Raw genomic sequence first — 60,948 nt, 5'->3', positions numbered from 1 at the left:
GTATTTCCACCCTTGAGGGATAGATGTCTTCGAGGAGACTGCAACATCATTGGATTCGCCCTTCTGATTCTACCTTGTTTCTACATATTAGCTTTTCATCTAGAGCTTGGTTTCTCCGTGACCAATGCTTTTACTTCCCGATTCCGATATCGCGTAACGACGGAAGGGTGAGCACTAGGGCCCGGAGATCCCTTGATGCTAATTGTTGAGGTTAGGATAGGGCAGTTGGCCTGGTGCGCTGTGAGTGATCCTCCCTAGAGATGGTGGGGAGAAGGGGCGGAGCTATCCCAAAGGATGAGCCTTTCTTGGGCCGTCCGATCTGGTGGGGCTGCCGCTATGAGAAGGGCCCCGGGAATCAGAAGAAAGCAAAGCTAGCCTGGGGCGAAGAGGGAGCCCAACTGACCCCAGGCGGTAAAACCAAGGGGACGAAGGAAAGGTGGCAGGGCCTTAAACCAAAACTGCAGAAAGAAAGCCAAGACTTGGATATTTTGCCAGAGGAAAGGGTTAAACAGTTTCCAAGGTAACGGACCAGGAAGCGCGCAAGACGTCTGCAGCAGGTTCGAAGGTCAGCCTCGAGTTTAAAGCTCCCCTGGCCCAGCGGATTCTGGCCAATGGAGGGGCAGCTGGGCGTGGTCACATGATGCGCGGGGCGGTCCTGCTAGCTGCCCTGGAGCACGTGGGAAGGTTTTTCCTGTTCCTTTTTTCCTTTTTAAAAAAGCCCACCCACTTTTGCGCGGGCTTTGGCGCGGGGTTCTTCTCGCGAGAGGCGTGCCACCCTCTCGCGTGAGTGAGTGGGAGGCGTGAGGACTAGGAGGTGTTGCGGGCTGGAGTTGCTGCGGCGGAAGCCGGGGGTGGGCAGGCCGGGGGCGGGCCGCGGGGCGGGGAGGGGGGGAGGGCTGGGGGGCCGCTGCGGGAGGGGGCGCCCGCCTGCTCTGCAGCTCGTGCGGCTGGTCGTTGCGGGCCGGTGACATGCCTGTGAGCTGCGGAGGCTGCGGCCCCCAGGTGAGCCGGGCGCGGATCCGCCCGCGGCGTGAGCAGCGCCGTTGGCTGGGGTGGAGGCGGGGTGTAGGGCCGCGGTGGATATAGCGGCCTGGCTCGGGCGCCGCAGCCTCTTCGTCTACCCGCAGTCCCTGCCCGACTTCGGAGCTGCCCCGAGCTGCGCCTTCGTACGGCGGTGGGAGGAGGGCGGGAGGAGCGGGGCGGAGGTAGGAAGCTCGAGGCACCGGGCCGTGGGGGAGGGGTGTCCTCGGGCTGGAGATGGGTCTTCCAGGGGTCCGAGTGTGGCGGCGGAGCAGCGTCCCCCTTGGATGACAAGCTTAGTTTCCATCCCCAGGGTGGTCTTCAGAGCCGGGTCCCCTCCGTGCGTGCTGCTGCGTATGCTTAGTTTGTGTTCGTGGTGCGCGCACAGGAGCATATGGAGGAGGAGGACATTGCACTTTGTCCTCGAACAGCATCCTTCACTGTCAGAACCCTTGAGCCCTGGAACCAGGCACAAACCAAATCTTGTGACAGAAACGGAAAGCGTCCAGCAGTTCCTCGGAGTGTTTTGATTTGGATTTGCTGTCAGATTTTCTTCAACGCTGTTACATGGCTCAAATGCTGGCCATCAATGTTCCGAATGGATTGGGTGTACTTACTCTTTTATTCCAGGCACTTAAACTGCTTTATTAAAAAAAGTGTATGTGACCAAAGTATTAAAAACGTTGGTAAAATGACAATGGCAGTAGAACCTAAACCACAGTGGTATGACGTGGTAGCAGTTCTGCTTTCCCTCCTCGGAGACCTTATTAAACTGGAAGTGGTTTAGCTTAAGATGCTAAGGAAATTTCAGGGTGAGAAATACTGCTGAGGTACATACCTAATGGCTTTAGTGCAGATTGTAGTTAAAAATTCTGGTTCTCTTTTCAGCTTTGTAATTATTCAGCCCCTTGCAAAACTCATAAGCTTTCCCTACCTTATTTCCACCTCGTTAAGGATGTTATATTGATTGATACTGATTTTGATATGTCTGGAAATAGAAAATATAGAGTACTCAGAAAATTTAGGGTACTCAGCAATGCAAAGAAGATTTTAATGTGTTGTTATTATTTATGATTTTAGGATAAATGGCAGCACAGTTCCTAGCACAATCAGTGTTAGTTAAAATTGTGCCATTTAATGAATCATTTTATATACACAGTCACGTTTTTCAGTTAGTACGCTGGTTATGCATACTTTTTTATGGTCCTTCTGGCAGAACTGACCCAAAGGTTGACAGTGAATTTCACTGTTAGTTGTAGCTGTGACTAACAGTTTATAAGTGATCAGAGAATGTAAGGCAGTCAGAACAAATGGATTCCCAGGCTGAGCTGGTAGTGACGAGTGTCTGTACCCACATAGCTGCACTACCAATAAGGGCCTAGTGGTTTACCTCCAGGCTAATGATATTTCCCAGCTGTTGAGGATATGGGACTTGCTGAAGTCCCTGAACCACAGTGAGAAATTCTCTGGCTCCTGAACTCCTGGGATAAGTCTAGAAGCTGAAGAAGTCTTCCTTTGCCTTTTGAGGCTGGTAAAAGGATAGTACGTTTAAATTGTCTTTCTTTTTTTAATTAAAAAAAATTCCAGGAACTTAATGTCTGGGAAAGTAAATCAAACCAAATCAGATGATACATTTTAGGTTATTCTTAGGAAAATTTCTAGTTATAAATAGGCAGTGGAGCTGTCTATACTTGGAGAAAATGTGAAAAACTTTAGCAGTGTCTTTTTGAGAATGGGCGAAAGAGACCTGTTACAGAGTTAAGAAGTTCTCTGCCATTTCATCTTGGCAAACTGATTCTCAGGGACAGAAAACCGGAATTTTTTGCTGGTCTTTATCACCGTTTGGCGAGGGTTTCAAGCTTAGGATGTAGATACTTGTTTCTTAGTGCCTTTGAAAAGTAATTGAAGTCACTTTGGGAAGGATAAATATTTAGGTAAGCTGAATTATCCTTTTTCTGTTAAGTGGCCTGAATTTTAGTAGTAAAATCAGCCATTCGGAGGAAATGAGGGGTGGGACAGGTCAGGAAAAGATCTAAGCTGGCCTGGGCTTGAGTTAAGGGTGTATAAACTGGTAAAGCAAGGAGACAAAAACACTTTATCAATTTAAGAACAAACCAAACAGATCTGCCACTCATCTTTATATATACACAAGTTTATTTTATTATAAAATACTAGCATGAAGGCATTTGAAATGTATAGGTTAGAGACTGGACAGAAGAAAAGTTAACATTTTTGGATTAATCTGAGAATGTTTCATGGGGAAAAAAATAAGATAAATGGCATAGAGGCTTGGAATGGATTGGATGTTATGTGAATGAAAATGAGGTACCGTGTAAAAGAGTTTGTGCTTGGGAGTCCAGCAGATCTGTTCATTGATGTTAGTGGAGCTCTTTTCCTTCATCCCTGATAGGAGAGCTAAAAACCTCAAAGTTACTGTGAAGCACATAGTGACTGCTTACCCAGTGTTTTTTCTTTGACCTCTTCTGATGTCTTGAGATTATTTGGCTGCAAGGAACAGAAACCATTTGAATTAACTTACTTAAAAAGGGCGTTTGTCCTACAGTTGCAGGACTGCCTCTGAAGCCCAGCTCAGCGTCCTGGAAACCAGAACATCTTGAGGCAGTTACTCTGCCAGTTTTTCTCTGGAAACACATGACATAGTCTTGTGTCTCTATGACTCTGTAATGTCTGTTAAGTTTCTTTCAGATTGACTCTCTTTAAAGCTCTTGGTTTCTGCTTCCCCATACCTTTGGTTTGCATGAAACTTTGGTTTGCTGTGGTGACAGCACAAGATATTTTGATTTTGTAGCGTGGTTCTCAACAAATATCTCCATATCTTAATTCTGAAATTTCTGGAGAGATGCTTCAGTTGGTCAGGTACCTACCTGTAGTCCAGTTGGCTGAGGGTGGGGGAAGATGGAAATGGGAAAACGGGTGGGGGAGGAGATGTAGGGGTGTCTCACAGTTTGTACTTTTTCAGACTGGGTACTGCAAGTTCTCTAGTGCAGGGAGTGTGAACAAGGGGAGAAAAGGTGGGTACTTCTGGTGTACTTCTAACATCCTGCAGTTTTGAGTTTTTCCCTAGTACTGCGCTAAATTTGCTCTCAGCAATGATCTCCTTCAGGACAGATTCTCCTAAGTGTGTGAGGGCAAATTATGTAAATGTTTTGTGCCTCAGTTTTCTTATGTGTAAAATGGGTGCAATAACAGCACCTTCTGTTGTGAAAAACATGGCGTGACTGTGACTGAGGGCAAGCTGTGTGGCGGGCACTGTGGCGTGGACTCCTGCAGCGTTTGGAGAAGGAAGGATATCATTCCTGCCCTCAGGAGTTTACAAGTCTACTGCTGACCACTCCATACTTAAAACTGTTTCTTGACTTCAGTGACACCTAAATTCTGAATCTCTGCCTCACCTGCTTTGACTGCCACTTACTTGTGGTTCTTTGTTTATCTGCCGGGAACCCTTTATCATGGTTGTCCTCTTAGATTCCCTCTTGATCCTCTGTTTTTTCCCTGTCTCTAGGATCAGCTTTCAAGCTCTGGATATGTGGATGATTCCTAGAGTAACATCTCTAGCTCTCACCGCGCCAACTGAATGTATTTTTTAGGTGCCCTTTGGATAGTACCTTGACATAAAATAATGCTGTCAGCCAGTTATTTCTTCTAGCTCCCCAAGCGTGAAACCTAGAAATTATCTTCCACACTCTTCCTGTTTTTATGCCTCATGTATTCTGTCGGTTAATAAGTTCTGCACAGGCTTTTAGAATGTCTCCTCTGTGCCGAGCACTGGACCATCTACAAAGCAGATCCGTTCACTCATTCCTGCTGCTGGCAGCCTAGGATAGAGCCTTATTACTATTTGCAAGAGCTGCTTAAATGCTTTTTCAGCCATATACTCTTAAGAGTCGTGGCATCACAGATGTTACTGATAAGGAAAACTGTGTTCCTGAGTTAAAATTCTGAACATATTTTTTGTTAAAAATAATCTTGTAGGTGGGAGTTATGCATAAGGTTAAGAACATTATTACTCTACCTTCTAGGAAGCATACTCACATTGAAAGCACAGCCTCAATATTTTAGGGTTTTTTTTTTAAAGTTGTGTTTATTGTTGGTATACAGGAAACTACAGAGAAGCAAATATCTTAATAGATAATCAATTAGGTTACAGTCACATCTTTTTTACAAGATTGACTATTGTTTTGAAAGACAAAGTAGTAACTGATAGCTGTGGTATTTTTAGATTTTATAAGTTAAACAGCAGGTCTGTACCCAAGGAAGAAGCTAACATTTCAGTTCCTTCTATATGAGGTACTGTTTTTAAATGTATTATTTAATTGCATTCTCATAGCCATCCTATGACGATAAGCCTCAGCTTCCTTATCTGCAGAAAAGGGATAGCATCCCCTTCACACCACTGTTTGCTTCTTAGGTCTTATTCTGGTTTGTTTGTGATGGTTGCTCTGGGGTTTACAAGGTAACTTAGCAATATCACTTCTTGTGTAGTGTAGGGACAGTATTTTTTCAATTCCAGCACACCATATGCTATGTGTTATTTTATCATACACTTTACTTCTAAACCCCATATTACATTGTAATTGTCAGTTTAAAGTTGTTCTTTAAGGAATTAAAAAAGGAGAAAATATTTTTTTATATTACCCTCATATTAACCCTTTGAGGTATTACCCTTAGTTTAGACCCAAATTTCCATCAGGTATTGTTTTTCTTTTGCCTGTGGAATTTTTTCTTTCTTGTTTTAAACAGTGATTCTAGTGATGGTTGGCTGGTGATGAATTCTCACAGCTTCTTTTAGTTCAAATTATTTTGCCTTAATTTTTGAAAGATATTTGGGTATGGCTATCTGGGTTGACACTCTTTTTAGATGTTGCTCCATTGTCTTATGGTTTGGCATAGTTTCTGATAAGAATTTTGTTGTCTGTCTTTGTTCTTCTGTATGTAATGTGTACTTTTCTGTCTGGTTGCTTTTAAGATTTTTCTCTCTATCACTGGTTTTCAGAAACTCGGTTATGATGTATATTGGTGTGGTCTTCCTCGTGTTTATTTTTCTTAGGGTTTGTTAATCTTCCTTGCATCTATCAGTTTTTGGTTTCATCAACTTTGGGAAGTTCTGAGCCATTTTGTCTTCATATATTGCCCCCTTGCCCCCCCACACACAATTTTTAGGATTCCAGTTATTCACCTTTTACAGTGGGCCATCGATGCTGCTTTGCTTGTTTGTTTTTAAGTTTCTCTGTGCAGCATTTTGGATAGTTTCTATTGCTAGGTCTTTAAATTCACTGAACTTTTCTCTTGCAGTATCTAATCTGTTATAATTGCATCTGGTATGTATTTTATTTTCATCTCTAGAAGTTCAGTTTGAGTGTCTTCCCTCTTCTGTTTCTTTCCTTATCATGATCATGTTTTCCTCTCCCTTCTTAAGTGTATGGAACACATTTGTTCCAATAATATAGTTTTAACATCTTTTCTGTTCATTCCATCATCTCTTTCATTTCTGGAGCTGCACTTAGTGACTTATTTCCTCCTGCTTATGGGTCATATTTTTCTCCTCTGTTGTGTACCTGATAATTTTTGACTGTGTGCCAGTCACTGAATTTTATGCTGTTGCTCGCTCAGTTTTGTTGTAATCCTTAGGAGTGTTGGATTCAGTTGGGGTTAATAGGTTGGTCATTTGGAATCTGTTGGGTTGTTTTGAGGCTCGCCTTTAAGCTTTGTTAGGGTGAGTCCAGAACAGCCTTCCCTGTAGTGCTGACTTAGTTCCTCAACTCAAGCAATTCCCTTCTGAGGAGTCCATCCATTACCTGATACATTACAAAGTTTTCCCACTCTGGTTGGTGGGAATGCGGACTGTTCCCAAGCCCTGTCTGGCTCCAGGTATTGTTTGGCCCACTGCTCTCTAGTCGTTATTTCCCCAACCTCAGCTACTCGGCACAGATCAGCATTCGGTCAGGGACCCTAGGGAAGCCCACCTGCAGATCTCTAAAGCTCTCACTCTTTCTGAGCTCTCCCTCCAGTGTATCTGCCCTGCAAGTTCTAACCACCTTGGCCTTCCCAAACTACGACCTCTGTTTCTGCAGCTCGGTGAGACTGCAGACTGCTTAGCTTTCCTCTCCTTGTGTTGTGACCTGGAAGTGTTTCTCTTCTCTCAGGGATCATAGTCTTGCGTTGTCTCTCGTCTGATGTTTGAAAAGCAATGTTTCATATATTTTGCCCTGTTTAGTTATATTCAACAGAATATTTTTAACACTTGGACATTTGGGATTTGGCCAAAATATGTACTTGGAGCATTTGTTATAAATATTATAAAAGTAGAAATTATTGGAAACTTTTAATTATATTTTCACAAATAATTCATTAAATGTAGACGTGTCCATTCCAACATTTAAAGGTCAGCTTTGCTCTTTAAAAATAATTGCTTTTTATTTATTCAGCGGACGTTTGAATGCTTACTGTGCTAGAATACAAATACAATAACAAACACTTGTCTTCAAAACTCACAAAAGGAGGGAAGCATGCAAACAATGGCGTCAAAGGAATAAAGGACAAACCGCTGTGGGGACATAAAGGAGGTGGCTGCTTGTTCCGGCAAGGAGGGATACAGGAGAGGAGCCAAGCGTTCTCAAGAAGGGAGGTCCCTGAACTGATGTGTGAAGAGTAAGTAGCAGTTCAGCTGATGGAGGAGAGGGTACATCTGAGGGAAGTTTAGGAGGATGATGGGTTAGGGTTTGGTTATTGACTAGATGTGATAGTCAGTAGTGACTGAGGGAAAGACCTACTGGCTTGACTGGTTTACTGGGTGTTACTGATACAGAGAAAACAGGAGGAGATTGTTTAGAGAGGAAAGTTTTATTCAGTTTTTGAACATGCTGATTTTGGAGTAACTGGGATATTTACTTGGAAGTATCTAATAAAAATTGGGTATAAGGAACTGAAACTCAGGTGCAAGAACTGAACTGGAGATATATGTTGGGGAGTTATTTGCATAGTTAAACCAGAGGTAGAAATAAAATATCCTTGGAAGACTAAATAAAATGAGTACCAAAGGGGAGGTTAGAATTATTAGTCATTGAGTAACGAGTTATGAAATAATTTTGGAAGGAGACTAATGTAATGGCTAAAGAGATAGACAGCTATTTCTCAGTCAGAAACCACATAGGGTACTTGTAAAAGATACAGATTTCTGGGTTCCATGTAGACTTCCTGAATTCAGATCTTGTTGGAGGGAGGTAATAGATTTAAGCTGATCCATACAGGTACTGAAGTCAGAGAACTAGTGCAGGAGGAGGAGGGTCAAAATAGGACAGTATTGTCGATAGAGGACTAGGAAGGAATTTCAGAGAGTCCTTGGCTCTGTTAGCTCATGGTAAAAAAAAAGATCAAGAAATATATGATGCTGACCTGAGTACTTAGGCCAGAGGAGAGGAGAGGAAAGACTTTGGAAATATTTTTCTTATTATAAAAGAATTTATGCACATCTAGAAACACATAATTGCATCTACCCAGATAAAGCCAATGTTTACACCCACCTAGTGTATGTTCTCTTTTATATTGCATGTATTATATAAATGCACACATGTAGTCATAGAGGTTTTACACAAAATGGGATAATGTGAACATGCTGGAAGCTGCCTTATTTTATTTAATAATCTATCATCTTTCCATATTATAGGTATTTGACATTTTAGGACGTTAAAAAAAATCCTAGTTGTCACAAGTGGCCACTATCATGAGTTTAGTCTATATCTATCATAGTATTTCCTAGGCCTGTACAGACACACACACGAGTGTCAGTTGTGTGTGTATATAATCTTAAAAATAAAAAATCTCAAGTAGAGAGCACACTATTTACATTGTCCTGTAACTTGCTTTTTCCCTTAATATATTGTGGACATGCTGTCACATCAGTATGTGTTGCTCTCTTTCCAACAGCTGGGTAATAGTCATATGAAAGTATTATAATTTATTTGAATTGATGGGCTTCTAGGTTATCTTTAGCTTTTCATCCTTTTTTGTTTTCGTGAATATTCTTTCACATATATCTTTGTGAATTTTGTGCAAGTACACATGTAGGATAAATTTTCAGAAGTGAAATCGCAGGATCAAAGGGGTAGGTGTAATATATTCAAAGTGTCCAATACCTGTTTACTGTTTATAATTGTTTCTCTATCTTTCATTTGTTTTCTTTTACGTTCTGTGATATTTCTTAAAACTTTCTTGGTTGTAATATCTATTCTGCTTTTTTGCTGCTTCTCAGGGGATTTCATTTATTTTATGGTGGTGTTTTTATATCCTGTGGCTTTCCTGAGCTCCAGCAGCTTACTTTTCAGTTGTCTGCGTTGCCCATCTGTACTTTGCCTCTGATCTGCTTTTTAAAAAATTATCCAGGTTCACTTTAATTTATTTGACTCTAGGGAAACACCCTTAGTTATTCCCTATTTAGGACTCTTGTTTACTCACCAAGAATGGGACACAAAACAAAAAAGCGTTAAGTGAAAAGTTTATTATTGTAACATAAAGGTGTTCCAAGGGAAAATACTCTATTTTTGCTCCATTTGTGAAATCTGTCTAAAACTGCATTCTCTCTAATTATAAAAGATGGTGAGGGAACTCTACTGTGTTACTTTCTCCCCCCATCTGCCTTTGTATCTTTTCAAAGATGATTTTTGTTTCTTTGCTTTATCAGAAGTATGAGTCATGTCATCTCATGCCGGATCCACTTTTATGGACTGTTGCGTAGATATTCTCTCATAGGTTTTTTTTCTTTGTGAGGTTAATATTTTACTTATGTTTTAAGTTGAACACAAAGCTATGGAGTAGGATTCAGTAAGTGTATTTTTCTTCAATGAGTGAAGCGAGTGTAAACGTGGAATTAAATTTAGTTTCTTTTTTATTAATATAAATTCTGAGGTACTATTCTAAAAACAGATAATGTGAGTTTCAGGTGGCATGAGTATATTTGTCTGGAGTGTTTTTCTTTCTTTAGTATATCTCTTATGTGGTTTTTTGTTTTGTTTTGTTTTTAAATGATTCTTCATAGGTCCATACCGGATTCTTTAGTACTCAGCTTTGAAAAGGGTGTTCTATTAGGTCAGCTGTTCAGGAATATTGCAGGTAATGAACTGGGGTAGCTTGAGGTGTCAGATCCGGGATGTTGTATCAGAGCCCCTTGATCTTCCCCTACTTCCCTGTGACTGTTTCTTCCCTAGGGCTTGGCCTGTTGCACCTCCACCTTCAGGTGAGGTAATGGGTCAGTAGTTTCTTGCCTGGTGAAGCCTCCAGTGAGTTCGAGTTTAATCTTTGCTCTTGTTGACTTTAGTCAGCAGCTGCAAAGGTCATTGCTGTCTCTCATCTCTTTTCCCAACACCGCCCTCTCTGCAAGGTTAGGGGTCTGAGAAAGTAAAGATGCTCTGTGTGCTGGTCCTCTGTCCTTCCAAGTTGTGTGTAATGGCTGCCCTCCTGGCATTGTGGGACTGCACTCTAGGTAATTCAGTCTCTCTCCTGTTTCTGGCATCTAGAGTGCTTCTTTATTTCCCTCTATTACGAAGTGTGGTGAACAGCTTTTCAAGCTTATATACACTATAGAGAAGAGGGTAAGAGCCTGGGTGCTAGAATTTGAAGATTTGGATTTGCATCTCAGCCCTCTGCTGCTTACTGTGTGGGCCTGGTGAATTGTTAACCCCTTCCTCTTGCCTCTGTTTTTCTCACGGTAGAACTGGAGTACTGCTCTGCCAGTCCTAAGGATTAAATGAGATGTGCAAGGAAATCTCTTAGCACAGCAATTGGTGCATTATAAACTCTCCTTAGAACCCTCGCTGCTCCAGGAGCATCAGTTCCTTTGATGAATTCCCAGAAATAGAACGGTTGTGTCATAGGATAGGAATATTTTCAGGGTTCTGACATGCAGTACAAAATTGCCCTCCAGAAAGGTGGTGCCGGTTTACTCAGGAGATGAATTTGAGTGTTTCACTTTGCTGGCACCCTTGTGTTGGCCTCTATGTTTTATATGTTTTATGTGAAGTTTGAGGCAAGTCCACTTGCCCCTGAGGGTTTTTGGCAGCTGAAAAAAAAAGGAGAGTGACTTGGCCTGGGACAAAGAAAAGAATTATTTTCTTGCCTTGGTTACATAGACCTGTGTATTTACACCTTGTTTTGAGAATTTTGGTCCTTTTGATCATTTTGGTCCGTAAGTAAATATTTAATTTTTCTCTTACCTATGTTTTATGGTTTCCCAAGTGCCTCCCCTAAATTTTCCATTTGATTCTTACAATAAACTTGTCCAGTAAGTAGGGTAATATACATCGAGGTAATATACATCATACACACCTATGTAATATACATGGAGGAAACAGATGCAGAGATATTGCAATTTACCTAGAGGAAACAAAGCTAATGAGAGGTACAACAGGGACACAAATGCTACTTTTCTGCATCCTGGTGTATGGTTCTTTATCTTGTGCTATCGGGACCTCCCTTGCCTGACAATTTTGCTGCAATTCCAGTCATTAATCAAATTTTATTGTTAAAGAGACCACTAGGATTTTTCTTAGTTCAGAATAGAATAGGAATTTTTTGTCTAAAAAAGAATTCTTTGTGAAAAATCAGAATATAGAAATCTCTAAAGGGAGGTGCATGTGTGTGCCTGCCTGCACACACACTTAGTTTTATCTCTGTTGTGGAAGAATATAAAATTAGAACTCCACTAAAATTTAGGGTTTTTTTTTTTTTTCAGTTCTGCAGGGGACTAGGTTGTGGTTTTGCCTATAAATGTTTTCATAGTATAAATTGATATTAAGTAAATGTCTTGAAAACCTCAACTAGGTAATTCTTGAGAAGACCAGTTTGATTGAAACTAATTAGCCATTTCTCAAATCTTTATTGATTCAATTTTTTTACTGTTCAGTGATTTAGTATTCAGTTCTCACTCCTGCCCTTTACTGTAATAAAACATTTTCCTTGTAAGACTCTGATCCAAATGGGCTATATTTGCCTTGTTCTCCTCCGTATCTATAGCATGTAGTGCAAGTAGATTTTGAATGAAGGGACAAGTTACTGTGGTCAAATGTGGATATTGAGTGGTTAATGCCCAGGTTGATTTAAGCTCTAAAAGATACTTCATTAAAGCATTGATAAAAAGCTGAGACTTAGTTTCAGAGTTTCTCCCAAGGAGGATGTGTATGTGTGTGTGTATAAACACATGTCTGTGCATGTGTTTTAAATACTACAGTATTAATCATTTAACTTGGATGTTTTTGAACTCTCGTCATTGGTATGCTGTTGAGATTCCTATATAAGGGCTTTGTTTTTATCTGATTTTATTTGATATGTACAGATTTCGTATTCTCATTTGTTTGTTATTAAACCTTTCTGCCCAAGAAATAAGAATGTTTAGAGCATTCACAGTTGCTGTAGGGATAGAGTGACTTTTAGGAGGCAAGAAGGCTGAGATTCTTTTTGTGACGTTCTCTGCTTTAGATTTTTAAAAGGCTTTTGAAATATTTCTTATTGAGGCTTTCAAATATTTTCTTATTTGTAATAAAAAAGGGCAGTGAGATTGACTAGATATGGATAAACTAGTTTATAATCATTTTGAACCTAAAAAGATTTTTGTAATAATTTGGTATCTCGTTAAGGTGCCAATATTCGTATTTTTCAAATATTCATGTTGGATTGCTTAATAAATTTTTACGTCTCAGAATTCTTTTTTTTTTTTTTGTAAATGACTGAATTTAAAAAAGTTAGCACAAAATGCTTGCTTGAATCACTAAGATCAATAAAATAGTTATTTTCTTTTAATATTTTTTCTTTAGGTCTTTTGTGGAGTAGCTCTTCACTGATTACCTACAACAGCAATATAGTTATGGCGACCTTCCAGACTTTCAGAAACAGTCACATGAAAACTAGAGCATCTGTCAGAAAAGTAAGTTCACTGTATTGGATTCCTTTTAGTGATAGTTTTAATAAAAATGTTGATCAGTTTTTTTGACGTCGAAGTCTTGTTAAGCAGCTATGCTATGGTATTCTTGTTTTTAAAATGAATCTTATTATTGAAATGAATAATGATAAAATACTGCAAAGATTGGCATATATGAAAATAGTGATATGAAATCATGAAGACAATGAACTTTATTTCCCAAAGATCACATCTCCCTATTTCTTCTCAGCCGATAGTTTCCTCTCTTCTTTTTAGCAGTGTAAGCATCAGGTGTGACGTTTCTTATAAAGATGTATATTACCATCCATTAATTCACTCAGCAAATATAATATAAATTTGACTGCTGCTTATGCGCCAGGCCCCATGTTAGGTATTGGCTGGATAATCAGTAGTGAGCAAATTAAATGTGATTCCTGATCGTCTCTGCTTTCTAGTCTGAGGAAGAGCCCTCTCTCTTTTCCTCCCTTGAGACGATTTGGTTACCCTTTCATTTCTTGACATTTTTGTCTTTGCTAAAACTGTGTGTGGGGGGGTGTTACTTAAAGGCAGAAAGGAAGGATGAATACTGGGGGATGGTCAGCAGTCTTGGTGAACCCTTTTTTTAGCTTCATCTTCTGCATTATATGACACTCTTGACAAGTCCTTACATGTTAAGACGGCCTTTGACTTCTTTCGTTACAGCTTCTTTCTTTTCTTCTCTCTTATGATAACACTTGTCTCCTTTGCACATCTTCTTTCCAGCTTCTAATTGTTAGTGTTCTTGTAAGCTGCTAGGCCTGCCTTTTCATTTATTTCCTCGTTTCTTCAGAGATCTGAGAAATGTTTGGATTTGACTGCTAACTGGAAGAGAGTGGTTGTCAAATCGAAAGGTGCCGGCGGAGTTGGAAAACAGAAAGTAAACTTATTTTGGAACAGTGTAGTAATTACACTTTTAAGTAATATGCCCCATGTGTTTTCCAGGTACCTTTAAACTTAGTAGGTCCCCTTTTTAATTTGAAAAAAGTACAATAAAAACTATTTTCTCTATTTGTTCTTTCTGTAAGCTAGAGTATATTGTGACTTTTTTTCAGATTAGCAATTGGACCCGTAGCTTTAAATTAATATTTAAATTGTACTGATTGCTTTAAATTAATAATTAGAACTAAGAAATATATATATACAAAATATAGTAGTGAGCTAGTGATCTTGTTCTTCAGACATTATACTACCTGCCTACCTATTTGACTTGAATTTCCCAATATATTCCTGAGATAAGGAATTAGGCTGCAGCTGAAACTTTATGCTATTAATTTCATGTCTTTTTTATTCAGACCATTATTTATATTAGGCCCATGATAAAGATTTGGTTTGAATTCACTTGAATACTTGGAAACCCTTTTAGATAAAAATACATGAATGTAAATATTATATTATATACTGTTGATGTGTATGTGTGTTATGCACGGCCTCATAATTCTTTGATTGCTTCCTTGCTTTCTAGGACAAAACTGACCCAGTTTCACTTTCTACTTTACCTTCCTCGGAACGGGCTATTTCTCCAAAGAACCCCTGAATAGTATTTAGAAATCAAGATCTGCCCTTTGTTCCTTCACTGTCATGAGTTTATAATGACTGCTCATGTTCAGATTTCACATTTCATATTTTTTCCTTTTTTCAGTTCATGTTCATATCTTAGCCTGAAAACTTCCACTCATTAATGAATCACTTAAACTTTTGAATATTCAGGTATTGGGGGAATAAACAGTGCAATAAACACCACATATACTCTTCACTTAGAATCACTCTCCGTTAACATTTTGCCACACCCATTCTGTGTGTGTACATATATACACACTTCCCTTTTGAAACCAAGTGAGAGTAGGCTACAGACATTATTTTACTTCTCTTCTTAATATATCAGCATGTGTCTCTTAAGAACATCATTATTACCACCCCTCAGGAAATCGTTAATTCAGTAACACTGTCTAACATGCAATCCATGCACAGATTTCCCCAGTTGTCTCAAATATCCTTGTTACTTTTTCCTTGTCTCTCATCTAAGATCTAAGCGAGGTTGACACTCTGTGTTTGGGTATTGTGTTTCTTTGGTCTCCCCCAGTCTCCTCCAGTTCAATGGTCTAGATTCTTTTCTCATGATGGCAAATCTTTGGAAGAGTCTGTACCAGTTATCTTGTAGAACATTCCCATATTCTGAGTTCATTTGTTTTTCCCTGTGTTTCGGTTCAGCAGGAACACCTCAAAGATGATGTCATGGTCATTCCACTCTGTCAGATTAGGCGGTGCATATTGTTAGTGCCAGGCTTGACCAGGTAGATAAGTTGTAACCACCAGATATCTCCAATCTAAAGACACATAATCCCTTTGTAATTAACACTATTAATAAATAATCTGTAAGGTGATGTTGCAAAACAGTGTATCTTGTTCCCCAATAACTTTTAACCCAGTGGATTAGGGTAATGGGTGATCCTTTCCTAAGTCAGTAATTACATTGGAGGGAGTTACAAACGGAGTTTTTAAATTTTGTCATTCTGTTCATATCTGTTAGCCAGCATTCTAATGTAAAGTAGCGCACTCCCCCAATCCCCCCCCTTTTTATCTGTCTCTTTTAATGGACTTGTAGTTTTTTTTTTTTAATTCAGTTGTTATACTCCATTATCATTTTTATGTTTTGATGCTCAGATTATCCCAAATTTGGCCAATGGGAATTCCTTCAAGTTGGCTTCTGTGTTCTTTTGAAATAACCCAGTTAATCTGCATGTCCTTGCATTCTTTCACAATAAGATGTCCCAGCCACACTTCATACATTTCTGCCTCAGACCTGGAACCAGCCATTCTGTCAAGGGGGATCTAGTTCTTTTAATTGGTGAATGGTATTTAGAAATCAAAATCTGTGTGCTGGGTATGCTCATTGCTGCTGAGGGCCATTGCTTCTATGGTGTATCAGTGGGAAAAGGTAGGACATGTATCTGAAGAATCTTGAGTTCATATTGAAAGTTCAAATATAACATTGCATTTTTTCTTAATTCTTTGATTTCATATTTGTATCCCTTCTCTTGGATAAGATTTCCACTCATTTTTAATTTATTAAAATTAGCGAACATTAATTGAGTTCATCTTGTATGTGAGGCACTGAAATCTGGGGAAGTAAATAGAGTAAAAGACAATCTCTGACCTCAGTAATTTGGTTTAATGGGTAAGAAAGACAGATATATGAAAGCAGTTATTATAATATGTTGTGATCTAGGTTAAATGATCTTCATGTGCAAACAGTACAGTAGGAACTTAAGAGATTTATTATGACTAAGGGGTGGGAAAATCTTCACAGGTCTTGGGATGGGTAGGATTTCTACAGGGGAACATTGGGGAGTAAGGACATTGCTGATAGAAGAGCAGATCAACAAATCAGAAGGTAGAGAGAAATTAATGTTCTGTTTATGTCCAAATTTAATACCCATTTTTTAATGTAACTTTTTCCTCCTTCTGTTTCTTTGCACTTGTGACATCTTTCTCTTTCCAATCTGGAATGCCTTCCTTCATTTCATCATACAGCTGCTTTAAGACCCCTGAAAAGCTGTGTTTTGAGTTACCATATCTTTCTTTTTTTCCATCTCCAACTTTGTTATGAGAGTCATCACGTTGTTAGCATACCTTACTGTTAGCTTCCACATCATCTCCTTATATAAATTGTTGCTCCTGTTTTCCCAATGACTTGGAAATCAGTTATGTGATCTGTTAGGTTTTAGTGCAGGGTGAGTGTGAGAGAACCTGGCTGAGGACCTCGTGGTCTCCAATAGGTTGAGTGACTGGGCTGTGGTATGTGTGTGTTGAACATGTGGAGCTCTACTTTAGCCTTTTGTTCTTTCTTCTCTCAGCTGAGTTGAGTTCTGTTACATCTGTTACATATACAGTGAATATCCATTGGAAAGTTAGTGACGCTTCATTTAATCCATCACCAGGATTTTTTACCTTGTCTTAGAATTAAGTAAATTAAGAATATCTTTTATTTTCAGAGCTTCAGTGAAGATGTGTTCCAGTCCGTAAAGTCTTTATTGCAGAGTGAGAAGGAGCTATGCAGTGTATCAGCAGAGGACTGTTTAAAGCAGGATGAACATGCCAGTTTGACTGAGGTTTGACAGATTACACTAACCTTTTCCTAATACAGCACAATGTATTTTCATGTAGCTTTGTAGAACTGCATGGTCTATTTTTAGAATGCCTAAAATCTCTGCACATTAATACATGTGTGAGAAGTACCTGTTCTAAATATTAAATACCTGCTAACATTAGTGTATTACAATGAGCACATTTAATTCAGTGCACAGGCATTACCGACCACTCATTAGACACACAGCACTATATTAGATGATTTCTGCTATGTTCAGTAATTGGGACTTTCATACTAAAATTTTCTATTCTGAAACAAAATGTATACTTATTTCTTATATTCATTTTTGGGTTATTGTTTTCTTGTTTAAATTCAGTGCCTTGGTTCAAAATCAAAAAGTAGTGGTACGTTTATTTTGAAATTAGGATATTTACCACTTAAGGATACGATAGACTACTTGCTCATCTATTTCTCTGTTGCATCAGCGTTTCCAGCCTTTGTTTGAATTTATTACTATAAAAAGGAGTAAAGTTTTTTCAACAATATTGCCATAGTCCATTAATACATTTATGTTACCAAAGAAGAGAGATAGGGTATTGGGCCATTGAAGCTCAAAACCAATAAATATGTGAATTACAAAATTTTTTTGAAATCAGGGTTCTAATAAAAAATCTTGATTATTATTTTTGGGAATGATTTTCTTTCATATTCCTTGAGAAACTGTATTTGAAATAGTTCTATAGGATGGTGAGCACACCTTTCAGACCCTGTAATGGTCTCTGACCTGTGCCTCTTTTTGTATCAGCTCAGTGCTGTGGCACTGGCTGTTCTCCTCTTTTTTAGCCTTTTTTACTTTATTTTAGTAAAGCCAAGACACTCCTAATATCCTCAGCTGTTGCCAAGCGTGACAAGTCTTCTGTGTCCTCTGCCCTCAAACAGTTTTCCAGCCGTCTCTCTCTAGTTGCTTACACAGTGCCCCTCTGAGCCCACATTCCTTAATCAATGGGAAATTCAGACTTCTGCTGGCACCTTCAAAACCCTATGCCAGCTTATCTTCTCTTTTGTATTCAGTAAAAGGAAACTTGAAAGAGCAGAAGGATTTTCTCATTTTAGGCTATAGATATCTCCAAGTATCTTTTTGAAGAAAGGAAGGAAACTTGTTATTTGAGTGTCTCTTTGTTATCGAGTGCCTATGATGTGCTGCTAGGCACTTTCCTTCACATTATCTAATTAATCCTCACAACTGGGGGAGAGGAGGTGTGTTACCTTAAGTTTTATAGGTGAGGGGACAGCTCCTGCAGGTTAATAACTTACCTAGGCACCTGGAAATTAACTGTAACGTTTCTGTGAAGTGGTACCCATAATTAATGAGAATAAAGATTCTGGAATAATCTAAGATTCTGACTTGCTTTTTAATTATCAGAAAGAGATCAAAAGTATATTGAGTGTTGCTTTGTATTTCAACTATGCTGTTTTCCATTAATTCTTGAGAAGTGATTATCCATATTGCTGCCATTTAAATGCTTCATATTTTTAGTCACAGTACTTGCTTAGTAGACAGTTTACTAGTCTATCTTCAAGTGGCCAGAATTTCTCCTTATGATGTCAAAGACATAAAGGGAATATAAATTTTTAAAATAATACTTTTTCAGGTTATAAAAGTGTACATCATCTATATAGAAAAATAAGAAATACTGAAAGCATAAGAAAGAAAATGACTGTCATTAATCCTGTGAATTAAGAAAGAAAACGCCATGGGGGAAAAGAGTAGAGAAAAATAAGATCACTTATAATTCCAGCACTGAGAGTTAATCACTGCTTATAAGTTGGTGTATTATCGTCCAGTATTATTTTCCATGCATATGTTTTTAAAAATAAGATTGAAATTGTGTGCATAGTCCGTATCATATTTCTGTAACTTGTCCTTTTTACTTAATAATGTGACATTTCCTCAGGCCATTAGATTTTCTTCAGTAATTTAATTTACATAAAATTTTGCAGAGAAATCTCTGTGTAAAGGCATTGAAGGAAAAAAGTGATGATATCCCAAAGAGTCAATCAGGAGGTAGCCTTGGGGTTGCCCAGGGAAGGCATCTCTGAGGAGGCGACATTCAGGTTGGAACTTAAAGAATGAGGAGGAGCTAGGCATGTAAACATCCAAGGAATAGAGATCCGGGTTGAAAGGGCACCACTCTGAGGCCCCTAGGCAAGAATGTCCTGGCGTGTTCTGGACCCAGAAAGGGGCCCATGTGTATGAATGAAAGTGAGGGAAAGTTGAAGGCACCAGCTAAGCCAGAGCCTTGGGCCCTGTGTTAGGACTTTGCACTGAGAAGCCTGGAAAGGTTTCGACAGGGAAATGACAGGATAATTCCTGGGGCAGGTGGGAGAGGATTGGAGGTGCACAGGTGAGAAGTGGCATCAGGGGCTATGGAGAGAAGTGGGCACATGTGAGAGACGATTGGGGACTAGAATTGGTTGAACTGGCCAATGAAGTGGCTGTGGGGGAGGTTTAGGAGCCTCAATTCTGGAGCCAAATTTGGTGAAAACACTTTGTGATCATCTTTGAAAAAATTAATCATCCTGTTCACAACAGCAGCATTTTAATGCTTTGTGTGCTTTTTTTTTCTGTTTCTCAGCTCTGTCAACCGTCTGATTGAGATAAGACTTTAAAATTTTAATGGATCTCTATTCCTTTTTTATTCAGGTCACATTTCTAGGTTTTAATGAAGAAACAGATGCTGCTCATATACAGGTATGGTCGATTTATTGAACTGGAAAGGGCCCTGAGAGATTATGTGGAACAAATTTTAAGAGCATGGAAAATTTGCCTTATTAGCCCCAAATTTACATTAAACTCTTCTGTTATCATTCCTATTTAAAGTTCAAAGATGACATTTTGAGATCAATTTTTGAATGTGCCTTGGACATTTTCACTTTCAGTGTTTTCACCGAGCATTCTTGTTATGACAGAAAGCAGTTTTAGGTTAAGAGACCACAAAAGTCACTTATCTGAGAAGGTTGCAAACCACAGGCTGACGTTTTCTCCATTGTCATAACGTAGAATGAAAGATTTATTTTTTTTATTTTGATGTTTTTATAATCTAGCTCCAACAGTCATATTCTTACGTTTTTAATTGAGATAGAGTTAAATTTAAAAGATAAAATTTGTAAAAAGTTGTGATTAACCAGTGTAAAAATTTTAGCCTGTTTGATTTAGGCAGGTATTTATAAAGGGACTGACAGTTGAGATTAGGATCAGCAAAGGAAAGCTTCACAGTTACGTGAAGAGGAGTTGAAGCTCGTGTCGATGTGGTAGGCGTACTTTTTTTCACCTCGTACTGCTTCTTAAAATTTGTGATTGCCGTGCTCCCTTTTGTGGCAGTAAAGCATCTCCTAGTAGAAGAAGCAACACTGCATTATTTATAAAGACAATGCATATCAGGTGATGACGAATGAAAACTCTGCTGTGTGTCTTGATTGTGCTCTTGCCTGAAAGAAATAGTTTAGACAGAAGGCACGAGAGAAGATACAGTCCCGAGAACGTAAGGCTGAAAGAAGTATCCAGAATATTTCTTTCATACTCTACTTCCTCTTTAAGAATTACTGATAAAACCAGGAAAATACTCTGTGAAGGGTCAAAGATGTTAATTATTCTTTTCACTGGGCAAAACAGTTACATAAGAAGGGCAAATGAGAAGAAAAACAAAGGCAGTTCCTTTCCCTTTACATCTTCATAAAATTTTCAGTAAAGTCTGATATAATACCTTAGAGAGGAAAGGCAGAAAAATAGACTTGGATTTTATAAATATGTAACTTAAGCTCCAAGGAAGTATATTCTATAGGCAAGAATCCCATTTGAAAAATTCCATGGTTAAACTTTAGGACTTCAGGTTGACATTTGCAGCTAAAAACTATTAAATGCCTAAATTGTCGTGGATGTGTGAGATAACCATGTAAAATTTTGTTATAGCTTGGTATCATTATGTTTAAAAGGCTACAGAAATAGTCATTTTAAAATATTTTAGTACATTTTATTTTTGAGTTTTTAAAAAATTGTGGCCAGTAAACTGCGTATGTTAACTATTATGAAGTGGAAGATGTATTAACCAGTAGACCTTATGATTTTTTTGTCAGGCCGCATTGTAGGGACTTTAACAAAAGTGTTAGGCTGCAGTGTTATTTATTGTGTTATTGCTTTAAATTAGGATTCGGCTGCAGTTTCTTTGGAACTCCCAGATCTTCTGAATTCACTGCACTTCTGCAGTCTAAATGAAAATGAAATTATTTGTATGAAGGATATAAATAAATCATCAGATATAAACACTGGTCCTCTAAACCAGGTAACTTTTATATATTATTTCTAATGAGTTTTTGTTGGCAAATTTTACAGTGACATTCGATTTAGTGTATTAAACTTTTAAATGCTTGGGTGAAGTTTCTTTTTGTTTAATGCCATCTCAAGGACATATGATTCATAAGAAATCTAACTCAAGAAGCTTTGAAATCACTGAAGGGTAAAATAATTTTGGTCATAGCTTTAAATTAGATTTTCCATGTGTGAGGCTCTGTAAGTGGTATGCAAGTACATATTAATTTTTTTTCTAAAATTTGATTATTTCTGGATTTCTTGAACTGCTACCTGTGTATAAGTCATAGGAATTTTTCCCTCTTATTTCCAGTTTCAAATTTGTAAATATTGTGCTGTATGTTTTAGAGAACATACTTTAACTCATTTTCTTGTTTAAAAAATTCCATGTAAAATGGATATCTGAAGATATGTTCTTTGTTTATAAACAAAAATGTCATCATTTCCGAGAGGTCATTAGTTTTGTGACATTGAGCTTTTAGTTCTTTATTAAGTGTTAACTTTGTTGTTAATACCTCAAAGAAAAATGAATTGCATGTTTTCCCTCCTGAAAATTGAATTATTAGTATATTTAAAATTTGAATTACTTATTCCTTGAAGTATAAAATACCACTGTGTTCATTATGAGATTTACAGATAAAAGTAGAACTGCTCTCCTCATTTCCTTAATTATATTTTTCATTTATATTTACTTTGTTTTATTTGCTAGGATACAAGAGGTGATTAGCTATTTTATCTAATTTCTAGTTTTTTGAGTAAGTCATTTGTCAATATTTACATTTTTAAAAATAATATGTGTGGAAAAATCTGGCAACTTTTATTTTTAATCAAAGCTATAAACATGATTGTAAACTGAAATACTAGGGGAATTTAGGTAAAAGGAGGGGACGATTCTTTTATGATAGGAGAGAATGTGGTATCGTACTAAAAGCTACAGGAAAATAGGATACAGAAAGACTAAGACCTGGTTCCTGTCCTCAAGCAGTTTACAGTGTAGTTGGTGAACTAGGTGAATGATTAAATAAAAATCACAGGACTGTACAATAATACAGGAAAACATAATTGTCAAAGGAATGGATAGCAAGTTCTCTAACATTTAAGGAGATAGAATAGGTAGAATTTGAATACCTGGATAAGAGAAAGATGGGAGAAAAAGAGTGAGAAGTGAGAAGTATTGTAGAGAAAGAATGAGGAAAAGAATTAAACATTACAAAACTGGGGAGCCTTTCAGGATGCATGTGTTTCTTTTCTTCTTCTTTTTTTTTCTTTAAATGGAATCATGTTATTTCTAGGCTTCATTTCCAGGTAATATGTCTTATAAGTATAATATATTTTGAAATTAAAATTATTCTTATCATCTTTTATCTTTCCCAAGAGTCATCATCCTGGAATGCTTTGTGTCATGAGAGTGTCATCTACATTACCAAGACTCAGAATTGATTTTCTCTTTAATCTCCTAAGTAAATATGCTATGGGTATAAGGTACACCCTGGACACATGTTTGCATCAGAAGTGCCAGCTTGAGGCCACTGATGAAGATGATGATGATACTAACCAGTCAGTATCTTCCATCGAAGATGACTTTGTCACTGCCTTTGAGCACTTAGAGGATGAAGAGGCTTCAAAGCCATATAATGATGGTTTGTTCTTTACTAGATTTATTTCTTGAAATAGAGAATTAAGGTGTAAAGTTCAGGTTTAAAAGTTTTAAGGCAGACTTGTTCAGTTAAAATTTATTTTGAAATTTGATCAAGTTTAAGCATCTAAATCTTTTTTTCTGATGGAGGAATTAATTTCCTTGTGATTTTAAGTTCATCGTTACCTGGTTTTTAGTTTTGTTCTTTCTCTTCTTATTTAGGTAGTACTGTTCAAGTACTGTTTCCCTTATTACATTAAGTGTTTGGAACATGCCTAAGTTCAAATTTGAGTAGACTTAGCTGGCAGAGTCACCTAAATGTTAGTGTTTCTAACATGCGACAGTGTACTAGGCATTCTGTAGACCAGGTATTCCCAGATGTGGGGTAAAATAAAGCATGTACTTGCTTTTAAGTATGATTTGGGATGAATCTGTTAAACAACATAGTGTAGAAGACACAGTACAAACAAATATCTCATGCTTCAAGTCTACTTATTCCCATTGATTTACATTAATTAAAAAATTCTGTTCAAGAATAATCATTTTATTCTTTCCCTGTAGGAATAAACATTACTGCACTAAGGAGCCAGTGTGATGCTGCTTCACAGACTATTTCTGGTCACCGTTTAGAAACCCGTGATTTCAGGGTTCTGGTTGGCTCTGGGTGGCAGAAGTCATTGGCTAAACCTTCTGCTTCTTTAATAAGTATTCTGGGACATAAAGAACTGCCTTCTGTGAAAGCTTCAGTCACGACATCAATTTCTGAGCCTTGGGTCCAAAGGAGTTTCTATAGGTCCTCTGCTGCTTCAGATAAAGATAGCGATGCTGATGTGCAGAAACAGTTGTTCTCTTCTTCTCCTGCCTACTCGTCTGAATCTGAATGCTCAAGTCCAAGTCCTGTTATTTTCTTGGATGAAGAGGGATATCAAAAAAGTTTAAAAGCAAAACTTGAGTTACCTAAAATTCCTGTGATGAAGGATGATATTGAGGATTCAGACTCAGAAGTAAGTGAGTTTTTCGATAGTTTTGATCAGTTTGATGAACTAGAACAAACTTTGGAGTCTGCTTGTCCATTTCTAAAAGATCCTGCCATAGGGAAGCTGTCACACAAGAAAGGGCACAAACATGAAAAATTGTGTTCTGTAACCACTACTATGAATCCTCAGAAATTCAAGTTTGATCGTCCAGCTCTCCCAGCTAATGTTAAGAAGCCAACTCCTCGTAAACCAGAATCCCCTTACAGTCACCTGTGTGATGCTCCAGATTCTCCCCGCCCAGTGAAGGCATCAGGGGAAGACAGTGGTTTGTTTAGCCCTATTCGATCCTCTGCTTTCAGTCCTCTTGGAGGCTGTACCCCTGCTGAATGTTTTTGCCAAACAGATATTGGTGAAGATAGGATTCATGAAAATCATGATTCTGTTTATTATACCTATGAAGATTATGCAGATAGCCTTTCATGTGACGTACTGGGCTCGGTTCTTTATACCCAACATACAAATGCAACATCCAACATTAATAGTATTAAAAAGGGAGAAAATAAAATGGTAGCTCTTAAGTGTGGAAGCCTTGATCAAAAAAGTAAATCTAAAAATAAATCCTCAGTGATTAAGGATAGCATTCAGAAGTTTGCAGCAGATCTTGTGGAGAAAAGTTTTGGCAGTGCATTTAAAGACTTACAGAAAGGAGTCTTTTCATGTACCAATGCTTTGTGCCAATTAGCCATGAAATTGACATCATCCGTTTTTCAGATGGCATTTAATGAACTGAGAAGGCAGCGTGCGTTTTCGTTGAAAGAACGTGCCATTAGTGGTCTGGCTAACTTTTTGGTGAGTGAAGCTTTTGCAAATGCTCTAAAAGATTTACAGTATGTAAAGAAGCAGATCTTCACAAACACTGTTGCTAGGTTTGCTGCAGATCTTGCTGAAGAACTTGTTTTTGAAGGCATCATGGAAGTGTGTCAGTTTTCGTATCCTCCAACACCTGCATCTCCACAGCGTCGGTCATTTGACTATGAAGACAAAGTAGTGAAGTCCTATGCAAAAGATTTGTCTGAATCTGTAATACAGGAAGCGTTCATTGAGCTGTCTCAGGTTGACGTGACCTTCACAACAAAGGCAGCAGTCAGTGTTTCCACAGATAACATTAAGTATGTGAGTGCAGAAAATGTAGTGCCACCGACACAGACTTCTACATTTTCCCCTACTTTTAATGGTCAAACAATTATGGTGACAAAACCAATACAGGAATATAAAAAGGAATACACAGTACAACAGGCCTTGTTTTGTACTTCTGGAGTTGTTACTTCTATACCAGTGCCCTTGGCAGGAGGTGCCCTTCTCCCATATCATATTTCATCTAATATGTATCAGGCAAAGTCTCATCCATCATCTGATGATAGTAGTTTGAATGGTGGTTCTACCCAAGCAGGGGTTGGCACAAAAAACAAAGAAGAGGAGGTAGCTTGTCTCAGGAATATTTGTTTACCTTCAGAACACCATCCGGGTAACCAGAATGATGTTAAACCAACGAATGATGATATTGAAATGGAAAGCTCTTCAAAAGTAACAAGTGATCCTGTGATTATTAGCAATTTTTCTGTGGCAGTGGTGCATGCAATAGTAAATGAAACTTTAGATTCAGTGGCGTCATTCAAAGTTACAAAAACAGTGGATAAACACAAAGATTGTTTAACTAAAACAGTAAAGGGAAAAACCCCTCCTTTTCACTGTGATCAAGCAACACTGCAACAGAGTGAGGCTAGCAAGAAGGACATGTTTGCTGACCGATTATCTAAATCTGTTGTTAAACATTCCATAGACAAAAGCAAATCAGTGATCCCAAATGCAGATAAAAATGGACTCCACAAGGAAGACTTGCCTGTTCCTGGAGATGAGTCACGGTTGACCTCGGAAAATTTCCCCAAGTTTCTTGACGCTCAAGATCATTTAACTCACTGTTCACTTTCAGAAAGAAAGGATTGTGTTCTGGAATGTAAAGGTTATATGGCTCATGGATTTTCTTTAGAGACACTACCACCTTGTCCAACTGCAGCAGGTCAGAAACCTGATTTGAAGGAAACTGCTAAGGACAGATCCGTGAAAAAGCATAGTTTGAATGATACAGCACTTGAGCCCTTGCCTTTGGGGCAGGAGAACCCTTTTGCCCATTCACATAGTTTCTCATCCCCAGTGCTCACATGTGCAGATGGTTTGCACGTGGAAGATAAACAGAAAATCAGAGACGGGAATGTGATACCTGATACTCCTCCATCAACTCCTCTAGTCCCATCCCAGGCTGCTTCTGAATGGGATATCAAGAAGTTAACCAAAAAGCTCAAGGGGGAATTAGCAAAAGAATTTGCACCTGCCACACCACCTTCTACACCTCACAACTCGTCTGTTGGCAGTTTGTCTGAAAATGAACAAAATACTATAGAAAAAGAAGAGTTCATGTTGAAACTCATGCGATCTCTCTCAGAAGAAGTTGAAAGTAGTGAAGATGAAGAGCAGCCAGAAGTGGACGTGAAGTCAGAGCCCTCAGGGAAGAAAGTGCAGTTTGCAGATGCGTTAGCAATACACATCATTTCTCTTGCAACCGAGCTGGCAGCTTCCCACTTGGATAATAAAATAATTCAAGAACCCAAGGTTAAAAGCCCTTGCTTAAATGTGCAAAGTCAAAGAAGCGTATCACCTACTTTTTTAAATTGCTTAGATGAAAACTTACAAACATTATGCAATTTTGCAGGTGATATGGCAGCGGAAGTCATTACAGAAGCTGAGAGAATAGCAAAAGTTAGAAGTTGTATGCTTTTCAGGCAGAAGAGGAACAGTTATGTTGATAGTGACCAAGATTATAGATCAGAAGAGAAGACGGATATAGAGGCTGTAGCACACCCAGGAGAAGTAGATTCGTTTATTCTTTCATTACCACCAAGTTCTTGTCTGTCAGGTCTGACATACAAGTATCCCAGCTGCGAAAGTGTGACAGATGAGTACGCAGGTCACGTTATCCAAATACTAAAACAGGAAGGTGGTGATAGTGAGTTAATAATGGACCAGTATGCCAATAGACTTGCTTATCGGTCTGTTAAGTCAGGATTACAAGAAGCATCTAAGACAGCCACAATGAAGTGCAACTCAAAAATGTTCCCTGTGCAGAGCTCACAGGTGAAAACCAATGATGAACTGTTACTCTTCTTAAGTAAAGAACACCAGCAAGGAGTAGATAAAAAAAGACAAAGTAAAATAAGTGGAGGTTACCTGCATAAAAACCCGACTTGTGAATGGACACGGGATACGTGCAGAAATGAGTGCTTGGAACTGTATAGTTTTTCCGCCTCTCTCGCTCACAACATTACAAGAGATGTTAAAAGAGAGCTGACGGCATCTGCAGTTGGCTTGCCAAAATCCTTAACAGATTCTTGCCTTTATGAAAAAAATGGATGCGACGAAGATGCCGAGTCTCACTTCGAGCCAGAATTTCCCGCGTCTCTTCAGCCTTCCTCACAAAATCACAGATTTTCCCACAGCACCGGCAGCTTGAGTGGGCGTGGTTACGGAGAGACTGTTGTTCCAGCTGTAGAACAGTACGCTAGCAAAGTAGTGGATGACGCTTTAGAGCTGAGTTCAGGATCTGCAGTCTTCCACGTGTCTGAGACCACAAAAGCGGCCGATAGGGTCACTTATGCAGAAAAGTTGTCGCCTCTGGTAAGTCAGACTTGCAGGTATTGTGACGGGAAAGAGCTCCATGACTGCACTGGAAATTCATGTCCACACTTTCCCAGACCAGATTCACTTGCTGGTAGTAAGCCAGTTTCTAATTCAAAATTTAGCAACGTCTACCAGAAATCTAGGGTTTTTCGTCTCGATGTCCCTCAAATTCACATTGATCTTGATAAGAAGACAGTGCTTGCTGAGAAGATAGTTGCAGAAGCGATTGAAAAGGCAGAGAGAGAGCTGAGCAGTACCAGTTTGGCAGCTGAGAGTGGGATCGGACAGGACGGTGTCATCTTTGCTGAAAGCCTCACTACTGAGATAATGACGTCGGCGATGAGGAATGTTGGTCAGGCCGTTAGCAGGTAAGTTTCCGATTTCTTTCGGGTCTTGAGATGAAGGGAAAAGTTAACTCGATCATTTGTGTCTTAGGTCCTGTTCAGCAAGATATGATTATTTTTAATCCTAAATTAACAAAAAATATTCCCTATTACACTTGTGTATCGTTTTATAGCCTGCCTGTTACTTTCATAGACACTGTCTCATTATCCCACAACAGCCCCTTGAGGGAAGGAAGGTATGAACCGTTTACTGAGCTGGAAGGTGTGGCTTAGCGTGGATAATCACCTTGTACCCAAGTTTACAAAGCTGTGAAGTAGGTAAAGCTGAATCAGAGAATCAGCTGGAGAATTTTGTACAGCAAATATTGAGTATCACCATGTTAATGTACTACTGTGAGATTAAATTTTTATTTCTGTTCACAAAGGTAAGTTTTCTTAAAAAGAGTGCTCTGAAGAAAGCAAAAATCCTCCAGATACTTCCACCCCTGCCATCACTCCTCTTGATAGGCCACCATCTAAGGAGACAGTTCTTTCTGATGGTCCTGCAGTGTTCTGCATTTCAGTAACCGTGTCTTGTGCTCAGCGGTACTAACGCCTTAGTTAAAATATTCACTTTTAACCTTCTTCCTCCCTGGGAAAACATCAGGACCATCTTGTGTTATCAGTTTGTAGGATTATTTTTGTTAGTCTCACAGAAAGAGAACATTTCTTGAGGAGGAATTTAATTAAGCCACACGATAATGCCGGATATTTTAGTAGCTTCTGTCAAAGCCATGACAAGCACTGCCTCTTTTCTTGGTCATCTTAAAATAGGGAGATGCAGGGAGTTAGTGCTGGGGGTGGCAGTGGGCAGCAGCCGGTGGGGTGCGGTGCAGTTTTCAGTAGGTAGCAGGGAAGCTGCTCTGACATAGTAACATTTGAGCAAAGAGCCAAAGGTGGAGAGAGAATAAGGTAAGTGGGAATCACACGGAACAGGGTTCCAGGCAAAGGAGTGGGACTGTGCATGTTGGGGAAGCAGCAGAGAAGCTTGTGTGGCTAAAGCAAGGGAGCCAGGGAGAGTAGGAGACCAGTGGAGGTTATGAGAGGTTGTCACACCTGACGTGTGTTATAGGGATTTGGACCCTTATTTTGATTGACGAGAAGCCACTAGAAGATTTTGACCAGAAGACCAGCATTTTCCCTCTTCATGTTTAAAAATGTGGGGCAAGATAGGGGTATGGGGTTAAGAGATACCAACTACTATGTGTAAAATAAGCAACAGGGATAAATTGTACAGCACAGGGAAACAAATATAGCCATTATTTTGTAAAAGCTTTCAACGGAGTGTAATCTATAAAAATATTGAATCACTGTGTTGTACACCTGAAACTAATTTAATATTGTAAATCAACTATACTTCAATAAAAAATTAAAATATCACTTTAAACTGTTACTCCAGAATAAAATGTAGAAGGGACAAATACAGTAATTGAACAGTGAATGACATTCCTTGTGAAGATGGGCTAAAAATAGGAATGTCTTTTCATTGAGAAAAAATGAGAGAGGTTATGATCCAAGCTCAAAATCTTGAAGAGATTTGGCTAGTTTGATTATAGGCTTGACAGTACTAGAATTTCTTGGACTACGTTTTTTTTGTTCTTAAGCCAGAAAAGGGGTAATTTTTGGTACAAATAAAATACTGTCTTACAAAAACTTAGGAACTTGTGCTCCTTCATAGAGGTCCCAGTTGAAAATATGAACTGCTTTAAAGAGAATTTAAATAAATGGTGTGCTTGGGATGGATCCATAATAGATGAACAAGATGAGTTAGGGATGTTGTGTAGGTGCCTCAGCTAACTTTGAAGTTAGTATGCTCTCCTGCCGAGTGTCTTTATTAGCAGACACAAACCAAGGGTTAGATGGATCATTGGTCTAGCTCCTGAATATCACTTCTTGTTTTTGTCATCTTTATCATCCAATGGATAGTCCTATAATTCAGAATCTGTTGCTTTTGGACTTTCTTTCTTTCTTCCTTACTTTTTTTTTTTTTTTCCAGTCCAAAAGAAATAGAAGACTTTCGGTCAACTGAGTCTTTTGGTAGCCAGCAGATGAATCTCAGTATTGGTGATGACAGCACTGGTAGCTGGTCCAATTTAAGTTTTGAAGATGAACACCAGGATGAAAGCAGTAGTTTTCATCATCTAAGTGAAAGGTGACTATGATTTTGCATGTAATTACATAGTTCAGGTACTCAGACCTCAGAAGTAAGCTATAAATTTACATTGAGTTAGATTTTAAAATTCTGAATTTGAAAATCTGTTATTTTCAAAGTGTATTTTATTGCTGACAGTATATTTCTAATGGTTTTGACATTTATTAAATACAATAACTAGCTGAGCTAATTTTCTTTGAATGTGCCAATAGTTGATTTGAAAAATACTTCATACATTTGAATTCTATACCCTTTAAGCTTTACTTGGACTTCTCATGAATTTTTGAGGAAAAAATTTTCTTTCTCACTTTAAAGAGGGTACTTTTTTTTTTCGCTAAAGGATAGGAAAAAGAACAGTTATCTGTAAAAGGCATCGAAATGGCCCTGTAATTTTCTTGACATGAAAGTAGTATCTTTTTGGGGGAAGGATTCCTTACTTGTCCTTTCAGGAACACTGTAACTTGAGCAATTTATACTTGAATGACTGAAAATACATAAACCCATTATAAAAACATGGTTTTGTACAATAAAAGTCACTTCATATATCATTTTCTCAGTTAACTTTGTTCATTAAAATAGTTTTGGAATATTTTATTAATTATAACAGTTGTTTCTTATATTCGTAACTCTGTAAAGGCCTAAATGGCTTTTCACCTGTTAGAACAGCAGAGAAGCTGCTTAACTCTGTTAAGGCCTAAACGGCTTTTCACCTGTTAGAACACATCATCTCAGAGTATTTTGTTTGATGCTTGGATTAACCAGTAAATATTAATATTTTTTAAAGTATCTGTTTTGTCATAGTTTCTTAAAATGTGATGTAAACCACCAGTATTTTACAAAATCTAAATCCAAAAAGGCAGTCTTTAAAACTGGTAGCAGGAAGTGGGGGTAATGTCACAGATCATCATTTGGCCCTTCCCATAACTTTAGAGTAGAATATTAAACACTTAAATTCTTCTCTCATCTTTGAGAAGCAGGCTTCTAGAATTTCAGTTGGGGGTTAACATTGTTGCTTACAGAATCCTGGTATTAAAGTCGGAGAACAAGGGTTAGAGGCTAGTGGCATTAAGAGGACTGTAGCTGGTTGAATGACTTGATATGGAATGTTATCTAATTTGATGAAAAGCGGGAGGCGCCTACCAAGGTCTGTCCTTGGTTCTTCCCCTTCAGCATTATTTTATTAGTGGTGTAGAACACTTAGTATTTGTGAGTGACTCAAAACAAAGATGAAAAGGTAATCCCATTAACAGAACCAAGGTTCAAAAAGACCAAATCAGGCTGAGGCTAAACTAATAATGTTTAACCTAGGTAAATGCATTTAGGTTCAGAAAATTAATTATTTGAATTCAGGACGGGGAAAACCTGACTTGATAGCCTTTTGTCAGAAAAACACCTGTGGTTTTAATTGACTATAGAATTAATAAGAACTAATGATGCTGTGTGGCCTTAAGGTTCAGGCACAAAGAAAAACTTAGTGGGGCTCATCCAGGGTTGGTGGTGTGCTCGCCTCCCAGAGATTAAGATTCCCTGGGTCATTGGAGGGTCCCAAGATTCTGTAGGCTTGATAAATCCCTCAGAGTATTTTAAAGCAAGTGATTTAGAGACCACACTTAAGATTCAGAGACCACACTTAAGATACATGGCTTTAGTGTGGAAATGGGTAAGAATTTTAATTTTGTAATTTTTTCCTGTGCTTAGATAATCATTCTATTGATAGAAGTAAATATGGTGTTTGAGATCATTAATTTTCTCTTTCTCTTCGGCTCACAGCTGTCTATCCATTCTGTATTTCCATATTTTCTCATTTTTGGTTTGTCTGGGAACAGACTACATGGGCAAAAACTCTGGTTGGTTTAATGGTTTTATAATAGATCTATATTTGTTGGAACATAATGTCGAAAAGACACTGATCAGTTTTAACTTTTATTCTGTAATGCATTATGGTTTGTGACAATGTGATGGTGCTAGAGTTAATATGGATATGTTAATTATTGAGATGGCCTGGAAAGTATTTAGAATTTTAAATCGTCATTCCCTTTTTCGGTAACCTTGTCAACATTTACTGACGCATGAAAGATGATTTTATGTTAATTCAGTTTTTAGAACCAAAATTTTGGTTTGTGTGACTATTAATTTTTATAATTGTCTAGCCTAATATGGGAAAATATAGCTGCTTATCACTGCAAACTAATGTGTGCTTACTAATTATTTTAATGATTAGAATTTTTTTAAATTGCATGTTTAGATTTTAATCTGAAGAACTGAATTTAGTTTTGTTTCTGAACGCAGTTGCTTTTTGTGTTGTAGCGCTTTGCCGCACTTGTAGAATGTAGTTGCTTTCTTCTTTTGATTAGGCAGCGTGAGAAGGTATCTGTGTGGCGTCAGTGACTGGCTGATCAGACAGGTGTAATGCTTGATTAGACCTTGGTTATTCAATATTCTGAAGAAAATGTATATTATTTGCCACCTACTGAATTATACATAATTAATGAAATGAAGGTAATTGACATAATAAGAGTATTTTAAAATCAGAAGACAGCTTTTCTCCCAGTAGTTAGAAAAGGTCTATTTGGGACTGTGTTTTGGTGTCTGCCATCCCATCCCTTTCCCCATCCTCCACCACCACCCTGGCCCATCACTGTTTGCACTAACTAAAGACTTGAGAGAATGTTAACCTGTGGTTTTTTTGTTTTTAAACTTTATCCAAACTGAAGAGCATTGGCTTTCTACAAATTACATCCTAAGCTTTGCCATAGACAGTAATTTCATTGTGAAACTTCTCAGTTCATGCATTCATTTACTGTCCTAAAAGTCATTGTCTTAATCTGTAAAATAAATACACATTTAGAATAATTTTCGTGAACTTTTGAGGACAAGTAAGAAAACTCCCAAATCTCTGAAGCTGTCAAATACCTTGTACAGTGGCAGCGATGGTCTTTACGTAACTGCACAGATGCTGCACCCACTGTGGCAGCTTCAGAACATCCGCTGTTACCACTGACGCATGCTGTTCCAAGGAAAACCAGGGTCGTCTTTACCATTCATTTGCTAGTTCAGCTGTGTTCTTTTCTTCCTCTGGCAGTAATGGTAACAGCAGTAGCTGGAGCAGTCTTGCTTTAGAAGGAGATTTGTATGAGGACAATTTATCCTTTCCAACATCAGACAGGTTGGTCCAGTCCAGAAACCTAAACACTGATGAGTCTTTCACCACTAATGCATGAAGTCATATTCTTTAAAAAATGTGGGTTACAGTGCCAATGTGTATCAACCTGCTTTTCTCCTATATTTTGACATGATTCTGCTTGATAAATTTACATCTAATGAAAAAATTCAACTATGCTAAGATGTGACTGACGTCTAATTGCAAAATGTGTTAATTCTATGCATGTGTTGCACTGCTTGCTATTTTTCATTCTACCAATTACTGTTTCATTAAAAAGAGCTTGCTTCCTACAGGATTTCTGTTGTTTTGTTTTGGTTTTTTGTTTCTGTTTTATTTATAAGAGAGGTATAGAAAAAAATGATTTTTTACTATGTTAAAAAAATATACAAATGGCATCAGCAGAAGCATTAATAAATAATTATTCATGACATTCTGCAATATTCAGATGCTGTGTTATCTAAAACCAAATTAGAATATTTGGCTTTAAATTAAATTTTATTATGTAATTACTTGACGCTGTATAGATATCATGGTCAGGTAGAACTTCTCAGTTATTGATAACTTACCTTTAGGCATCATTTGCAATTGAGATTTTAACATGAAATGGTGTGAGAAGCAAAGCTTCCTTTTTATCGTCATTTCTCCCCTTTTTAAATATCATATGTCATATTGTATCATTCATTTTTTTACCACGTTTTAAGAATTTGCTTTAGTACCATTATTAATTAAAGCTTTTTTTTTTTTTTAACTGCTTCTGCTACTTCATTCGATAAGTGATGGGCCAGATGATAAAGATGAAGAGCATGAGGATGATGTAGAAGGTAACTAACTGACAATTTTTTTTTCAAGTTTTTTGCATGTTTTTTTATAAGGTTCTTTAGAAAAGTCTTTAATGTTTGTGTTTGTACATTTTCATCAGAGAGGCGCTGGGTTGTTACAAATCAGGGTTTTTACATTACAAACCAGGGTATTCTTTTTTGTTTTGTTTTGTTTAAATTCATTGATTTATTTGCTATAAGATTTTACTAGACTTGGAATATTAAGCAATACAGACATACAAAAATAAAAGACATTTATAATAACCTATATGGAGTCAGATTAAATGGGAAATACTAACTGAAGACTTCTAATAATAACTGAGAAAAAAATCATTTTACATTTCACAATGGTATTTTTCCCCTTCCCTTTTGGTTATTAATGTCTTTTGGGATCCCTTCAATACAATATTATTCATTTAAACTATTCAATGTAACTTGAAATAATATTTGTTGGAACAAACTTTGATTTATTTTTAAACTGTTTTCCATTAAAATTACAAAAGTTTGTAACTAGAGTAGACCCAAGAGAAGTTCTTGTCCAAATTTCTTATTGTACAGATAATAAAATAAAGGAATTGAAAGATGAAGAAATATTCCAAATCAAGGTATTCTTGACTAATCTAACCAGTGTCAGATCCTTTGCTGAGCAGTTTGTGTTATTTGATTGCTAAACTAAGGAAGTACTCATCAGTGTAAAGACCGAACTACTTTAAAAGAATTATTCAATTATTTGAGAGAGAAATTCATGATAATCTCTTCATATAATTATCTTTTTCAAAATATAAAATTCTTACATTATGAGATATAATTTATTATATCACATGTCAGTTTGTTTTGCTGTCAACCTTACATAAATCAAGAAGTAAAAATAAAAAAGATATTTTAAAATCGATTCTTCCTTCCCTCAATTCCAGTCTTACACTCACACATATATTTGAAGAAAATATTCGTTTCTTCCTTTGATGAACATGGTTCCAAAGATATAAATACTAGATACCATTGGTCACAGGCTGTTCAGTATTTTTTTTGTAACTAGGAATAAACTGGGAGGTTAATTATATGTAGATATGTCATTACTCAGCTTTAGAGATTATAGTCATCTCTCATTATATAGAAAATTGTAGCTAACTTTCAAATTTGTTAAATTAGAAATTGGTAACTTAGATGGATTGATGTATATTTGTAAATGATTCAAAATTATGGAAATCCTAAGGCAACAAACTTCATTTTTTTGGTTATTGTTTGTAATTGCAGGATGTCAGTTCTTTCACTTTTCGCTAGGGTTGAGTAACCTCTCCAAAGACAAGTCACTCTTAGGCCAGGCAACCAGGAACCCTGAACTGAGAAGTCCAGTGGTACAGAAAACACTTCAACCCCATGACCTCTGCAGAATTTACAGAATGGCCCAAAGACTGTGTCTGGTACCGTCGTCTACCAGACCCATTTTTGACTGAAAGTCAGAGGGGAGAGAGGAGGGAAATGATAATACATTTATGCTAAGAGAATAGTGTGGACCAATTTTTTTTAAATGAAAAGTTTTAGGGGTCAATACAAATCCTAAAAATGATTGGTAGTGGTCTAGAATGCCCTGCAAACTGTAAAAAAAAGAATCAGGGACATTCACCAACAAATGTCCATTACTGTTGCAAATTGGTGCCATGTCTGCCAGCATGCCCCGCTGCTGGCCTCTTGTGTGGGAGGCCCACCACTAAGCAGCAGTGTTAAACGCACAATACTGGTCCATGGGCATTAGTTTTATAGTCAACAGGGATTCATCTTCTTTATGTTGAAATCATAATTTTCATTAAAAAATAAACTTGAGAACAGTGTCTTACTTATAATAGGGGTGTATCAGAAAATTCCCTGGTTTAGCTTTTGGGAGGTAAGTGGTTGCATATGACTTTTTTTTTTTTTTTTTTTTTTTTTTTTTGCCTAAAGAGTGAAGTGATTAAGAGTGTGGAGCCAGACCGCCTGTGTTTATTTCCTGGCTCAGCCATTTCTGGCTGTGAGACTCTGGATCTCTCTCTGCCTCAGATTCCTCACCTGTAAAATGAGATGATAGCAGTTCCCTCCTCACAGGGTGCTTGTGAGGATTAAAGGAGTTTGTATATGTAAAGAGATTAAAACAATACTTAGGATGTAATATGTGCAATACAGGTGTTCACTGCTGCTGCTATTTCTCTTAGTTCAGAAAGCTTTCTTAAAGTCCATTTAATATATTTATTTGAGGTTTTTATTTGTGTTTTATTTATATTTTGATTGTAGCATTTTAGTTTTTTTTTTTTTTTTCAGCTTTACCTATAGATTATATTTTGACACAAATTATGGTATTCGTGAATTGGCTCTTGAATTCAATACCTCAGAACAGAGTTTTGGCATCTGTCACAAATGATCAAAGCTGTTCCTTTGTTTTAGCATTATTTTGCATTTTCAAAGTAATGCTTTAGTTGATGTTATGGTACAATTAAGAAAAGATGAATTTTTTTCCAGAATTCCTTGGAATCTTAACAAATGGAAAATGCGTATATGTCCTTGGAAAGCAGAGCACTGAGAGTTGAATTGATGAGTTTCACTTCATATCGTTTCAATTTAAATATTAGGTTCAGAGCAAGATGGAAATACTCTGCTAATTACGAATGTTGACACGGAGCCATGCACAGTAGACCCCCAGCTAAGGATTATTCTTCAGTGGCTCGTTGCCTCTGAGGCCGAAGTTGCAGAACTTTATTTTCATGACTCTGCAAAGAAGGAGTTTATACAAGTAAGTACCTACATCATAGGGTGGTTGTGAGGACACGGTATATGATGTTCTGTGTCACATGGTTGATAGAAAGTGGGTAAATGCTCAGGTAATAGAGTCCAGTGGTTGGGCTCAGTATCAGCTCTGCCACTCTCTAGCAGTGTAACCTTGGGTAAGTTCACCAGTCTCAGTTTCTTTATCTGTACCGTGGAAATGAGTATAGAATTTACCTTGCAGAGGTTTGTGAGGATTAAGTATAATACTGTAAAAAAAAAAATGCTTAATCTACTGCCTGGCACATCCAAAATTTTCAGTTAGGTGCCTTTAATAAGCATTTCATGAGTTTCCTGTCTTATCAATTGGATGGACCTATGACTTCAGGTCAAATGCACTGGAAATAAGGAAATCAATCATAAAGAACTTGGGGGAAATAAGAGATTTACAAAATTATAGTTACTTCTGGGCAAGTGATAGTGTTTGTGGAAATAAACCATGGAAAGGATGAGTCATATGACTTATGGTCTTAACACTCTGTAATGCTTGGGTCACTGATGTAGAACTGAATGAATCAATCCATATTAGAAATAGGGTCTTACTGGCAGCAGAAGTTCTGGGAAGTACTCCTTGGTGTGAGCCCTCCCAGAGACCACCATTAGCCCCACCAAAGAGCCCGAGTAAGCTCCAGTGTTGTTGGGTCGACTCAGGCCAAACAACCAACAGGGAGGGAACCCAGCCCCACCCATCAGCAGACAAGAAGATTAAAGTTTTACTGAGCTCTGCCCACCAGAGCAACAGCCAGCTCTACCCACCACCAGTCCCTTCCATCAGGAAACTTGCACAAGCCTCTTAGATAGCCTCATCCACCAGAGCGCAGACAGCAGAAGAACTACAGTCCTGCGGCCTGTGGAACAAAAACCACATTCACAGAAAGATAGACAAGATGAAAAGGCAGAGGGCTATGTACCAGATGAAGGAACAAGATAAAACCCCAGAAAAACAACTAAATGAAGTGGAGATAGGCAACCTTCCAGAAAAAGAATTCAGAATAATGATAGTGAAGATGATCCAGGACCTCAGAAAAAGAATGGAGGCAAAGATCGAGGAGATGCAAGAAATGTTTAACACAGATCTAGAAGAATTAAAGAACAAACAAACAGAGATGAACAATACAATAACTGAAATGAAAACTAACACTAGAAGGAATCAATAGCAAAATAACTGAGGCAGAAGAACAGGTAAGTGATCTGGAAGACAGAATGGTGGAATTCACTGCTGTGGAGCAGAATAAAGAAAAAAGAATGAAAAGAAATGAAAACAGCCTAAGAGACCTCTGGGACAACATTAAATGCAACAAGATTCACATTATAGGGGTCCCAGAAGGAGAAGAGAGAGAGAAAGGACCCGAGAAAATATTTGAAGAGATTATAGTCTAAAACTTCCCTAAGATGGGAAAGGAAATAGCCACCCAAGTCCAGGAAATGCAGAGAATCCCATACAGGATAAACCCAAGGAGAAACACACCAAGACACATAGTCATCAAATTGGCAAAAATTAAAGAAAAATTACTGAACGCAGCAAGGGAAAAACGACAAATAACATACAAGGGAACTCCCATAAGCTTAACAGCTGATTTCTCAGCAGAAACTCTACAAGCCAGAAGGGAGTGGCATGATATACTTAAAAGTGATGAAAGGGAAGAACCTACAACCAAGATTACTCTACCCAGCAAGGATCTCATTCAGATTCGAAGGAGAAATTAAAAGCTGTACAGACAAGCAAAAGCTAAGAGAATTCAGCACCACGAAACCAGCTCTACAACAAATGCTAAAGGAACTTCTGTAAGTGGGAAACACAAGAGAAGAAAACAAACCCAAAACAATTAAGAAAATGGTAATAGGAACATACCTATCGATAATTACCTTAAACCTGAATGGATTAAATGCTCCACCCAAAAGACACAGGCTCGCTGAATGGATACAAAAACAAAACCCATATATGTGCTGTCTACAAGAGACCCACTTCAGACCTAGGGACACATACAGACTAAAAGTGTGGGGATGGAAAAAGATATTCCATGCAGATGGAAATCAAAAGAAAGCTGGAGTAGCAATACTCATATCAGATAAAATAGACTTTAAAGAATGTTACAAGAGACAAGGAAGGACAGGACACTATGTAATGGTCAAGGGATCAATCCAAGAAGAAGATATAACACTTATAAATATATATGCACCCAACATAGGGGCACCTCAATACATAAGGCAGCTGCTAACAGCTCTAAAAGAGGAAATCGACAGTAACACAATAATAGTGGGGGACTTTAACACCTCACTTACACCAATGGACAGATCATCCAAACAGAAAATTAATAAGGAAACACAGCTTTAAACGACACAATAGACCAGATTTAATTGATATTTATAGGACATTCCATCCAAAAACAGCAGATTACACTTTTCTCTCAAGTGTGCATGGAACATTCTCCAGGATAGATCACACCTTGGGTCACAAATCAAGCCTCAGTAAATTTAAGAAAATTGATAGCATATCAAGCATCTTTTCTGACCACAATGCTATGAGATTAGAAATCAATTACAGGGGAAAAAAACGTAAAAAACACAAACACATGGAGGCTAAACAATGTTACTAAATAACCAAGAAATCACTGAAGAAATCAAAGAGGAAATCAAAAAATACCTGGAGACAAATGGCAATGAAAACATGATGATCCAAAACCTATGGGATGCAGCAAAAGCAGTTCTAAGAGGGAAGTTTATAGCTATACAAGCCTACTTCACAAAACAAGAAAAATCTCAAATAAACAATCTCACGTTTCACCCAAAGGAACTAGAGAAAGAAGAACAAACAAAACCCAAAGTTAGCAGAAGGAAAGAACTCATAAAGATCAGAGCAGAAATAAATGAAATAGAAACAAAGAAAATAATAGCAAAGATCAGTAAAACTAAAAGCTGGTTCTTTGAGAAGATAGACAAAATTGATACGCCATTAGCCAGACTCATCAAGAAAAACAGGGAGAGAACTCAATAAAATTAGAAACGAAAAAGGAGAAGTTACAACAGACACTGCAGAAATACAAAGCATCCTAAGAGACCGCTACAAGCAACTCTATGCCAATAACATGGAAAACCATGAAGAAATGGACAAATTCTTAGAAAGGTATAACCTTCTAAGACTGAACCAGGAAGAACTAGAAAATATGAATAAACCAATCACAAGTAATGAAATTGAAACTGTGATTAAAAATCTTCCAACAAACAAAAGTGCAGGACCTGAAGGCTTCACAGGTGAATTCTATCAAACATTTAGAGAAGAGCTAATACCGATCCTTCTCAAACTCGTCCAAAATACAGCAGAGGGATGAACACTCCCAAACTCATTCTATGAGGTCACCATCACCCTGATACCAAAACCAGACACAGCTACTACAAAAAAAGAAAATTGCAGACCAATATCGTTGATGAATATAGATGCAAAAATCCTCAACAAAATACTAGCAAACAGAATCCAACAATACATTAAAAGGATCATACACCATGATCAAGTGGGATTTATCCCAGGGATGCAAGGATTCTTCAATATATGCAAATCAGTCAATGTGATACACCATATTAACAAATTGAAGAATAAAAACCATATCATCATCTCAATGCAGATGCAGAAAAAGTTTTTGACAAAATTCAACACCCATTTATGATAAAAACTCTCCAGAAAGTGGGCATAGAGGGAACCTACTTCAACATAATAAAGGCCATATATGACAAACCCACAGCCAACATCATTCTCAATGGTGAAAAACTGAAAGCATTTCCTCTAAGATCAGGAACAAGACGAGGATGTCCACTCTCACCACTCTTATTCAACATAGTTTTGGAAGTCCTAGCCACGGCAATCAGGGAAGAAAAAAGGAATACAGATTGGAAAAGAAGAAGTAAAACTGTCACTGTTTGCAGATGATATGACACTATACATAGAGAATTCTAAACGTGCCACCAGAAAACTAGAGCTAATCAATGAATTTGGTAGAGTTGCAAGATACAAAATTAATGGACAGAAATCTCTTGCATTCCTATACACTAATGATGAAGAATCTGAAAGAGAAATTAAGGAAACATTTTCATTTACCATTGCAAGACAATAAAATACCTAGGAGTAAACCTAGCAAGGGATACAAAAGACCTGTATGCCGAAAACTATAAGACACTGATGAAAGAAAGATGATACCAACAGATGGAGAAATATACCATGTTCTTGGATTGGAAGAATCAATATTTTGAAAATGACGGTACTAACCAAAGCAATCTACAGATTCAATGCAATCCCTATCAAATTACCAATGGTATTTTTTACAGAACTAGAACAACAAATCTTAAAGTTTGTTTGGAGACACAAAAGACCCTGAATAGCCAAAGCAGTCTTGAGGGAAAAAAATGGAGCTGGAGGAATCAGACTCCCTGACTTCAGACTATACTACAAAGCTACAGTAATCAAGACAATATGGTACTGGCCCCAAAACAGAAATATAGATCAACGGAACAGGATAGAAAGCCCAGAGATAAACCCACGCACTTATGGTCAACTAATCTATGACAAAGGAGGCAAAGATATACAATGGAGAAAAGACAGTCTCTTCAATAAGTGATGCTGGGAAAACTGGAGAGCTCCATGTAAAAGAATGAAATTAGAACAATCCCTAACACCATACACAAAAATAAACTCAAAATGGATTAGAGACCTAAATGTGAGACTGGGCACTCTAAAACTCTTAGAGGAAAACATAGGAAGAACACTCTTTGACATAAATCACAGCAAGATCTTTTCTGTTCCACCTCCTAGAGTAACGGAAATAAAAAGAAAAATAAACAAATGGGACCTAATGAAACTTAAAAGCTTTTGCACAGCAAAGGAAACCATAAACAAGACCAAAAGACAACCCTCAGCATGGGAGAAAATATTTGCAAACGAATCAACGGACAAAGGATTAACCTCCAAAATATATAAACAGCTCATTCAGCTCAATATTAAAAAAACAAACAACCGAATCCAAAAATGGGCAGAAGACCTAAATAGACATTTCTCCAAAGCAGACATACAGATGGCCAAGAAGCACATGAAAAGCTGCTCAGCATCACTAATTATTGGAGAAATGCAAATCAAAACTACAATGAGGTGTCACCTCACACCAGTTAGAATAGGCAGCATCAGAAAATGTACAAACAACAAATGCTGGAGAGGGTGTGGAGAAAAGGGAACCCTCTTGCACTGTTGGTGGGAATGTAAATTGATACAGCCACTATGGAGAATAGTATGGAGGTTCCTTAAAGAACTAAAAATAGTATTACCATACGACCCAGCAATCCCACTACTGGGCACATACCCAGAGAAAACCATAATTCAGAAAGACACATGCACCCCATTGTTCATTGTAGCACTATTTACAATAGCCAGGTCATGGAAACAACCTAAATGCCCATCGAGAGACGAATGGATAAAGAAGATGTGGTACATGTATAGAATGGAATATTACTCAGCCATGAAAAGGAACGAAATCGGGTCATTTGTAGTGACGTGGTTGGATCTAGAGACCGTCCTACAGAGTCAAGTAAGTCAGAAAGAGAAAAACAAATATCGTATATTAACGCATATATGCGGAACCTAGGAAATGGTACAGATGAACCGGTTTACAGAGCAGAAATTGAGACACAGATGTAGAGAACAAATGTGTGGACACCAAGCAGGGAAAGCGGTGGTGGTGGTGGTGGTGGTGGTGGGATGAATTGGGAGATTGGGATTGATATGTATACACTGATGTGTATAAAATTGATGTCTAATAAGAAAACTAATTTTTTAAAAAATAAGCATTTCATGTATTCATATGAAAAAATAGAGTTATTCTTTGTATTTAATTGCTTCATAATTGTGCCTAGTAATTAGTGTGTCTCTTCTGTTAATCCAGTTTCATTAGTGGCATAAGCACTAATGAATAAGCACTAAGCTGGCATAAGCAAAAGCCAGTAAACATTTAAACATTTAATAAGGGACAGTAGTTTACTTTGAGCATTTAATAGGGTTCTAATAATGGAACATTCAGGTTAGTTGCACTAATAGGATATTTTTATTGATAACTTACTGTGTGCCAAGTACCTTACTTTTTTTATATAAATTTATTTATTTATATACTTATTTATTTTTGGCTGTGTTGGATCTTTGTTGCTGCGCACGGGCTTTCTCTAGTTGCAGTGAGTGGGGGCTACTCTTCGTTGCGGTGCGCAGGCTTCTTGTTGCGGAGCATGGGTTCTAGGCACGTGGGCTCAGTAGTTGTGGCTCACGGGCTCTAGAGCACAGGCTCAGTAGTTGAGGCGTGTGGGCTTAGTTGTTCCGCGGCATGTGGGATCTTCCCAGACCATGGATCGAACCCATGTCCCCTGCATTGGCAGGTAGATTCTTAATCAGTGTGCCACCAGGGAAGTCCCCAACTGCCTTATCAGTCAAGATTTTTAGTTTACAGTCTTAAGGTTTTTGTCCAAGAATTTTCCTTATCAGAACTTTGGTTTAATCTTACTATGTAATATAGAGTAGTCCAAAGAATAACCAATGTAAGATGATCAATAACAACAAAAAAGGAAGAATCAAGTTACTCTTGATTCCTGGTTCAGAATTTACAAAGATACTGTTGAAAGAAGTATGTGAAAAAGATATTATGTAAAATCTTTTTTTTGTATTTTGTTGTCTTTATTTATACTTCTTGGATTTTTCCTGTGTAGATTTCTGTTTTGAGGCAGAAGGAGAAAATAAGACAGAAAGGGATGCTCAGGACGTGAATTGTCAAGGAGAAAGAATGGGTAGGGAAAGTATTAGAACGGGCCTTAGGGAGGCAAACATTTTCAAGTTATTTAGTCTTGGATAAACTGAGGGCTAAGGAAGTCCCTAGGCAGAGCTGAGTGTAATGGTGCTGGGGTAAGGGAACCTCATCCCCACGTAACCTAAGAAAACATTCTTGCAGTTCCTCAAAAAGTTAAACACAGCGTTATCATATGACCCAGCAATTCTACTCCCAGGTATATACCCAAGAGGAATGAAAACATATGTCCATGGTAATGTTATAATAGGCCAAAAGTGGAAATATCCTAAATGTCCATTAACTGATGAATGGATGAATAAAATGTGGAATATCCACGCAGTGGAATGTTATCTGTCAATAAAAAGGAATGAAGTAGAGACATGCTGTACCATGGAGGAAACTTGAAATCATTATGCTAAATGAAAGAAGCCAGGTCACAGAAGACCATATATTTTATGATTCCATTAAAATGAAATGGCCAAAATAGGCAAGTCTGATCGACTGAAAGTAGATTAGTGATTGTCTAGAGTTGAGGGGGTTTGGAGGAGTGGGGAGTGATGATTAACAGGTAGGGCTTTTTTTTTGGTGTGATAAAAGTGTCCTAATATTGATTGTGATGGTGTTGCATTCAACTCTGTGAATATAATGAAAACCATTGACTGGTATATTTTAAATGAGTGATTGTATGGTATGTGAATTATATTGCAGTAAAGCTATTTTTAAAAAGGTTAAGCATATTTATATTACAAAAATTAGTTTTTACAGAACTAAGTAGAAAAAAAATGAGTGAAGACATGTTCTGATTGGTGGTGATAGTTTATTTAAACGTGCATTTATTTACTTAAAAAAAATTGGGCTATAATTGATATATAACATCATATTAGTTTCAGGTGTACAACATGATTCGATATTGGTATATATTGCAAAATGATCACCACAGTATTTAATATTTATTTACTTTTTTTTTTTTGAAACATTAACATTTCTTAACTTAGAAAGCCATGTTTCCGTTGAGGCTAGAGTGCGTATTCCAGGGAAAAAAACACACTATGTGTTGTGGAAGGAAAATCCACATCCTTTTATTAAACTTGACATTGTCTTTATTATTTTATGTTCCTAATTGAGGGTATGGCAGATGTATTTAGTTAGATTAAGAATTTCCTGTAGAAATGTAGCCTCTGTACGCCCACACAGAGGGCGTGTATCTGCTGGGTGAGGTTTGTGGGATTCTGGCTCCAGCAATCCCAAAGTGTCATTCTGTGGAGGAGAGTACTTATAAAAGCCAGGAAGGAAAAATGTTTAATTTGTGTAAAGAGTGGTGGTTTAGGGGAGAAGACCTTGTTCCAACTGGGAAACAGTATTTTACTGCGAACACCAGGGTTCTTAGTTTTATCTGATGTTTGACTTAACCTTTCTTTCTTACTAGCTTTCAAGACGATTACAAGAAAAAGGCTGGAAAGTGGGAGACCTCCTGCAGGCTGTGCTTAAATACTATGAGGCGGTGGAGAAGATGTCCAACGACGAGAGATCTGAGTCCCTGTTTGATTGGCTCTTGGAAAATGCATAGAACAAACTCCAAACCAGTATATTTTATTATTTGTTTTGAGAGAGGAAGGAACAGATAAAGATGCATAGGGTAAAATTTGAATAGTGAATATTAACATTTAAAGTGAATTGGGAGGAAGGTAAATATAGCTTTTTAAGTGCGTTGTGTCATCACATGGTATATATAGTTCAAACTTTTGTAATCTCTCAAATATTATCTTTGTTTATTCTTCTATACACATGTGTAGTGTGTTAAGACCCTAAGAACATGTATTTGAAGGCTTTCAGGGACATTCACTGACAGCATTCTTTTTGCATCCAAATAGTGCTGCTAGAATTTGCACTGAGGTGGCTGAGGGTGGGTGACAGGGATAGGGAGTTATATTTTGCTCCTTTGCAAGCAAATGGTATCCTGTTAATAACAAATCTCACATCAAAAAATAGCATCGAGGCTAATTTTTTTTCTGACATCTTTTGTCCTATTTTTAAGGGTCAATTTTATTTTCATGGTTCACCTATTGGTAGCTTTTTGAATCCCCCAAGTTATTTAATTTCTTAGAAACATAAGTAGTTTAGGTTTCTATAAATATCATAAGTGGTAGCTTCCCCAGCCTTTCATCAAATGACATTATTTGCTAATGTTACCAATTGTTCTGGCATGAAAGCAAGTGTGTGTGTGTGTGTGTGTGTGTGTGTGTGTGTGTGTGTGTGTGTGTGTGTTGTGTGCGCGCGCGTGCGTGTGCGTAAAGGAGAACTTTACCTTGCTAGTGGTTGGTACCCTCTTTTATTTTACTCTTTTCTTGTTAGAAACCCACTGTTAACATTAAAAAGGTGCTTTAAAATAAAATGTCTATAAAGATTGTGCAGTAAGAATTTTTATTTCTTATTCACTCTTTTGGGTCCCCAACTTATCCTATAAATGAAAATAAAGGTGCAAAACATGTTGACATTTTAAAACTTAATGTGAATTTGGAAATGCATTTAGAAGCCCAATAATTATTTTCACTGTTGGGATTTTGGAAAAAAAACACCCCACTTTAGCAAAGATAAGCTTTTTCTAGAAAAAAATGGGACCCTCCCCTGAATCCCGTCCCCAGTGAAGTGTATCTGCACTGTTTTGTAAAGTCCTCTGATGCAGTCTTTCTGGGCTCTGCATTTTCTACTACTTGTCTTTAGTAACTGCGAGTTGACCTGCATGGAGGACCGGGATTGTGTTTTGTATGTGAGGGTATGTGTGTGTGAATTTTTGGTTCTTCCATTAGCAGATTTTGTAACCCTAGAGTAAATCATTTTTTGTGGGAGGCTTTGGTTTTGCTCTGTTACATTTTCTTTTTTCTTGAGCACTGACTGTTCTGGAAGCTGCACAAAGTATAGAAGACATAGCACCCACCAGGGGACAAGGAATAAGGGCACTTACATTAATTTGAATTATAATTACAGTAGAGAAATTTTATTGCTTTTTAAGAAAAATACCAAAATCTATTTAAATATTTCAAGGTTACACTGTGTAAGCTTTGTTTTTTTCTCAATTTACGATAAAGAAATAGAGCAGGCCTTAAAAATAAATTTTCCTGAAGTTTCTTCAGGTATTTTTTTAAGGTGGAGAAATGCAGGAAATGCATATAACCAGAATTGATTCTGTCTTTAGCTTCTCAGAACTTGATATGCAGCAGCACTGGACTGGGTTTTTTAAAGTTAGGAACCAGGTTGTTATGACATAGATTGATTGGTTATTAAGCTTAGATTGAATTTTTACAAGTGTATAACTATCAAGTTGTGTTTGTTGACTTCGATGTATGTACGGGTTTTATTAACAGCAAAACTGAGTTCTGAATTTCTTTTAAGCTAAAATGACAATGTATTCTGTAAAACTTTCTGTACTTGAAAATGTTTGTTTATTTCTCTTATGGTAAGATTTTCCTCATATCTTTGTTTTCTTTGCATTATCTGGAGCTGTGATGGATTCAGAATTCCCTTATTCAGCCACTGCGGACTGACAGACCAGTCCTTAGACACTAGCATGCATAGTACTAATCACAGTGGAACTCCACACTTCTGTCAGTTCAGTGCAGGGGTGTAGAGAAAAATATTAAGTGTTGGCAGATGTGAAAAGAAACGGGAGTTAAGCTTCCATATATAGAGAGAAAACATTGGAGTTTATAACAGTATCTTAATCAAGAACAGTCTAAACTTACTTTGTTTAAAGGCACTTTGTGATTTTTCCAAAGACGTTGTAGATCTATTTGGTTGCTCAGCCTTCAGAACAGGCCTGTTCGTTGAGGACGACTCTGTCTTATTTTGTTAAAAATATACTTGGCATGAGTAGATTTATTATGACAGTGTAATACTGCCATTCTGCACACTTTGGCCCTTATGAAATATGATATTCAGAACTGTTAAAGCTGTGTTGTGCTTTGGGTTGAATTCTCTGTTTTATCAGTTTCAGAACCATCGAAGGATCTGTGGAAAGAAAGTGAAGGAGGCCTCTGACGGGGTTTTTAGAACATTGTTTCAGACTGAAATGGAGCACTTCTTTCATATTCTTCTTTTCCCAAGCCAAGATTAAATTACATTTATATTTTGGGTATTATTTTGATTTTGAAAATATTTCCTGATTTACACGAAAGGAATGACACGGAAGAAAATTACAGTATCTATTGGATGGTGTGACACAATTTAATGGAGTAATAAAATCTTTAAGAATATTCACTCAGTGAATATATGTGATAACATCTTCATATTTTGAAAAACGTTCCACTTACCCTTTCAGATATTTGATGTGAATTAATTCAATTCATAATACTTTCATTTTGCTTAAATAAAGGTTTTATTTTACTGGTAGGAGAAGTTAATCACTTAATTAAATGCATCAGGTATAAAGTGGAAGCTAGTTTACCCACGTGACTTTGATATCATGCACGTTCCCCAAATGCAAAGTTTAACCTTGACTCATCATCAGAGTCTAGATGCAGATGTCTTCTTAGTTAATTATTTAGCAAATATTATTCTTCCACAATTAAAATGATCAACTTCCCATCAATCTATTGCTTTAAATTTTGTTTTTTCAAGGGAAACTTTCCACAGAATTTTAAAAAAGTAATGCATCCATATTCAGGGTGTAGGGAAAATACTTTCCACTTAAAACCCTGTCCACCTGTCACCAGCACATGCAAGTTAGAGCTTCCGTGGGAATTATGAAATTGTACTAAAATGAAATGCATTTTTTCTCATTTTCATTAGAAGACCCTGCACACACTTACTCACTGTATTCCTGTTCTGAAGATGCAGATACAGTGTTGGTCACTCTTGTCACTTTATTTATTTATTTATTTTTTTAAACCATCCATGTACATTCCTTTCACATGGGTAGAATTATAGTTCTAGAAGTTCATTGTTTTGTTTTTGTTGAAATGTTTGAATACTATTTAATATCAGGTTTTAATATTTCTGGATTTAACTACCTTTGGTTACTTGTGCAGTGTTAAAAGTAATTCACATTTTTGTTTAATATACCAGATATAGAGCAAAAGCAGCTTTGAGTAATTGTAGCTGTTTGTGTTGAATTACTACATTTAAGATCTTGCATAACAGTAACTTTTTGTTTTTTTGCTTTTCAGTAATTTAATATGTTCATTTACCAGAATACGAACTAAAATTTTGTTTTAGCAGTGGCTCAGAATAAACATTTCAGAAATTACTTTTGTAATAATGTGCAATTAATTGTTCTTTTATCTTTTTCCAGTTGTTTAAGTCTGTGATCTTTCTCTCCCAGCTAAGAATTCCCCAATAAACTTAAGAAATGCCTGGCCTTGGTTATCAATCTGTAGTATCTTGTTAACATACTCAGTATTGAACTAAAGAACAAAGGTATCGAAGTGGAATTGCTGTGACAGAAGGCACATTGAACAACCTCAGTGCTTCTAACATGGTTTTCAAGAAGAACGGAAGCTGGGAATATTTTTAATAGGACAGTGAATCCTAAGTTCTTATTCAGTTGCCTCTGAATGCTGACAGAATGACTTGGAAGGCTATTTGCTCAATTTGTTGTGGATTTTAGTGCAAAGTATCAGTGGAATATTGTGATTGCCTTGAATGTGAGCATGTTAGGAAGCTCTCTGGCCTGGATTGAGCACTTCTTCCATAGGATATAGAGATCAGACCTTTGTCATGCTATGTAGCATCAGGCACTTGAAAGTTAGGTGCCCGTTGTTTATTACTAATGGAATTTGACTCCATTGTAAGTATTTTAAGCCTAGGAATTAGAGAATGATTTTCTAGCTTTTCATGAATGTTTCAGAATGCTAGGAAATAATGATAGCATATAATGGCTTGGGTACGAGTGCCTCCCAGTCACCAAGAAAACAATTAAAAAAATGCTTTGCAACAGTAAGCAAGATTCCTTAGACTGTAATTCTAAAAAGGAAAAAGATTTCAAAAGGAGTGGGAAGTTGTGACAAATGGCATTTAAACAATTTTGCACATTGCAAATTGGGATGATTTGTGATCTGTGTTTTAGCTGGGATAGAGAGGGGGGTGAGGGACAGGGCTTGAAGAATTACCTCACATATTTTAAAGTATGAAAGATGGAAGAAGTCACTCTTGGTGCTACTATGCAAGAAGTAGAAAGCTGTGAGCCTTTTGCAGCATCGTTTACAGCAGGAACGATAAAGAGTGCAGGAAGGCTACTCCTTGGGAGTTATGGTTGCATTTTTTTCTCCATCCTTTGTAGTTTGGTACAAAGGAAAAAAAATTCCCCAATAAACTTCCTTCACAGGAGCACCCTAGTTTGTTTCCAGGGCAACCTGTTCTGTGAAATTAGTACAACCACTTTAGAAAATGATTATTACCTAGTTAAGTTGGACTTGTGTGTGCCCTATGACACAACAATGTTAGATATAAACTCTAGAGAAAATCTTGCTTATGAAGACCAGGGGGCATGTACAATATTTATCAACAGTATAAACTGTGATATGTTCATTCAGTGGAATTTTATACAATGGTGAAGAAGAACGATAGCCACATGCTTCAACACAGATGCACTGCAAAAACGTAGCAAAAGAAGCAAGACAGAAAAATAAAAATGAGTCCATCTACAGAAAGTTCAAAAACAGGCAAAACCGTATAGTTGGCCCTCCATATTTGTGGGTTCTGTGTCCCGGATTCAACCAACTGTAGATTGAAAATATTTTTTAAAAAATCCAAAAAGTTCCAAAAAGCAATCTTGAATTTGTCACGTGTCCACTATTTATATAACATTTGCATTGTGTTTACAATAATTTACATAGAATTTACATGTATTAGGTATGATAAGTGATCTAGAGATGATTTAAAGTATACAGGAGGACGTGCATAGGTTAAATGCAAATACTATGCTATGTTATTTTATATAAGGGACTTGAGCATCTGTAGATATTGTAGATCCACAGGGGTTCTGGAACCAGTCCCCCGTGATGACTGTTATATTGTTATATATACATACATGCACATATGTATAAATACATACATCCATTTACAGTCAAATATGTGTATATGTGTATAAAAATATAAGGGAATAATTAATACAAAATTCCGGATAGTGAATTACCTGTGGAGATGGGGGCCAGGGAGAGGATGCAATAGAGCCTTCCAAGGTACCAGTAATGTTCTGTTTATGAGGGGTAGGTCCCTGGATGTTCAGTTCATTGTTTTTCCTCAAATTATACACATTCTTTATATGACACTCTAAAATTTCACACTGAAAAAAATTCATCCAAAACAGATTACCCAACAGAATTTGTTCAAAGGGGCTGTGGGGTGTATTAATTAGGTGTTTTCTGAAATGTTTCCAAAAACAGCTTTGAAGAAAAATGATGTTTAAGCACTACTGAAGATTAAGGGGAAAAAACAGTCAGAAAACTCTTCTGTGTCTCCTGAATTGTCCCCTGGAAAACATACACATTACCTAGGTTTTCTGCTTGTCAGCCTTTTAGAGTTGGGGTGGGTGAGGGTGAGGGAGGAGACTGCTATCCACGGAGAGTCAAAGAGAAGTTATTGCCGTGGCCTCTCTTGTCTCTATGTCTGTGTTGAATCTCCTGGTCTGTATTCCTACATCTGGACTCCCACCCCACCTCCTGACACAGCTAGGTTATCCCCTCCTACCCTGGTGTTTTAACCAGAAGTGCCTGTTGCCCAGCAAAGCGACTGGATCTGAGGGAGAGGATGGAGGGAGGTGGGGCAGGGGAGGAGGGAAGGAGATGGAGGGAGAGGAGGCTTTAAGCCAGAACTAGAGCCATTAGCAGGAGTAAATGCCAGGAGATGAAAGGATACCATTTAGCCAGGGAATGCTGAAGAAGGGCACATCTGCAGCATGGCCAGTGTGGTCCTCAGCCGGGAGTGGGGAAATGCTGATCTCCTGAGAAGATGCCTTGTGATTCAGTGTGAAGAAACAGGAACTGAGATGCTTGAGCTCTGGACTAAGGCGGTCATGTTGGCAGCTTGCTCTCGACAGTGGTACCCATGAACGCCCCAGCCAGGCTGGACTGGTCATAGAGCTGCAGGGCTGGAGGCACAGCCCTTCGGCAGATATCCTGCAGCCTCTCCCACGGGGTTCACAGGTAACCAACCCTGGAGCATATAGCGTTTTATTACAACAAGAGGTAGTCTTTGGGAAGGGACCACAGAAGCCCAAACTACCGGTCCAGAAACAAGGATGATCCCACTCTGCTCTCCTAAAGCTGCAATCTTACTTTGAGCCTCTAGGTGGTGCAGCAGCACAGTCTACCGCTTACAAAAAAGCCTAAAGAGAACTTTGCAAAATGCTTCCTGCGACACAGTTAGCCTGACTGCTTGAACCATATCTTAGTCTCTTGCGGGCATTCCTTGTTTCAAATAAGCTGGTTTTTAGGGTCTTGCTGGTCTCTCCACTTCCATCCCCGCTCAGAATCTGGATCATTTCCTCAATTCTTTGGTCACTTCTGCTCAGGTTCACCCCTCAGTTTCAGGGACCTGTCATCAAGGGCACCCCCTGGAAGTACCAGGCACACGGGAGAGATAAGTGCAAGGGGTTCCTCATGCAGTCACATCCTGCTCGGGTGAGCAGCCTGCAGACTGTCACCGCCAGCATTCCTCGGGTGTTCAAGCCACCTTCTTCCTTCTTATTTTACCTGTTCCTACCTGCCTCCCCTCCAATACATCCTCGGTCACACCTCAGGAGCTTTTCTGGAATTTTCTGTTAGTATTTCACCATGTCCCTGCCATTTATAATTAGCTTTTATCCTAAGTGTACTCTGAATTTTACTCCAAATTCAGTCTCTGCTCAGTTTCACCTTATCAATATGGTTGTCCCTGACCTCGTGTGGGAAACAGCAACTACCTCCCAGCACTCTTTATCCCCTTATGTTGCTTTATTTTCCTTCTTAACCCCTTTTCCACCTGAGATAAGTATATATTTGTTCTTTTCATTCCCTAGAGAGGAAGCTCCCTGAGAGCTGGGGCTTGGCTGGTTTTGTTCTCTGTTGTGGTCCCAGCCCTAGAACAGTGTCTGGCATGTGGGGGGCACTTGTCAAATGTTTTTTGAATGAATGGGTGGATGGGTGGGTGGATGGATGGATAAGACAGATGGTTGGATGAATGGATAGAGAGTTCTGCCTTTCCCTAACAGACCAGTAGGAAAAGCAGTGTCCTAGGGGTTTGGAGCCTAGGGTTCTGGCTCCAGCTGAACCACTGGTGGACTTTGAACAAGTCACTGCATCTCCCAGGGTGGCCTGTTTCCTAATCTGTAACACGAGTGGGTTGGACTTCACGATCTGCAGCTCCTTCCTGCCCTGGCAGTTTTTGGTTTTATGATTACGTTTCCCAAAGGTGCCGAGGCTATAAGCCAGGTGACAGACAACATGCATTCTTGGCAAGAAACTGTTGCAATTAATAACTTGGCATCAAAAGATGCATATATATATAGATAAACACATAATTGCTCCATAATCTTTAAGGCTTTAAAAAACCATTTTCCTAAGAAAATCTTGTATTGGTCTTTGCTTATATTTCCATCTTGACCTCTGGTTCCATGTATTAATGATTCTGATTATTCTGACAAATAAAGGGATTTTTTTAAATAGTTATTGTTCTTCATTGGGGATCTTCCTGGGTTATTTCTTTATTTTTATAAGTTTATTTATTTATGGCTGCATTGGGTCTTCGTTGTTGGGTCTTCGTTGCTGCACGTGGGCTTTCTGTAGTTGCGACGAGCGGGGGCTACTCTTCGTTGTGGTGCGTGGGCTTCTCATTGCAGTGACTTCTCTTGTTGCAGAGATCGGGCTCTAGGCACGCAGGCTTCAGTAGTTGTGGCACGCAGGCTCTAGAGCGCAGGCTCAGTAGTTATGGCGCACGGGCTTAGTCGCTCCGTGGCATGTGGGCTCCTCCTGGACCAGGGCTCGAGCCTGTGTCCCCTGCATTGGCAAGCAGACTCCCAACCACTGTGCCACCAGGGAAGCTCTGGCTTATTTCTTTTAATTAGTAATTTATGATTATTTAAAGGGTTGAGAATATTTTATAGCAAACACACCTACAGGTTCCTCACTTTAGAAAATTAGTAACATTATTTTCAAAAAGATATCATGCTTCTAGTGTACTTCCAACAAGGTAAGTAGGTTTTGAAATAAAATAATAATAATTAAAAAACTCTTACCTTCGAAAAAGAATGATCACCATATACCATGATTTTCCCTTGCTATTTGGTTGTGATTGTTTTGTAGGATTGGCAGGTGTCTGGTATCTAGAAAACCTTCAAGTATTTTTTTGAGTGAATGGTCAGTGGCATGTGAGAGAAAAAACTCATCCTGAGATATAGGTAGAACTTCGTGAAAGTAGTTCTCTCTTTCTTTTCTGAGGGTGGAAATCTAAATGAGCTTGGGGGCAAAAGGAAAGATTTTCCTAAGTCCTCAGTTTTAAAAGTTTACTCTTCTCTAGAATAAGGAAAGAAAAACAAGAACAAAACTTGATACCTGTGGTAAGTAGAATAGTGACCCCTCAAGCCCACATCCATATCCCCAGAAACTGTGACTATGTTACCTCACGTGGCAAAAGGGAGTTGGAAGATGTGATAAAGTTGATAGAGGGACATTATCTTGGATTATCCAGGTGGGCCAATTTAATCTTCTTAAATTGGGAGAGCCTTTCCCAGCAGTAGTCAAGGGAAGATGTGATTAGAGAGAGAGAGTTGGAGAGATATGACATTGTTGGCTTTGAAGATGGAGGAAGGGGCCGAGAGCCAGTTGAGTGCAGGAAGCTTCTAGAATCTGGATTCTCCCTTAGAGTCTCCAAAAGAAATGCAGCCCTGATGACACTTTGATTTTAGCCTAGTGAGACCCAAGTCAACTTCTGATCTGCAGAACCCTGAGACAGCGAAATTTGGGTTGTGTGAAGCCACTAAATTTGTAGTAATTTGTTACAGCAGCAATAGGAGAATAATACATTACCTTCTTGTTTGAACAAATGCTTCGAGCTCCCCAGAGTAAAAAAAAGAGAGGCCAGGCCAGGGATCTAGAGCTGTGCTGTACAATACGGTAGCCACTAGCCACTTAAAAGGGGACTGCTCCAAGTTCAGCTGTGCACTAAGTGGAGAATGTACATAGATTTCAAAGATTCAGTATGGAAAAAAATCTTAATAATCATTTATCCTTATTGATTAGGTGTTGATACTATTTTGGATATATTGATTTAAAAATTATTCAAGGGTTTCACCTGTTTTTTTTTAACTTAAAAAATGTGACTATTAGAAAATTTAAGCTACATGCATGGCTTGCATTTGTGACTCACACTGTACTTCCATTGATCAGCTCTGCTATAGAGTATCACTGAAGGATAAGAGATGGTCACTTCCATGGCGGACAGTTCTCCAACTAAGTGGTGAACTGTGACATTCAGGTATAGGCTTCCAAGAGGACAGGTCAGGCTTCCTTGCAACTTCCTGTCCTGGACTTCCTGTAAGAGAAGGTGTCGTGTGGGGCTTTACATCCTCAGCACCTAGCAGGGTGGCTGGCACACGCTGAGACTGTTTGCAGGGCATGCACATATGCTGCTGACCCTAGAAGGTGCTTTGACCAGGCACAACAGGACGGTATATTTGCCTTGAACAATTGTCCTGAAGGAACTAGACACTGTGGTCTAACAGAAAACAAGATGCAACAAACAGGTCTTTTCCCTTTTGGCCAGTATTTGTTGCCCTACCTTCCCCATCCTGGATGGGGTCTGTTAGCATTTCCAGGAAAGAAGGGTGTCAAAAAGAGAAACCAAAAGGCAGCCTCCGTTGTCTGAGCCCAAATACCAAGAAGCATTCCGTATAGTGATTTCTGCTCGGCCTATTTCTTATCTCTGTGGCAACTCCTCAGTAATGTAGAGACAAGTGGCTTGAGCCACTTTGACTCGGGAGACAAACGCTTCATTTGAAATTTTGGTTCTCCCCTGATGTGGCCCATGATCAATCTAGTTCCCTGTAGCTCCCTTCATCATGCTTGCCTAAAGAGACAAATGTGTACATTGATCAGTACCGAGTGCTGTGAGAGTTCATTAGTGACTCTGATTAGAAGCATTCCTTAAATCTCAGGAATAATTGGTGTCAGAAACAAATTATCTGGGAACAGGATGGGGGATTCTGATCGGTTGCTTTGCTGCAACCCTAACTTTGGCATTTGCAGAATCTTTTGGGGTTCTGAAGCTGTTAGAGGTCCAAAATGCCATATTTGAAAGCGTCCACCATGGTAAATTGAAGCTAAATGTCGCTGGGTTTTTTTTTTCCCCTGTATAATGTCATTTGCTTAACTCAGATGAACTTTGTGCCATTAGAAATGGGGAAATACAATTGATTTTAATGCCATTTGAGTCTGTTTTGTGGTCTTGTGGACGGAAATATCCTGGTTACTTGGTTCAGATGATTCATGTAGTAGACCAGTCTGGGGAATAAACTTTATCTTGTCCTTGTCTTTATTTTTGTTTTCTATATGGAAACTCATCATTTGAGGTTGGCAACGTGGATTTGGACTAAAGTTCTTCAATGAATTTTTTTTCCATGGTTCTCTATTTCAGACCCCAGCTCTCCAACTCTAGGCTGTTCTCCAAAAGCGAACGCACTCACAAGCCCTCTGAAAGACCGCTGGCCTGTCAGATATTACAGTTAGCTCTCCTCTGAGGTTGGTTAGGCTCGGAATTCTTTGCCTTTTAGTCAAAACAGAGAGTGTTACAACTTATTCCCAGGAGTGAGAAAGCAAGTCAGTCATGAAAACGTTGTCGGGGGTGGCTGTTGCTAGTACACAGGACAAGCTCATGTCTGATCCCCATGCTGGGGCATGGGACGGGTGACCAGTGATAAAATGCTGATGGCCAGGTAATTGAAGAGACTGTGTGTTCATATTCATTGCCCCTGCTCATAGGGCTGTCTTCAGCAAAGAGTATAGCTGGTCTGGTTTAATACACACATACACACACACACACACACACACACACACACACACGATGCTTTTCCTGATGCTTCAAGAAAGTCTGTAAGTTAAGACAAATGATATGGGCTGGGAGTAACGGACCATCTGTCAAAATGAAAATGTCATATTCACAGGAAATGAATAACATGCCCAGCAAAAAAACCCAGCCTATATAAATGAAGAGATCAAGGCATTAACTATCCACGGAGAAAATAACAGAGACACAATCCAACGGATCCGTAGTAGACTCTAGCAACCTATTCCAATGTTACAGGTAAGATTTCTAATAGCCGTGTATGTTTATCCTCTTCAACTAAACAATTTTAATAGTCCCAAGGCTTTTATTTAAAGTTGAAGACCATTCATTAGTTAAAATTATATTTCTTTTAATTGAACAAATATAGAGTAAATATCCTAGGGCTTTGGAGAATACCATTAGACCACGTACAACTAAGCACTAATTGGTCAAGCCTTGAAGATGTGCACAGAATACCCTCTCTCCTGGTCCCTCCCTGGTGAACCAGTAGCTTTTGTCCATGTAATGTTATGTTCAGTTTGAGCGCTGCTGGAAGCGATGTCTTTTATTTTTCCTTTTATTTTCTTTATTTTGCTAGCTCTCAGAGCTGGAGGACACAGGACAGTGTGTTATCACCATCAGAGTTTAAAGCTTATCTTTGTGAATGTGATCGTACTTGGGGGTTGTCAAAACCTGAGGAAACGTGGCCTCTGGTGAATGGCCATGGGATAATAGGACAATGTTTTCAGGGTGGCCGGGCACTGGGAACACCACTCAAGGGCCAGACAGGCATGAGCTGGTCATGTTCAACCTTGGAGCCTCTGGCACTCAACTGTGGAGGGAAGTAGATATTTTGTTGGCCATTTGTTTCTCTGCTCAAATATATCTGGAAGGTAGCCTTTTAAAAGACAGCACCAAAAACTTATATAACTGTGCCTGGACTTCTAATGGGTGGAGCAGTTCTCAGAGCTTTCTGAGATCCTCTTTCTGGGTTATAATCTTCAAATTTGGCTTAAATACAATTTTCCATTTATTTCATAAATAAATAAAAGGCAACACAGGCATTTGCCGTGGCATCACCTGATTCGCTTCCTCTACCTGCCCGTTGGTGAGTCTTGCACCAGACCTACTGAATCATAGCCCCTCGGGATGGGGTGCCTAGGATTCCTAATTTCTCGAAATAAACTTTTAATTTTCGAATAGTTTTAGATTTACAGAGAAGTTGCAAAGATAGCACAGAGAGTTCCCATTTCCACCACACCCAGATTTCTTTATTAATATCTTACACTAATATGGTACACGTGCTACAGTGAATGAACCAATATTGATACGTGATTATTAACTAAGGTCCACATTTTGTTCACATTATGCCCTTTTTCCATAACAGGATACCCCATTACATCTGATTGTCAGGTAAATGTCTCCTTAGGCTTCTCTTGGCTGTGACAGTTTCTCAGACTTTCCTTGTTTCTGATAACCTTTCAGAGTTTTGAGGAGTCCTGGAGAGTATTTCACAGACCGTCTCTCAGTTGAGATCCGTTTGATGTTTTGCTCATGGCTTGACTGACGCTATGGGTTTGGGGAAGGAAGACCACAGAGGTAAACTGCTCTTCCCATCACATCCCATCCGGGGTTCCTACTATCAACATGACTCACTCTTGATGTTTACCTTGATCATCTGGCTGAGATGCTTTTGACAGTTTTCTCCACTGTAAAGTTACTCTTTTTTCCCACCTTTTCATACTGTATTTTTTGCAAGGTAGTCATTGTGGGTAACCCACACTTAAGGAGTGGGGAGTTATATATAGTCTACCTCCTTGGTGGAGGAGTAGCATTGGAGATTCTTCTGCATGGTAAGTTTGTCTGTTCTCCCTCCTTTATCTATTCAATCATTTATTTATATCAGTATGGACTCATGGATGTTGGGATATAATCCAATACCAGTTTGTTAATCAAATTACTCCAGCTTTGTCCATTGGGAACTCTTTAAGTTGACTCCTGTATCATTTTGGTGTATCCCCATTGTTGTGGTTTTGTGGGTGCACTTCTGGGAATGTCTGCCACTAAAGGATGTTCCAAGAATCCACATTTAAAATTTATTTTATTTTATTTTTACTGAAGTATAGTTAATTTACAATGTTGTGTTAGTTTCAGGTGCACAGCACAGTGACTCAGTTATATGTATGTATATAAATATGTGTGTGTGTGTATATATATATATATATATATATATATATATATATATATCTACATTTAACATCTTTTTAACATCTTTATTGGAGTATACTTGCTTTACAATGGTGTCTTAGTTTCTGCTTTATAACAAAGTGAATCAGTTATACATATACATATGTTCCCATATCCCCTCCCTCTTGCGTCTCCCTCCCTCCCACCCTCCCTATCCCGCCCCTCCAGGTGGTCACAAAGCACTGAGCTGATCTCCCTGTGCTATGTGGCTGCTTCCCACTAGCTATCTATTTTACGTTTGGTAGTGTATATATGTCCATGCCACTCTCTCACTTCGTCCCAGCTTACCCTTCCCCCTCCCCGTGTCCTCAATATATCCACATTTTTAATAGGCACCAACACACTCTAAAATTCAAGATTTATCATTTCCAGCCATGGAAACCAGAAATTTCCAAATGGCCTTCTTATTGATGAATGTGGGACCAGGCAGTTAAAAAAAAAGTTACAGAATAATTTGTGTCTTCAAAATCTCTCTAAGTTTATTCTGTAACATACAAAGCCAAGGCATGTAGAGAGAGGCACATATTCAAATCCAATCAAGAGACTAGGAAACACCTGAGACATCATCAGTGAAGTGTTTTCCTGGGAGTCGCAGGGCTTCTGGGCAACGGGCACATCTGAGCTATCTAAGTCCCTAGCAAAGAGGATCTGGAGCCATCTCAGCTGCTTCCTTGGGACTTGCTGGTGACTTCCCTGAGCGAGGGTCAGAGAAGACCCATGGACAGCAAAGCTGAGGGTTGGCTGTGGGGTTGGGCTGGGTGTCCTTCAGAGAAGGGTTGTACAGGGAAGGCCTGGATTGTAGGGGAAGAAAGTGGCTCGTGTTTGCACAGGATACTGAGGGTGTGTCTGTGTGTGTGTGTCCGCGCAGACTTGCAGAGGGGTAAACACTTCTTCCATCTTCCTTGATCACAGCCATCTACCCTTTATAACTGGATTAGACCAAGAGCTTGTTACTGAAGCACGTGCATGCCGTGTCAACGCACTGAATGCATGGGGGCACATCTAGTGCCCATTTCCGGATCTTGTTGTACAGCCTACAGTGATGATGAAAACGCAGCCGCAGTACCCAGAACCGCTCCAGCATGGAGGCAACTGGCTCCCGCTTTTCCTGGCTCTTCCTTGGTTTCCATAGTTGCCTTGGTCCCTCTGCCATTGCCGAACACCTGTTTACCTTTTCAGAATGCATCTGGCAGTGTTTCTAATTAGTGATAACAACAAATTACATATACTCCTAGACATCACAGCATTTTTTTTTTTTTTTTTTTTTTTTTTGCGGTACGCGGGCCTCTCACTGTTGTGGCCTCTCCCGTTGCGGAGCACAGGCTCCGGACGCGCAGGCTCAGCGGCCATGGCTCACGGGCCCAGCCGCTCCGCGGCATGTGGGATCTTCCCAGACCGGGGCACGAACCCGCGTCCCCTGCATCGGCAGGCGGACTCTCAAACACTGCGTAACCAGGGAAGCCCAATCATCATAGCATTTTTAAGCTGCTGAATGTCTGGTCTCCTGGCCAGGAATCACTAGTTATTATTATGTGTAGCCCCACATTATCCATTTTGATGATTCTTCTCCTCTCTACCCCGTGTCACTCTTCCTGCCCCCATTATCCTCCTTCCAACACATATATCGTCTCTCGATTCTGCAGAAGGCGTGTAAGGACTCTCTCCAGGTAATCTTCCCCTGGCGGGGTACCTTGTCTGCAGCAACTATCTTCCAGGTATGATTCTTGGCACACTCTGTAGCATTCTGGAAGCACTTGTGGTGTCTTTTTTTTTTTTTTAGCTCTTTAGCCTC

At 38.5% G+C, this 60,948-nt stretch overlaps 1 protein-coding gene across 5 annotated transcripts; it reads left to right on the top strand.

Annotated features, from left to right (window-relative positions):
• Positions 1 to 375: 375 nt before the first annotated feature.
• AKAP11 (A-kinase anchoring protein 11) lies at positions 376 to 49,251 on the top strand. Of its 5 annotated transcripts, XR_004523003.2 has the most exons (14): positions 904 to 1,002; positions 7,539 to 7,689; positions 12,843 to 12,952; positions 16,978 to 17,094; positions 19,777 to 19,824; positions 21,278 to 21,412; positions 22,814 to 23,078; positions 23,636 to 28,151; positions 30,163 to 30,318; positions 33,401 to 33,484; positions 34,256 to 34,302; positions 36,900 to 37,060; positions 45,325 to 45,534; positions 47,884 to 49,251. XR_004523003.2 is itself a non-coding variant. In XM_019936491.3 (13 exons), the coding sequence occupies exons 3-13, from the start codon at positions 12,893 to 12,895 to the stop codon at positions 45,463 to 45,465; spliced, it is 5,730 nt and encodes a 1,909-aa protein (XP_019792050.2). In that variant the 5' UTR covers positions 904 to 1,002; positions 7,539 to 7,689; positions 12,843 to 12,892; the 3' UTR covers positions 45,466 to 49,251. The 5 variants fall into 5 exon arrangements, 4 of the variants coding, with proteins under 4 accessions (XP_033699348.1, XP_019792051.2, XP_019792050.2 ...); XM_019936491.3 differs by having other exon boundaries at positions 45,325 to 49,251; XM_033843457.2 differs by lacking the exons at positions 904 to 1,002; positions 7,539 to 7,689 and adding an exon at positions 376 to 565 and having other exon boundaries at positions 45,325 to 49,251.
• The last annotated feature ends 11,697 nt before the right edge of the window (positions 49,252 to 60,948 follow it).

This window comes from Tursiops truncatus, chromosome 18 (genome assembly GCF_011762595.2).
Source record: "Tursiops truncatus isolate mTurTru1 chromosome 18, mTurTru1.mat.Y, whole genome shotgun sequence".
Taxonomy (NCBI): domain Eukaryota; kingdom Metazoa; phylum Chordata; class Mammalia; order Artiodactyla; family Delphinidae; genus Tursiops; species Tursiops truncatus.
The sequence above is the reverse complement of the archived record's forward strand: the minus strand, read 5'-3'. Positions and strand labels throughout refer to the sequence as shown.

Coding starts and splice junctions, on each gene's coding strand:
- AKAP11 (XM_033843457.2), top strand. CDS start 12,893: ATGGCGACCTTCCAGACTTTCAGAAACAGTCACATGAAAACTAGAGCA. Junction 19,825..21,277: donor CAGATGCTGCTCATATACAG/GTATGGTCGATT, acceptor GCTTTAAATTAG/GATTCGGCTGCAGTTTCTTT. Junction 28,152..30,162: donor GTTGGTCAGGCCGTTAGCAG/GTAAGTTTCCGA, acceptor TTTTTTTTCCAG/TCCAAAAGAAATAGAAGACT.